Source organism: Poecile atricapillus, chromosome 3 (assembly GCF_030490865.1).
Source record: "Poecile atricapillus isolate bPoeAtr1 chromosome 3, bPoeAtr1.hap1, whole genome shotgun sequence".
NCBI classification, from domain to species: Eukaryota; Metazoa; Chordata; class Aves; order Passeriformes; family Paridae; genus Poecile; species Poecile atricapillus.
The window spans coordinates 23,736,229-23,796,213 of record NC_081251.1 but is presented as its reverse complement, the minus strand read 5'-3'; the positions used below and the strand labels follow the sequence as shown (position 1 = coordinate 23,796,213).

Sequence of the window (59,985 nt, the reverse complement as noted above, 5' to 3'; positions counted from 1 at the left end):
ACCTGGTGATGTGTTGCACTGGAACAAGGACAGATCAATTCCAACACATTTCTGGCTGCATGGGAAAAAAAGACAAAGTTGTTTTCTTTCAGCTGACTGCTTCTCACACAAGTCCTTCCATCGGGGACTTAAAACCACACTAGTAGCCTTTGTTTAAACAGTTCCAAATTACAAACATGAAAGTTCAGAAAAAATCAGACACGCACACATGACAAAAAAGTTGAATGAGCATTGGCTCTTCTTATTTTAATGAAGAAATATTTCAAGTTAATATCAGTGCATATTTAGAAATAGCATGTGATACTCCCAATGCCAAATACATCAGCAAATTACAGTTTCAAAACTTCATAAATTAATGGCAAGGAAAAAAAAAATAAAATATTAACATAGAGAATAAAGTTCAAAATAAACATCCTGTTTGTTTGCTGCACTGTGTCAATTATATTCCTGGTACTTAAACAGCGAGAGAGATCCAATATTTCATGTAATTAGGCTCTCCAAAATAGCAGTTACTTTCCTACAAATGAATTAAGCAGTTTGCATTTATTTTTGATGTATAATTAAATGTTATTCTTAGCTGTTACAAAGAAATTTAGTCATGTCAGAGTAAAATCTTTTTCCATGACTGAAAAACCTCACACTAACATAGGGACGTTGCCTTCTGGTTATACCCACTGGTAACAGTCAGCTGAGAATAGGAAGAACTACATGTAAGCACATTTGGCTGTTACATAAAATGGCTTGCTTTTTTTTTCACAGCCTCATAACAATACTGTTTTTCAACATTGTTCCCAGTCATTGTTTTTAAAATGGTTCATCAACATATCCTGAATCAATCACCGATATAAATAACTCTAGTGACAAAATCCATTATGGAAGGACAGAGAACTGCAAACTGAAAATTGTACTGAATGATTTTAAGGTGGAACTGTAATTCCTCTGTAACATTCTGTTAAAAAAAAAACAAACCAAAACCAACCTCACACGGTAAAACCTTTACTTAACTGGCAATGGTGGAATCTGAAAAAACTGAGATATAATTTTAAGAGATGTTTAACTGACAATGGACTCTAAAGCAAGACAAATCATACTGAAGCTAGAAAGAGATGCACATTTAAAGCTTGCAAGTGTGATATAAAAATATTCTCTAGGTTTTTAATTTTGATACAGGGAGTCCAATTCCCTAATGGAAGAAGATAAAATACATCTTCTTTCCTACCCCATTGCTGTACATACAGATTGTTCCCTTGAATCAGGAAATGGCTTTCCCCAACAAATATACCAGCCTTGGGAATCACAGACTTTCATAGGGTTTGTTGATTTTGCTTTTTAAAGTATATTTTCAAGCAGGTGAAATACTAATAGGATATGCATTCTGTTGACTATTATCTACTGTGCAAATCATATACATCAACCCCATAACTTCAACCTAAGTGCAGTCTGCATGGCCTAGAATGACTCAGAATCTAGTGTGACACTACAACACAGAGATGACTGCCAGCCTATGAAACACCAGACTAAATTAGGTTAGTGGGAAAGGCACACACTCCAGATTTAGCAGGAACACCTGAGGGTTCCTCATTGCCACTCCTGAAGTTAGTGATTCTGTGCACTTCCCAAATGACAAGGTTTGCTTCCAGAAAATCGTGAGGTAACAGGAAACTTCTGCTTATGGCACGTACACATGGAAGAGTGTGAGTTCAGCTGAACACTCATGGTGCAAGGGGTAATGCAGACACAAGGGAGGCCACAAGGATTCTGGCCAGAAACAAAAACTTCACATTTCCTTACACTCTACACATTCCTTTTATGCACAAATACGAGGTGCGCAAAATAAGCTGTTTGCTTGGTACAATTTAATGTTTTGCATATGTAAAATAATCACCTAATACTGCAGTATAATCAAAAATCATGCACTAGATAAACAGAGCTTCTTCCCCATGAACAATAGTTCTCAGGAACATTGTATTCTGCTTCTGGTACCATCTCATGATTTGCCAGCTTACACAGTCCCTTTTAAAGAACACAGTATTTAGTGAAAACTGAAGAGCAAAATTAAAATTAAAAAAAAAGTCTCAACTATAGTTGCAATACAGCTGGGACAGATGCAACTGAGCTGCTGTAATGCACCACAGAGTAACAAAAATTCAACATGAATATCAGAAGAATAAATAGGTACCCTAAATTAATCTCTGTAAATACATTCACAGGTCCACATAAGACACCCTTATGCATAACTCATACTTCTTCAAATTTGCAGAGAGATAGATGTTAGTTCATGGGGAAAGCAATTTATCATATGACTCGGTTTATCTGTCATTATTCCAGCAAAAATCAGTAGCAAATTTGAAAATCTACATTTATTTTCCCCAGACCAACCACACAGAGGCTTAAGTCACAAAATCTATTATTTCCAATATTCGATCAATAAGGCTTTATTTACACTTTTTTTCTATAAAGTCAGGAAAAAAATTGGTGCAATGTGCAAGAAAAGACTGCACATTTCACTGATTGGAGACTAACATCTGCTTATGGTTTAATGCTAACCCAGAGGCAGCCAATTAAAGTTCCATATATCCATGTTTTTACATAGAGTTTCCTTCCAGATTCTGTCAGAAGCATACTAGCAGTCAGGCCACCTAAAAACAGCAAAGATGGCAAAGTTTTCTTGAGGCTTAGTTTGGAATGAACGCTTTTCCCAGGGAACTTATTTCTTCTTTTAGAATCCTTTGCATCATAAAATTCTATTAGTAACCTACAAGCAGAGAAAAAGGAGATGGTCAAAATCAGACAGTAGCTTAAAACATTTAAAGTAGTCTTACTTTTATCCAGTAACTGCTTCTAACCAAACATTTTAAACAAATGATCTCATAACATGTTCCTCTGTAACAAGTTCGAACAATGACTATGCCTTACAAATATGACGCATGTCAAAATACTCAACCTGAACCCTTGTAAGCATTAAGGCCATATTTTCCTTGTGGACCAACTGCAACAGTGAATATAAAAGTTGACTAGAATTGCTTTCATTCAGCATTTAGCAGAAAAGCCCAGAGCACTGGACAATATTGTAGGACAAAACAATACACTGAGCACCAAAGGAGGAGGAAGAAGTATCTTCATAAAATAAACTAAGAAATAACAAGGGCTCACAAGACACTGAATATATTGGAAGCTGGACATGCAAGAGTAAGATGCTACATCACCGGCTTAGTAGTAACATTTTTTCTCCTAGTTTTAAAAAACAGTAATAAATGGGTCTGGAAATTCTGAGATTTTGTTTTAACTATCTCTAAATTTGCCTTACAGACTGCTTTGTTCCCAGGAAAGATGTTCCAGTGAACAGGAGCTTACAATGACACATAGATGATTCAGTTTTGTTCATCTTCACTAGATAACTAAAGGCACAGACACTGGACAGCCTTTTATTTTATGTATCACCTTATCTATTTAAATTAAATTCAGACTTTTTAATCTTTCAAAAGTAAAGAAAACTTTTCAGTGATCCTAACTGTCTAAGACACTTTAATAACAGTGCCATGTTTACAGATAGTCATGTTAACTTCTATATGAATTCGAAGTTCTCAGGAGAAATGAATACATTTTTTACTTCCATGGAGTGTGAGACTGGCAGAACAATATTAAAGCAGAACAGAACTGAAGAACCAGGGAAATTTCTGTCTCACTCAAAGTGTTCAATGATTTAGAAAGTAAACAGATTCAGCTCCCTTAAGCAGAACTTCAGACCTGGCAAATTAAACCATCATCTCTCAAACAATACTTAAATCCTACATTTAGGCACAAAATCCTTCTGGAGAACAAGGTCCCCCAGGATCTGCTGTGTATACACACTAGTGACCTTATCTGGCGATGCTGGAGGAAGCCAGGCACTTTACTTCTGCCACAATTCAAAAATGGACAAATGAAGCTTCTACTTCACCTATTTCCCCAGTGAAGGTAGGAATTTTGGGGTTAACTGTGTTTTTATCCAGTCGCTATCTGGATGAAAGATTCGTAAACAATTTTGGCAGAAGAGATTAGATCAAGACCTGCCTCTCTATCACTCCAACTTAACACTGATTACAAGGGCAGAATCACACTGCTTTTTCTTGCTTGCCTAACACAGGCATCTTACATTCCTTCACAGGACTTAACTGAGAAGATGAATGGAGACTATTCAAATGAATACGAGACTTGCCTGGAACATAGACTCACACTTCTTCAATCTAAAGAAGGTGAAAACCTGAGGAATCCCAGCCTCATGAGCAAAAGGTTTAACCACAAGGTTATTCTATTCTATTCTATTCTATTCTATTCTATTCTATTCTATTCTATTCTATTCTATTCTATTCTATTCTATTCTATTCTATTCTATTCTATTCTATTCTATTCTATTCTATTCTATTCTATTCTATTCTATTCTATTCTATTCTATTCTATTCTATTCTATTCTGTTCTGTTCTGTTCTGTTCTGTTCTGTTCTGTTCTGTTCTGTTCTGTTCTGTTCTATTCTGTTCTATTCTGTTCTATTCTGTTCTGTTCTGTTCTGTTCATAGAAGTACCCCTCTTCAGAGAGCCCTACAGCTGGCACAGCTGGTAACACAGAAATCATGGGTATATTTGTTAATATAAAAGAAATAAGGCGGACTCTTGAAACAGAAAGTTCTACATATTTCTACTCACTTATCCTTTATTTCAAAACGTTCATGAAGCCATCTTCTCATATACATCTGCTCTTCTGGAATGTCCTTCAGCTCAATTCGGTCAATGAAAATATGAACTCTTGGGCATTCCTTACAAAGAAACTCTAAAAAGAGAGCAAAACAACATGACTTAAGTTAAAAAACCCTGAGTTATGAATACACAAAAAAAATCTGACTGTAAGTGCCTTGGAAGCCTAACTCCAGTGCTCAAAAACCTTCCCTCCTTATGTTTGGATCCTGAGCACTTCACTGAATTTAGAAACCATCTGGCCTACACACTTGAAATGGTGGATCACTATCATGTACAACATGGAAGAACTGTCCTAAAACACACCTTGCTAACTGTAAAAGGCTGTGCTTGAAAACATTACCCTCTATCTCAGCAGCAGTCTACTCATTCAATAGCGTCAGATGCAGTAACTTTGATGTCATAAAGTTATCCATGCTGCAATTTTGTTTAAAGTTAGTAATCCTCTTTGCTTGTCCTTTGTAAAATCTAAATTTTGTTTGCTGCTAGATGACAAAATTGGAATTACAGTGATTTCCCAAAGCATCTCCAGGAGAGAAAGTATGCTTCAGTTTAAGTAATAAGCTATAATTAAAAAGTATAGTAGGGCAGAAGACTCAGAACAAAATGCTGCTTTCCAATTTGTATCCCTTCATTTTTCTTCTGTCTCACAGAGCTCAAGACAGCCCTACTGCAAACTGCCTCCCCCCTGCCCTCCAACCCTCCCCCATTTCCTCAATTTGTCCCTAGACAAACTTACCAAGCAAGCATTAAGGACAAACTAAACTCCATTACTCAAAAGGCCTTGTGGGATTTCTTACAACTAACAAGTGGTAAAAATGATTACTGTAATATGCTGCATGTAGTAAATGTGAAATCCTGCGCACTGTGTATTGGTAACCATTTACACTTATCAGTAGCAAGGGGTACTGCAGTAACCACAGTACACCTGGACTGAGATTTGCATGATGTGAGGATGGAAGTCCTCAGAAATTTAGATAGTCACCCTATTTTGAAAAGGGACCACAAGTGCCTTCCTAGAATACATACAGGGAACAAATGTAACACAGGCTGGGTGGTCCCTTTAGGTTGTTGACATTTTTCAGACAGCAGTGCAGATGCACAGAAGACTTTGACCCGTAACTGTAAGGGGTATCTGGAGGAATGAATGTGCAAATAAATTTTTACAGCATGTACATCTTTACTGTTGTCTGCCAAAGCAGATATCCCCCTATTGGTTTTTCATCTTTACAGGATTATTGATTTGTAAGGACTTTGCTGTAAAAACAGCCCTTATCACATACTAGAAATTGCCTTAAGGAATTTTAAAAGCCTGTTGATGCAAATATGTGTGCGTGCTTGCAGAGGGGGAGGTAAGGAGAAAAGATAAAGAGAACCCTACGGCCCTGAGGCGCTTGGATGCAGAAATCTGTAAGGTACTTTGTGTTTCTTCTGCCTGGACATCATGCACAGAGCCCTTCACCAAACCACAGCGTAAAGGGAGCAACATGGCCCCACACCATCATCTGGAGAGCTGGATGCGTGCTCCATCCAGGCACAAGTCCATCTCTTGGCTATGGAGCAGCAAACACAGCTGTTGCCAAGAGGTTTCTGGTAGAATCTTCTCCTAGCTACAGCTATTAGACAGGAGTTAAGCATATACGATGGCAAGTTAAGGACTCCGAGTCTGGAATGATGGTAAATGTAGACATTTTCTTCAGATTTATGTTCAATGCTTTTACTAACCACTATTTTTTTTTTTTTTTGTCTCTTGCTTTAATGTGAAGAAAGGATTATGCAGGGCTGTTTCTCTAAGGATACTATCCAGGCCACTACATGAAGGTCATTGACTATATGAGCACCTAAAAGCGTGCTATTAATATCTTAAAATGACAGATGTATTATCCATGTCTTAAATGCTTATAATGTTCATGATGTATAAATCCTCTTTTGAGTGGCATTACCTATTAAGTGGAACATTCTAACAATATGCAAAACTGTATCTAGAAAACAAATGCCTGGAAGCCAGATGATCTGGTCTTTTTCTGTACTGGACTCCTATAAAAAGCATCTATGGTATGCATATTCAGTTAGAGCTGAAGATCCAGCTTTAAGAGACATTTAAAACATTCTGTGAATTGTACAGTGTACGTTTCTTTTGCTTCATAGCACATGAGCTGTTCTGCATAGGAACAAACAAGTCTTTGCTGATAACTCAGTTATAAATTATTAAGGAAAACCATAAACCAATCAAACATGACATAAGTATTTCAAAAGAAACACCTTTCCCCACCGAAGCTGAAGTGTAGCAATTCTACAATTCTACTTAGAATTCTACAAAATGATTACAGAACAATGTAACAAAATCCCCTCTTCAAATATCTGAGTGTTGCTGCGGGCTTTCCACCTTAGGCCCAAGTTCCAATGCAAGCTGATTCTTACCACTTCCCACTATGATCTTCTTCAACCACTCTAAATCGAATCGCCATATGTCAAGATCCTTAACTTTGTCATTATTTCTCACCTTTGTGAATCCCCAACAACCTCACCCTCCCTTTTGAGTTTGACTTAGATCAGCCTTAGGGCTGTGTGATCTGCTACTTCAGGTGCTACCCCTGGGGAAGGTCATGATTCCCACACATTGATTCGAAGTCTGTATCCAAAGCCTGGGTATTTAGGACATCTGCAGATGACACTGTAATGCATGCAGTCAACTAAGTCAGGTAATGACTAGTGTTTAATTATCCAATTCATGTCAGTGTTTAATGCAACTAACCCAACTTTTTTCCCCCCAATCTACAGTGTCACAGCAATCACATAAGAACACCATTGGATAAGGATGACAATTGGATATTGGAGATTGATTGTGAGAAGAAACAGCTGGATTTTATCACCATGACCTCCATAGGTTTGTGGTGGTCCCATGACCCTTAATTTCACATTAGCTTAACTCCCAAAAGACTTATGTAATTAAGCCAAGAAACAAAATCTTATTGAAGCAATTTATTATGCGCAAATTACATCCAACTTCAGGGACACTAGCCATTAAGGCCAACATCTGTCAGGCTTTTCAGATTCCTAAACTTGCCAGAATTTGTTATAATTAACAGCAGGAACAAGCAAGCCTGAACTTTCCTTTAAGAGACAAAACAGAAATGCAAATCATGCATTACAAGCAAACATTATGTTGGGGACAGCATTAGTCAAGAACCCTGTACAATTTGGGTTAAATGAACACTAACAACTTGTGTGGGAGCCAAATGGACTGACTTTCGTGAGGGAGATAATTTCCTAATAAACGTTCTGTCTGGCTAAATAACAGATATAAGCACAGAATGTTTATAATGCTTCTAGTGACAAAGCACAGCAGAAGGAATTGAAAATAATAAAGTGGATGGAGCATTTTTTGTTCTTGAGCTCTGACACTGTACCCCTCCTTCAGTGGAACAGGATTCACACTAACACAGGGCTTCAGAGGGGGAATAATTGCAGCACTGGGATTAACAAATGAGGTGCAACAGACTCCAGGACAGGAACCGAATCCACAGAACTTTTTTACTGCAAACCAATATTTGGGGCTCCTGCAAAATTCTACCAGTTCTCAACTCCTCACCTTCAAAAGCCAATTAATTCTCTTTGGAATTACCAGCATTACCAGAGAAACTGAGGGAGGAGAGAAGCTCTGAAACACTGACTGATCTGTAACTGAGAAAGGACAAACAACAATGGTTGTGGCCTCAGACTACTTTCCCCTTCTGAACCACATAAATTTATTCTACCACTCCAAATTGTTTGCCTTGTCCCTTAAGAAAGTTGTGACAGCAGTGTTAAACAGATATTCCAGTTTTCAATTACTAATGAAGTCTATTTTTATATGCATTTTAAATATGGCATCAATAAAGTAGCTCAGATTTCAACCTCCTACACTGGCTCTTCTACTGCAATGTAGTTGTTGCTGAAGTTCTTCAAAATTAAGAATGGACAAAGTTAGGCCTGACTTAGTTATGTCCACTTAAAGAACCCCAAAACCTCTCCTGTTCGAACAGATTTCAGTAACATTTGTGATAAATTGATAGGGATATCACAGGAAAATTAAATCTGAATAATGTGTATTTATTCTAAGTAACTAGCATTTCAAATGTGTAAAAATACATCTCTTCAGTAAGAGAACATTATTGTCAGGTGTTGTCTGTAGTTTTACAGGCAAAACCATGACAGCAGGGACATTCCTCTGAACCGCAGATACTTTCTCCATTAATTTCTTTCTTAATTTCTCAATTAATTTCTCTTGCATTAGTCTAGACTTCAGCATTCAGCTACCAAAGCAGTTTGTAAACTATCTCCTCTTCAAACAAAGAAATCCCTTCTCTCCACTTCCATTTACTTTGTACACCAAATTAACAATCAAACAGCAAAACAAACATAAATTTAAGTGCTGTGTTGTTTCTCAGCTTCATGCTTTCCATCATCCCAAGCTGAGCTGACAGGAAACTATTTTGCGACCTGCTCTAACAGAATAAAGCAGCATTAGAGCAAAGCAGCACTAGACAGGAAAGCAAACATCCCAGGCCAGCGGAGGCTGATCACAGGAGTTGCCCCAGGCAGCAGTGGAGGAGCAGCACCAGTACCTGTGAGTACTGTGGATGTAGGGAAGTGTGGAAGGGATGCTGTGCAGCCCAGACTGAAGTTTGCAGCCAGGAAAGTAGCCTGCACTTGAGGAATAGAGCTCTCAGGAATACTGCCAATCCTTTGTGGAAGGACTTACATGCACACAGAGATCAGTGCCGCCATGCATGCACAAGGGGTACAGTGTAAGGAGGATATGGCTCAGGAGATGGGGGATGTTTTGAAGTGAAAAATGGGATGCACCTGGATCATTATTAGGCCAGGGTGCTGGCCACAAAAACTGAAAATTAGAGACTATTTCAACTGGCAGCTGGGCAAGACTGAAAGTCAGAAAAAGCAACTTGTTCAGATGGGTGTAACATGATGTAGATGTAGCTAAAATTCATTGTGAGGGAAAGATTCAGAAGTGCCTCTGTACCAACATGAGGAGCCTAAATATGAAGACATTACAAGAATTACTGTCACGAAGAGATCACTCCTTCCTGTAAAGCAGGCATCCAGGTGGACTTGCAGGAGTGGGCAATGTTACCAGACTACCAGGAATGACAGAAGAGAATGTACAAGTGAGAGTAGGGAACTGTGTATGAAAAATTACATAAGGTATAATAGCTTTATATAATAAAGAGACAAAAGCACAATAAAATCCTTGTGGATGGAAAATCCAGACTCTAGTAGAATATATATAAGATAAATAATTAAATTACTTCCAAGTAAGTAATAATAGTGAACAGAAACTGTGAAGAAAGATTGAGACTTGCAAGTTCAGGACTGACAGCAAGAGTGTGAGATTCCAGCTACCTTTATTGAACTGCATTGATACTTCAGCAGGATGAGCAGAGGAAAAAAATCCCAAATAAATCCAAACTAAGATGACCCAACCAATCAGACAAAAACACCAGGGGAAAAAAAAAATATTTCCTGGAAGAACTAGTAAGAAAACCCACAAGAAAAGATGCTGTTCCTGGTATGGTCTTGCTCTGCAACCACAATACAATTAATTTCAGTGTTGTAGAGAAAGAATCCAGCACAGAATGCAGAATTCTTTGGGGTTGGCCTCTTCTCCCAGGCAGCTAATGACAGGACAAGGGAAATGGCCTCAAGTTGCACCACAGGAAGTTCAGGCTGGATAGATATTAGGTAAACTTTCTTCACTGAAAGAGTGGTCATGCATTGGAACAGGCTTGCCCAGGGAAGTGGTGAAGTTGTAATCCCTGGAAGTGTTCAAAAAATAAGCAGATGTTGCATTTTGTGATAAGGTTTAGTGGGTGTGGATGGTGTTTGGTTGAAGGTTGGACTTCATGATCTTGGAAGTCTTTTCCAACTTTAATGATTCTATGAATTAAAGGAAGTACGCAATAGGGGGGAAGACAAAGTGTCAAAACACCCTAAAGTATACAGTCCAAAGGAAAGCAACCTAGAGGTTATTAAAAAACTCACCAAATACCAAACCCCAGAAAACCTTGTAATAGAAGCATGCATAAAACATGTGTAACACTGTAAAAGGAAAAGTCTGTGTGGGTCTGAAAATCATATGTATGACTTTAATGAAAAAATCAAGGAGTTTACCATGATACTCCTACCTTCTTCTCTTTGCAGAATGGAAAGTCCATCCAAGAAAGGAAAAGCCACAAAACTGCTCATGCCAAATGTGAGCACAAACTTAAGAGGACTAAAAATAAAGTTGAAAAAACGTAAAGGGTGATCTATTTTAACTTTTTTCAGTATATTAAAAGCAGTAAACTTGATAAGCCACTGGCAGGATTGCTGGATGACAAAAGTGTGAAGACCAGTGCTCATGGTCAAGTATAAGCCCTTGAAAGAGAAGAGAATTTATCTGCTTGCATCATTCTTTCTTGTTGAAAATGTTTGATTGCTACACCCACTGCATTCTTTGTACCAGATCATTCAAAGGAACTAGATCAATAAGTAAACAGACAGAAAATATTAGACTAAATATAAACAAACAAGTCAGATATCAGGAAGTCACCAAGACCAGACAGCATTCATCCAGAAGCTCTCAAATGTGGAATTTAAAAACAAAGATGTGTAACCTATCATCACAAACAGCCATTGTACCAGAAAAATGGGGACTTTTCCTTCTACAAACAAGGACTTTAAGAGATGATGCTGGGAAATACAGAAATATAAACCAGAGTCTTACATCACTGGGTAAGATAACAGGTCTGTAATAAAATCACTGAGCACACAGATAATCATAGTCTGTTGAAAAAGGTTTGGTGTGGATTCTGTGAAGGGAAATCCTGTTCCCACCAGCTTGCTGGATTTCTACAAGTGTCAAGGACCAGGCAGATAAAGGGGATTCACTGGACATGAAATTTTTGAATTTTCATAAAGCCTATGATAAGGTCCCACACTGAAGGCTATTAAAGAAATTAAGCTGCCACAGGATTAGAGGAAATCATGTTTTATAGACCAAAAGCTGCTTAAAGGAGAGGAAGCAAATGGAAGGACTTAGGGAGGGAAAAGACTTGTTGACTGGGGTCCTCTGAGGATTGGTGCCAGGACTGGTTTTACTCTGTCTCATGACTGATGAGTTGAAGAAGGGAGCAAACTGTGAATGCTCCAGTTTTTCACGTCTCTTTCAGAAGATCCTGAGCTCTTTTGGGTAGTCAAACATTGGCTGAACTTCAAAAAGCCCTCAAAGCTGAACAAACAGGGCGAAAATGTGGCAGCCAAGCTTCAGTGTAAACAAACATGGGGAAATAAAATAACTGAAACCCTGATTACATGACGCTTAACTTGGAATTGGTGGTTACAATCTAGGAGGTGCTGACCCTTCCCTAAAACCATTCTCTCAGCAGCAGCCCCATATCCCCCAAATACTGGGCAGCTTGAGGAAGGACATCAAGAACAAGGCAAAGAGAGTCACTCTACAGATAAAGATTATTAATTCACATTTTAAATAGTATATGCACTTCTGGTCTCTGCATCTGAAGGAGGATGTAGTGGACTCAGAGAAGGCCACAGAAAAGACCAACTATAACATTTAAGGAGGAAAAGTACCTCCATTACAAACAAGGAGATATTAAAAAGGCTGAATTTTCAGTTTGGAGACGGGAAGCAGAGGGAAGGATACAACAACTTAAAACAAAAATCCTGAAGATGGCAGATAAGGACTAAAACTCCACAAATCCTGCAAATTCAAGGGTAAATAATCACTTGTCTGTAACTTCCTGAAGATGCTGATCTAAAGAATCTCTTAAAATTACTATTATTAGAAGATGGTATCTATAGTTCACTATACTGATATTAGCAACGGAGAGCAGCATAGTGCCATGTAAGTTGTCTTGCTGTTCCAAGATGGTCTCTGATGAAGACCCACAGTACTTGTACATTATGGCTCACTGAAATCATCTTTGAGTGGCTTCAGTCTGTTATTCTAAGAGAAGCACTCTGGCCTTTGTACTACTCTGTAACAATATGTGAATACTTTATGTTGGCTGAGTTAGCAGGAGGTTTCCTACAAAGGCATAACAGTTTTGATCAATAGGCTGCCAGGAACAGAACGTGGACAGAACATGAATCAGGTCAGGTCTGTGGATTACATCTAGAGGGTATCCCACCACTGGTGACGGAAAATGAGCAAATTCAGGAGATACCTGTGTCTTCCCTGGAACATTTTTAAAGTTTTAGAAGTGAAAAAAAAGAAAAAAAAAAAAAAGCAGTTAAGAAAAAAAGGCAACAAAAGATACAAGATGTGGACCAGTTCAAAACTACGTGCTCTATAGCAAAAAACCAGGATCTGTTAGGAACTGTGCCAGTACTGCTAGTATTGATGTTTTTTTCTTTCTTTGAGACAGTCTGTTTTTATAAACAGAGAACAGCACCACAGAGTAGAAGAAAAGGACTGAGATGTATAAAAACCCCAAAAATAAACACAGACTCTCAAAACAGCAACATATTTTGGCCGAAGCTGACAGTGTGAAAAAGTTAAAGTTGTTTTTGTTATCCTCAGGGTTTAGATACACTTTTGCATAAAGATCAGGAGTTCCTTGAGCCTTTGTAAATAAATGGCTGCTTGAGGAGTGGAATGCTTCCTCTCACATGTGCAGGAGGTCCAGGGTGCAGTGTAATTTTATGAATCTCCAGTGTAAATACTTTCAAGAGCCTCTTGTGTAGCAGAGGTTTCCTGATGACCATGTGTTTTCAGAGCACAATTTCCCAAAGGGAAGCTACAGATGCACTACAGACGCTTACCTTCAGCAAGAGCTGCTTGGGAATAACTGAGATGCACAATAATCTGGTTTACAATCAGAGGAACACATGCATGGGGCTTGGAAGGAGCTGTGGAGCATCATTACGCCCACCAAGGGGGTGTGAGCAGATACAGTGCCCACAGGTGTCTGTGATTTGGGAAAAGTTAGGCACATTTAGGGTTGCCTGAATCTTGCATTCTTCCTTAGGCATCCAAGATTGGCTGATGGTGGAGGCAAGAAACTGAACTACAAGAATTCCAAACACAGCTGACATCTTTATTCCTTGTTTTCAGATGGATAAAGAAGCAGAGGTGCTACTCATGTGCAGACTGACCTTTATTTTCTCTGCTGAACTACATCAAGGCTTTCACACACTCCCATAAACTGATGCTGCTCTTCGGTGACATGTGGTTTTTGATCAGAGGTACAATGTTTAATGCTTTCAGTATGAAAATCCTTTGCATTTACCCAGAGTGTTCTTATCTGCAGAATATTGCTACATAGGCTCACATCTGTGTTGAAAGTGCCACTACACATAAGTCATCCCTAAATTAACAGACAGGTTTTCATGGTACTCAAACTACTTCTAGTAAGGAATTACAGCTGGTCTAAAACGACAGCTCTAGTCCTACAAAGGACAAGTGAAAATGCATTCAGTTAAAACAGAATGATAGTTTTCCTTGTGGTACCTGGTGAAATCATGTTATTTAAAAAGTTTTAATATTTTGCACAAAATAAAACTAGGGTTTTCCTTGAAAAGAAAAGTGTTTTACAGTATATCACAGAATTGAAGAATTCTTAGGGTTTGAAGGGACCTCTGGAGATCATCTAGTCCAAACCCCACAGAACTATGCTGCCAGCTAGTGTTGTTACCAAAATTCCTCCAAACATCTCAATGTAAATTTTACATATGGAAATATGAAAGGTAATTATTACTTAGACTCTGCTTGAACAGATGCAGAATGAAAAGTTTTTGATGTGAGGCTTACTGTACATGCTAAAAAGCCATCCTACACATGATACAAATTTCACCAGTGCTAATGTCCAGCCTGAGGTCTAATCTACATATTTTCTTTGGTTACTCAAAAACAAATGACATTTACTCTTCAATACTCTTTCATGCAATAGAAGATGACAGCTAGCATAACTATAAAAGTTACTTTGGACTGTTTCATAGTTCTGTTAATGTTTATCAGCTTAATAATTTAGCTTTTTAATTCTTTCAACACATCTATAACCATGTGCTTGTTACCATTCTTTGGACCTTGAGACACAATGGATGTGAACACATCTGGGTTACAGTCCAGACTAAGACTTTTCTATTGCTCCAGTTTCTTTTCTATAGTCTTGTACTTCCCTGTCTAACTGGTTCCTAGCAAAAGTGCAAACTTTTGGAAAAGTGTATTTTCCCTGAGGGAAGTTAGGCCAGTCTGACCTCCTCAAATTATACTGATCAAAGTGATGTACAGATTTTCAGAAATGCACAGATACACAGGCTTTTTAAAAAGTGTTTGTTCTGGAACTGATATACAGCAGAGTCAATAACTCTCAAGAATTCCTCTGACTTCTTTAAGACAGATTCTATACGTACTTGCTATTTTTATTCAGTGTTTATCATTGTCACATGCTGCTATTTCACACACTCTTTCATCTACCATGGCCAGATAAATACCATCTGGATACGCTAATGCCTTCAGGCAGAATAATAAAGATGTAGATGTGTACATAATGCTCTTTCAGGTGCAAGAATGATAACAGTTCCCATGTCCCATGAGACCTGCCCCTTAACACCAGACAAAGCTGGATCTGAATGCTTAACACATTTATTCAGAAGGGGGAGAACTACGTTCTCATCCTTTCTTCCCAAACTTATTTCTGCTTTTCACTTGATGTCAGTGTAGTAAAACAGTATCAACAAATTCAGCACAAGTTTCTCCTCTTCCTTTTCCCTTCTAAATAGCTCTTGCAGACTTCAGTACCTGAGATGTCCTTCAGCTGTGCTGCAGTGCCCATATGATTATTTGCATCTTATTCTAATGACCACAAATAAATACACCTAGCAACATGGTCCTCCCCAAGCAAGACCACAATGTTCTGTCACTAATGATCTGGACAAGCCATCTTCAGGACTAGAGGGGAGAAACCTGTGGGAAATTGCTATTCTTTAGAAAGGCTGCCATGTACCAGATAAACTTCCACTGCAAACGTACCAAGATCCAAACTTGTAATAAAGTGAATGAATAAATGGTAGGAAAAAAATTCCACCCATTGGTTACAACAGGATGTGAAGAAACAGCAGAAAGCAACATCCCTGTGTAAAGCTAATCTAATCTAGTTCACTGTTGAAGACTAATCAAATCTGGTATCTTCTAAAACAAGCTTGCACTGGAAAGTGCTAAAAAAATGTGAACATGCATAAGTAGTGACAAAAAGCTCAACACTTTCAAGTATATCCTTGAAAGGATGTACTACAATAATTTGCCTGCTCTAAAATGGCACCATGTTTTATCAGGTATGTCTGACATTCGCTGTTCTTATGTTGAAATGTTTATTTTCCAGCTGCTAGTATACTATGCTGTGCTTTAATCCTATTGAGCAAGTCAACGGTATATCTAAAATTGCTGGACTTAAAAAAAAATTTAAAAAATGAATTTTGCTAAGAAATTCTATTTAGACTAAAAGTTGCATACTACAAAATTTAAAAAGCAATTCACTTTTTCTTCAGAATTTTTTTCACATTCACATTTCGCTAACACAATTTTTCAGATTAAGTGTGCTAGTACTCTTCACAGTCACTAAAATGTTCTTTTAACCCACTTTGTTTACTACTGAAGACAACAGCCAAGACCTGAAAATATCCCAGGTAAGTATGGGTTTTTCCTGAAATGGCACTGTCTCTTCTGAGGAATTGAGATTTATAGAACTGAAAGCAAAATGCATTTCAAGAAACACTGTATTCGTGTGGAATTCAGATTTCATTCACATGGGAAATATCACAGTATGGGAAATAAAGTCCTCAAGTTGTGTTTATCAGAAGTTTATTTTCCATGCAATAAATTTCAATCAGTGTTGCTAGACTGAAAAAGACATGTCAACCTTATCTTTTAAAAATTACCAGGATTGCACTGCCATTCTATTCCGATGAGAATGAAAAACAAAATTCTCAACCAGCACTGACACAAATATGAAACATTCATATGAAATAAGACGTTCTTTTCATGTGTGCATAACTCATTTTAGCACTGTGAAAGAGAAATAATGCTAAAAAATGTCAAATGCAGAAGTATGCCTAATTCAATTCTTTTTATATGCCTGACAGACCAGTTGCTGGACTTCTGCATAACAAATGGTGAAATGATCTTGATCTCTTAGAACAGAAATTGTTTGTCTGTCATTTTGTGTCTGAAGAGCCTAAAAGAATGACAACTACGTTCCACACTGTAATTCATAAAGTGCTCTTAATCTACATAATTTATATTATATGGAATACATGTGACTGACACAATAGCATGGAAGGCGATGTTGATCTATCATGGATATATCATTTATCTGCTCTGTAAGGGGTAACAGCTGGTTGGCTGCACTTCATTCTGTATTACTGCCTTATTTTTACCCCAAAGCTGAGCCAGCAATTACCCCATCCCTAATAGTAAGCCTGACTGAAAGATACGCCTGGACTGCTGCCATGGAGGTTTCAAAAGGCTGGATGTGGAGTGGCCACCCCAAAGCATCTGATTCCTGCTTGACACCAACACAAAAAACAAATTCAGCTTGTTGGTTCCCCTTCCATATTAATATCATGTTTCATGCAAACAATAAGGTTCAATAGGTGAAGAGGTCTTGTAAGGAATTTGAACATTTGCCATCTTATCATTAGGTAATGACATTTTAATAGTTTAATTAACCATTAGGCAGTGAGAAGTTCAGCATGAGAATGGCTGAAACTGCCTAGCAATTAAGTCATGAAACAAGATATGCTGCAGGGAAGGAGAAACAATCCTATTTGTTTTGAAGGGGGTCTTAGAAAGGGGTTGGGTGATGGGACAAGAAGGAGGCTGCTCAGTCTCCAAAGGTACTGTAAAAAGGTCAGAAGGCTTTTAAAAAAAAATAAAATAACTTTAAATCATAAAAAGAACTTTTGACATATGAAATGCCCATTAGGAACAAAAGGTACATAAAATAAAACCATCCTAAGACATTACAGTACAATACAAGTGTTGAGTTAATATACCGTGTTGACAGTTTTGTTTCTCACCTATCCAAAGGAATTTTAAACAGGGTGAAAATGTAAAAATAGACAATTCCAGAACCTCTAAATCAACTAGCACTTGGGAAGCAGTGCATGTGACTCAAGGAGTTACACCTGCTAATGAAGTGACATGGAAACAGCTGCACTACAAACTATTTTTAGCAGCAGAAGGAACAAGTCCCAGTGACACTGGGTGAGCTGAGGAGCAGAGAGTTAGAGCAGCTCCCTGCAGGTCCGTCTGTCGACACTGATCCTTGCCCAAAACTCTGGAGAGCTCTGTGGAACTACTGTAGCTGCTTTTTCCCCACTTGAATCAGCAGTGAAAAAGACTCAAAAGTGCCACTTTGAGCCAACCAGCAACAGACAGGCACAGATACAGCTGAGTAACACAGCAACTACAAATGGAAAGAAAGATGATCTCTGGCACTCCAGTAACAGTCCAGGCAAATTATTTACTTAAGAATAAATTATCTGTTCACCACCAAGCATAATAAACAGCAAACCCTGAAGCTCTCTGTCCCTGAGTTTTCCCCAACAGAAACTCCAGAACATGTTTTCTAGTTAGATTACTCAGGGAATGTAAAACAAATTTATCTGATTTTCTTAAGGTCCTGTAGGTGGTTTAAAATACTAAAGCAAGTGAAGCCCACCTGCATAAAATGTTGTTGAGTGTTTGTAAGATTACTGGCTGTGTGCAGAAATTTGAAAAATTGTCAGTAAAATACTACTGCAATGCATTTTCCCCTTAAAATATATGCACTTCAGCAATTAGATGTACATATTTACAGCTACACATATGTAGCACAGCAGAGGAAGAGAGAGAATTTAAGATGATGCCAAATCCCAGTGCTAAGAGAAACATGAAGGTAAATGGAATCTGCTGCCTATGGCTCCAAGTTCCCTTTGATGGCAAAGGGCACTCGTATTTAGAATTAATTGGAGTAGGGAAGCAGAGGGCAAGAGTGTCACAGGTAACTCCTGTAAAGCCCAGTGACTAGAACAATGCCCTACCAGGGGGCTGTAGGATGGCTGAAGTGCTGTGGAGATTATCTTCAGAGCATTTCAAAGCACCTGAAGTTGGTTCTGTTGGTTTGTTGTAGCCGAACAAACATACGGCTACAGCATGCCACATAGGCCTGAACTCACCTGTCATAGATGGTGCCAGTTTTCTTTGCCCTTTGTGGTCCACAGTACCTTCATAAGCCACAGTCACATCGTACACTGCATCCAGATAGTCTTTCATTGTGTCAATGGCTACATGAGTTGCCTTCACCCGTGGAGTCAGCACATGCTTTAATATAGCAAGTCCTAGAGGGAAAACAAAAAAATTATTAGTGTTTGAAAGTAAACTGGACTACATTCACAAAAGGAACCCCACACCAAAGAATGTCAGCATCTCCATTCAAAATCACAAGAGGTTTATTTTCAATCTCAATTCTCAGTTGAGAGAGTGTAAGCATAAGCATGTGTACTCACTGCTTATGCTCTACTGAACATATGTAGAAATAGTAATCCTAAAGGACATTAACAATAGGAAGGCTGCTCAGTAAGAGGGCCCTTTTTACAACTTCTCACTAGAAGCAGTGATGGTTTTAATGTGGCTCATGAGTGATGGAACTGCTTGTGTGTGTCCAGCTGAGGTTAAAAAAAAGAGCAAATTATATGAGAAATACTAAACACACATAGCATCACCTCTTGAAATTCTGTATCAGAAACATTTGACAGTTAATCACAGAGAATTTTAAGCACACCTAATGCTCATCCAACATTTTACTTCCCAAGAACAAACTAATTTAGTGAACATACTGCATCTTAACCTATTTACTATCTCAGCAGAAAACTTAGCAGCAGTGGCAGAAAATTCAGCACCAAGAACCAAAACCAAGGGGGAAATCTGCTTCCCTGCAAACAACCTGTTAAAATTGACTTGGCTACTGACAAACTCAGAGTGACAGGAATCAACTTTTGTCTTTAACTTTTCCAGGGCAAGCTACAGAGATTGGTATGTCAAGGACACAAGAACATCAGATTTAACATCACTCCACATGTCTTAACAACAGTACTTCATATCCATATTTACTTCAGTTGACCACTTCCACTTAAAGCATATTTAAAACACTGGGCTCTGAAGTATAAATCTGGTTCTGTTTACAGAATTTTAATACACAATAACTTTCAAAATTAAAACAAGCAAACAAATAAGCCCAAACCCAAAACCTTTTCTTGACCTGAACACAATTCTTCCATATTTACCTGAAAGGGCTTCTAGGAAAAAAAGCATGCTATGCAAAATTTTTTACTATTTTTCTGTGCATATCTTTCTCACAGAGAAGTATCATAATAAAATTGTGGGTTTTCATTTCTAGCCTATTTTTCATTGTCTTAATCTTCAGTCCATTATAAAAGAACCATCCATTGGTGAATCCACTGGTTCCTGGTGGGTGAACAGAAAAGTTTTCTAAACCAAAGTATTGTAGTATTGCTTTTGATACCCTTCTGCTTGAAAAATCAATTAAAAAGATTATATATTATGTCCTGATTTTGCAGTGAACTCCCTTGCTGTGTAAAACATACTTTGATCTAAAATGATGAAAATACCTAGTGAACACTGCAAGATAATGCTAGTTTCTACACCACACCAACATTCTTATGAGTTGAAAATTTCAATATAAATCACTGTCTTGATTTCTTAATATTTGTTAAGAATCTCCTTGTCTGAATGCAAAGATAAAAGGCTATTTATCAGCACTCCTTCTGAAGCCATTGTTCCATGCCTTACCGGCAACAGTGATAACTGTCTATGCAAAATGTTATATGGATGTAAATATTTTGAAGCATAACATACTGGTAGTGTTTTCTTAGCTTGTGAACTGTTACATCAAACAGCTAATTATGTTATGTTTCAAAATGTTTACTCTGTAAATGAAACACTGAATATTCTTGTGCTGTGTCAGCAATGATATTAATGTGGACATGACATTCAACACAACTCTTGCTGAGCCAAATTCCCAAACATATTCTAAAAAGTCATTCCTTTCCTGCCCAACTCATCCTCCCCTTCACCAAACTATTACTGTGAGGAAGAAAAAAAGGAAAATTCAGTGAGAATTGAATCATCTAGACAAATTATTAAGGTAGGTATCTATGACTATTAACTGCTGATGTTTTTAATCCATGGCCAGTTCTGGTGATGAAGATGGTCAATCTCTGAAGTGTAAATATAGAATAAGCCACTCCCATTTCACATGCTGTCAGTGAACTCTTGAGAGTTTAAGTACAATATGAGTATGTATCTAAATCAATAAAGTCCATAATCCATTATTCAGAAACTCTACAGGGCATGATAAACATGCAGCTACACCAGTTCAGCACATCCTTTTAAAGAATCTGTTTTATAAAAACAATACCACATATTCTTGCAATTATTTATGATCTTTGCTAAAATCAACATAACAGAATTTAAATCCAAGCAGTTACAGTATAGTTACCTTGGCAAGCTGCCTGCATCCAATTCACAAAACACACTGTGCTTAAACTGTTTTTAATGTTGTGCAATGCAGTTAGGACCCTCTGTCAAAGTATTTAAGGTCATGAGATTTTATATTAAATGCCAAAGAAAATGAACTAGATACTACTAATATTGTAATGTTCTACCTTAAAAAGCCAAAGCTTTGCTCTTCTAACTTTTGAATGGTAGACATAAAAAAAAAAAAAAAGAAAATCTGAAGAAATACGAGCAATCATACTTCAAATATCATCCATTTAATGCATTATTGTAAGATGCAGAATTACATTTGATGCATTATTGTAAGATGCAGAATTACTTCAGAGAGTCTGCAAGAAAACCAAATGAAATAAAATAATTACTTTGGCAACTACAAAGGCCCAAATCAGTAACATCCATAGAACTGATTTTTTCATCTAAACACAAAATAACAAAAAGACACTAAACAAAACATCATTTATCTAACTTCATCAGGGTGAAGTAACATATAGTAGTAGCTGACTCTGTGTAGAAGACTGCCATCATTTTCCCTTCATCCAGGCCAAAAACTCCAAGAGTTGTTCAGCACAGGCAGGCCATCCACATTTTCAGAGTTGGACTTTGTTATTTGTATTTCTACCCCTGATGTGTACGCACTACATTTTAAAAAGAAAACAGTAAAAATTCTCAGCTCTAATTTAAGAACACTCTATGTGTATTACATTAGCATTACCACATTTCATCAACAAAAGTTAATTGCTCACTGAAAGTGGATGTCAGAATTAGTTTGAGGTTTCCACACCTCTCTCCCCTCCCCATGAAACCATGTACTTGAATCTCAACTTTCAAGTACACAAAAACTGAAACCAGGGTGAAAAGCAATTAATTGATTTCCAGACAAATTAGATCTTTCCTTTTTCATGTGAAAGTATGAGCAGTGAAGATATCAGACAGAAAGCTCTGCAGTTACGTGCAGTGTCCCAAGTACTCACCCAACTCAAGCTCCCACCAGCTTTCTGGAATGCCTCCAGTGACTCAAAGCTTTACATATTGAAACCAGAGTCCATATTTATACTTACAAAATAATAAATGGTGGGAGAGCTCATTCATTTGTATGCTAGTATTCCACTGACTTACAGAAACAGGACTCAGCTGACAGCAGTATTAAAAAACTGTATGCACTAGTAAAGTATTTTTCTGTTATCATAAACTAAAGTATACAAGAAATGCAACTGATCTCCTCAGGAAGAGTATGATCAGCCCACAGCAAGACATGGGAGACACCACACACTGGCACACTTTCTTCCATCTACAGAAATACAACGTAGCTTCTTGTTTCACAGAACTAATTTCCTAAGGATAGCTTTTAATCACACAGACCCTTACTTCATTCTAATAATTGGTCTCAAATGCTACTCAAGGTCCAAACTCAATCTTTCTTATAACTGTATTCTTTGTCCACATTTCACTGAGCGCTTCTAGACCAAGCCTGCTTTCATGAAAGCGTAAAATAAATACCACCAAAAGCTATTTTCTCTAGAGACAATTCCAAATAACTTTCATGGATATTGAATACTTTGAATTGCTCCAGAATACAATTGAAAACTAATGCCAAGATCTAGAAGGGAAACATTTTCAATTAGTTCCATTGAAACACCTCTTTTTTACATGACCTGTAAAACAATTTTGAGATAAGCATATCCTGCATACACAAACATCTTAGAAGAAAGCATATTTGTCAAGATAAACTTAGCATTAAAAATATTTACATTAGCGACTTTTCTGCATAAAACCAAAGATGATAATAAATACATACTTTAAATGTTTGCTTGATGAAATGACCTTTCTTAGAAATCAAACATTAATACAAAATTCCAAAAACGCCTTTCACCAGGGAAGATTGTTTTGTCTTCATTCAGCAAAAACAAAGCAAGTAAAATTTAAGAAGTTTCTCATCTCTTTGGCTTTCATTTTTCAGAGTTAGTAATATTAGGAGTAGGAGGGCTTTGGCCTATTTCTATTTATTTTCAAATTTTTAAAATGCCATTTGTTAACATTTTGATAAAATTCATATTCTACTAAACCAAAGAAATTTGTGGTGTTTGGGGTATTCTGTGCAGGGCCACGATTCAGACCCAATGATCCTGATGGGTCCCTTCCAACAAGGCATATTCTATGATTGACTGACTACTACAAAATGATAGGAAATCTACACATAGATATTTTGACTACATACAAATGAAATAAATTTTATACCAGAAACTGGCACAAAAAGTAACAATCATGTATTCTGCGGGGTTTATAGACATTTTTTCTCTAAAGTCCAGTATCATTAAAAAGATCCAGGCTTAAAAGATTTACAGTTTGAATTAAATAGATCCAATAAAAATTCCCACTTCTATTATTAGGACAAGCTTAGTTAAATCCCTACGAAAATATGAGTGCGACCTACATATTAAGACTGGACTCAGCAACTGAAGCTCACTGACTAGTGGGGAAGAAGTCCTGCACTTTGTAAGATGCCTAAACTCATGGAGCAGAGCCTGAAAAGTATCACCAATATGAAACCTGACTGAATGACTTTGAAGACAGGAATCACGTTGGCTGACTACTCCCACACAATGGAATACAAAAGTAAACTTGACTACTGATTATATACTTAAATACTGGAAACTGGAATGCAAAAGCTCAGAAGACAAGGGGCAAAGCCAATGCCATCATATTCCTAGTTCTTTGAGAGAACAGAGGAAGAAATATTTGATTATGGAAAGGTTGCAAGATGTACCATTAGAAACACGGGACTCACTAACCATACTGAAACATGGAGGGAGAGCCCATCCTGGTAGCAAGTGCTGGAGTCATCTCACCCAGGCACTTACTTTGTGCCAGGAGAGGAAAATGAGGTATATCAGGCTCAAATCCAGCTACATGGTACACAAGCCCCTTAGCTTGGAAGCCTCCACCAGAAATGAGAAAACCTAACACACACCTATGTCTGATATTCTGGTAACACATGACTCATGTGGCTTGTTGTAGCTGTAAAATCCCAGCAAATATTGTTATTTCGGCCAAAAATATAAATACTAGATTAATTTTCTTAACTTCACAAAATTTAACTTGTCTATGATAAACTATTGCATTAATCCTACTACAAATAACCAAACAGCTTAGTTTTAGAGATAACATTTTTGCTTTCATTTTTAAATGTCAACAAGTTTCTTTCCCAATAGAATCAAACAAACATTTTGAGTTTACCTTCTATCCCAGGCAAGAAGCTGATCTGAGGAGAATCTTCTACCACTTGTAAAAGGTGTGAGTAATCCTTCAGTTTTCAGAGGTAGTAGCATTGCCCTTAGATGATAACATTCTCAGTTCATCACCACAAAATCAGTATTCCTGGAAGTAACCAACTTTCTATTGCTAATTCTCACTGAATACAATTCAGTGGACAGAACTGAAGATGGACCCACCCCGTGTGTTTGATTTGCTTGTTTCATAAAGAAGAAAACCAACTGTTCTTGCCAGAAGTCAAGATTTTGTGTAGAACCCAAGCCCTATGGCAAAACAAACTATAACATGAATTATTATTGGTATTTTTAAATGTTGCCTCTTTTTCAAGGGCTACCTCAAGCTTAAATTTTTTTGCTTCTTGATATTCTTCCATTCTATTCATAAACAGTTAAGATTTATTTAAATATTCATTTCAATGAGTGGAGACATAAGAGTTGAAATCAGTAGTGTACAGTACACTACTGCAGACCAGTACAGTACTTCATTGTATATCAATATTAGCTTTTTAAAAATTCATTTTAAATTTATTTTTGTTGAACTGGTCCTAGGACCAACTGTAAAAAGCTGTATGCAAAATTTGAAAAGAACATCAAGATATGAGGTGTAGCTCATCAACTGGTCCCTCTAAGAGCAGGTAGTTAAGTTCAGTCCAAGAATTCTGCCTAAACCAATGAATCTTCTCTAGAAGGGGATGCAGCTCATGGAAGGTAAAAGTAAAATCCCACAAAAACGTTTTTGCACTTCCTATCTTCAAAACTACTAAAACATATACACACACTAATGTCAAAACCAGTATTTCAGACATCATAGACATTGAGTTATGCTTGTGCTCTAGAAATAGCTTTTTTAACCTTGGGGGTAATGGCTCTGGTTTTAACATGGGTTTCTAGATTAATTCTTCTTAATTAAACCACTTTTCCCAATATTACACTTGAAGTGTATTCTTAACATAAAATTGAGCAAAAATGTAGGGAAAAAAAATAATTTCAAGGTACAAAACAAACAAATTCCTCTACAAGTCAGTAAGGCCCACACTGAAGCACCGTGCTCTGTAACAAATACACTATGATGACAAGACTAAATTACTAGACTTCATTATATTCCCATAAAGAATGAAGTGCAATTTTATTTAAACCATAGGCTACAGTATGTCCTCCTCACTCCTATGGCTGTCAGACCTACTGCGTGTTACTACCCTTCCTAAAATGGTAGGATGTAAGAAGTCTCCTGGGTCTTTTGGACAAGCATGCCAAGGTGTGTTTTTGATGGAGCTCATCATCATCATCATCATCATCATCATTATCACCACTCAGCCTGCCTGTGGCCACAGCAGCCCTGTGGCCATGGCTCCCACGCTGCAGCCCCAGCACCCTGCCAGCACCACGGGGACACCGGGGCTGCTGAGGGCAAGCAAGAAGCCAGGGCCAGCAGCACAGCGCAGCAGCAGGTGGGGCCCTGGGGAGCTGCACTGACATCCTGCCAGCAGCCATGTGGAGCTCCCCATGCCCACGGCTCCTGGTGTACTGCGATGTACCCGGGACTGGTAGGTGCTCGAGGTTCAGCCTTCAGAACAGGCTGGTTCTGCTCTCAGTGTCGGCCCCTGCTTCTCAACACACTTGCACGAGGGATGCTCCAGCTCCTGGGAGTATCTATCTCTGCGTGGACATGCAGGGGAGCAGGGCCACAAGGGAGCACAGACTGCTTCCCATTCTCCCCACATGAAAAGTGGGGCAGAGACCAACAGCAAAAGAATTTAGCAGTGGGGAGAAGGAGATCAAGAAGATTCTGCAACAGAATTGGAGATGCTTCTCATTCAATAGTTATTTGTTGTGAGAGATTTTAAAAGGAGTAATTGTTGAAAAATAAAAACAGACCAGTACTGGAGAGAAAAACAGTAGAAGAAACAAACAGGTTCTCTGAAAGCACAAAAGCAGTGTTTCACTGTTTTTCAGACTGCAGAGATATAATTAAAAGATGAAATAAAATAATAGTAAAACAATGAGAGCCTTTTCCCTGAAAAAAAGGGTGATGAAAAAAAATCCTATCAAACAGCCCCCTCCCTCTGAACTCTCAAAGAACCACCAACCTAAATGAAACATTTGACTTTCATTTCCGACAGGAAACTGAAGCGATGAACAAATACATTATGATTCAGTTCTCCTGCTCATACACGCAAACAAATTCCATTCTTCCCAGGGAGAAGAAAAGCATATATCCTTTTGGACAAGAGTTAACAATACTTAATAGCTTGATTATATCAACAGGCTGATCCACAGACTTGTGAATTCATTTCAGTGTGTCACAGAGATGAATTTACCAGACCTATTTGTTATTCTTTGTTTACATTTAGAGTGAATTATTTCACTTTTGGTCAACAGGAAAAAACAAAATCAGGAAACATGTTCACTGAACTGTTGGATTTAAAGTTTACGTGCATATGATGTGAGAAAATACAAAAAATCTTGGGACTCTTGGATTTTTTGCAGGCCTTTCCAAAGATGAAGTAATTCCATCTGTGGTTATAGAAACAATCCCACAGCACCAACAATCAAAGCAACTCCAGAATTAAGGTCAACCAAGGAACAGTGAGACTGGAAGGTGAGAGAGGAACAAAACCAAAATGCCATAGGAGTACTAACACTAATTAAAAGTGAAATGATGGAAGATTTTAAGGCACAACAGGCTCTATGCAAAATACTCTTTATATTGACTAACAACTGTAATTGGAGCTGCAGTATCAATTCAGATGGACTAGTGCCCTGATTCAGTGTAGGCAATTCTCACAACCTTAAGGAGCAAGAAAATAAGTAAATACACAGCTATAGGCAGAAACTACAGTGAGCTTTCTGGAGCACTGTTACTATTGTACATTGTGAAACGCATAAAATGTCTGTATATGAACTACTATAATCTTACTCTGTAAGAGAAGCAGTAGTTTATACTATTCTAAACCTTTAAATACCAATCATGAAGGTTTAAAAGTCCAGTTAAGGTGAAATGATCTTCATAATATATAACAATTTCATAGAACACGTTAGCACTGTAACAAAAGAATTCTCTCAATTTTTTTTTTTTGCCTACCTTCCTTTTCAGCAAATGATTGACTATCCGCAATGACTTTTGGTATTTCTGGATTGTAACGAGTCCCCTCTGGAAAAATCACTAAATACATCTGTGGAATTAAAAAAGAAACAAAACAGACAAGTTCTTATAATTAATGTAAACTGACTGCTTTTACAGAAATTATCAACACTGGATAAGACCATATTATATTTAGCTCACACCATTGACTATTGTAAGGATCAAAAAAAAAATCAGAATACTTAAAATTTCTTAGCTCTAAGAAACTTACTGTTAAAGGTTCAAAATAATTTCCTTTGAAAACACACCACAGAAAATACTACATGTGATTTAGGAAGGGAGATAGCATGTGTCAACAAAAGTCAGCAGGTCAGGAGCAGCTGGTATCAACAGAAGTATCAGTTTTAAGAGATTTTGAGAAGCAAGACAAATACATCACAAAGTGACCATTTTTATTTTTTTTTTAATAGTGATCTTGCCTCTAGTCTTTCCTTATAATGGAATATACAGTAATTCATTCATTATTAGAAGTACTATTAATTGAAATTATGACAGATCTTATGTGTCTCTGTCTCTTACTTAACTGGGTATTAAATATATTAGGAACTCAAACTCATAGTTTAGCGTAATTTGAACTTTAAAGTCACATTCCTTTAAGCATGCATATCTGCAAGGTTAGACTTCTGAAGTAAATTCATTTGCTTGCCTGTTCAGCACCAAACCATCTATGGGTTCTCAAATCACTGCACAGGTAAAGGTTGCATAAGTATCTGCATATCTGACTGTAAAATTATGTACCCAAATAGGAGCCATCAATTTTGACAATTTTCCATTTTCTTTTGAAACAGAACAGAGGGGTTTTGTGTTTTGGTGTTTTTTGGGGTGTGTGTGGGTGTGTGTGTGTTTTGCATAATCTCCTACAAAAAAAGCTGATGCAAAACATCACTTAAACAGTGAAAATTTCATATTAGGGGCTCATTTGCAGTAGCAACTATGGCCACAAATGATAACTGCTATGGAGTTGAACATGACACATTTATAGTAAAATGCCTACTGTAAATACTTAATTTGCTAACTTTGCAGAAAGCAGTCTTAAGAAACATTTGAAAGAAAACAAGGTAATGGATTTACAAAACAGTCCAAGGAATATTATCAGTGATTAGACAGAGACTTTGGTAATAGGGAGTGCTCATCACATAAAGATGCAAAGTTAAATAAAAACTCGAAAAGAGACACACAGAAATGCAACTTTGTGCTTCTGACTCACAAAACATCAGAGTGTGCTGGTATTTGCACTTAATGCTTGTGGAACAGCTACAGAAAGGGCTGAATGCCAAAATACAGGCCCCAGCAAATGACCTCTCTAGAATCTCCCCACAGTGAGGAAGGTTGAAAGATGCACTAAAATGCAGAGGTGGGAAGGAATCTAGGAAATGTGCCAACCAGAGAAGCCAGCTGGAGATCAAGAAAAAGAAGAACTGAGTATATAGCTCAGAACCTGACAGGGGAAAGAAAAAAAAAAAAAAAAAGAAACATTAAAAATAGCAAAACCAGTGTCGGTAGAGTAAAGAGAGCTAGGAGAAAGACTGTACTTGTCACAGTATGTCTGGGGGAAACTGGCAGACTGCAGAGGCAGGTGATGTCCAAGAATGTTCAAGGACCAGCAGAAATCCAAGATGCACATAGATTTGGTGGTGAGAGAACAAAAGAAAATGGGTTTAAGAGTCAAGGTGCTTACTTTTTCATATATAACAGTAGCATAAGTACAGGGACAAGTACTGGAATCCTTAAGATGTAGCCCACACTTCCCCCAGTCATCTGTACATTTCATCTATGCAGTATATAATGTTGAGATATTTAAGTGACTATGTAAAACTTTTCAGAGGTAGCTGGAAAGAACATAATATTCAAATCCAGATGTATTTTTTTTTCTTTTCATAAATGTGCTTACATTCAAATCTTGTAATTTGGGTGCTTAAAACGGTACTTCAAGATGAGGTGTTCCAGTTCCACCCCTCCACCCCCATTAAAGACTGCATTGCTCAGCTCTAAAGGGTAATACAGTGACTGTAACAGGTCACAGAGCAAAGGAAGAGAAGCACACAGGACAGGAGCACCATTCTTGGTAGAGCTCAGCACTTACAAGCAGGCAATGTCATTACTGGTCTTCAAAGCAGATTATCACTCCCAAAAGCTGATTACACAACAGGAAACAGTATCTACTTACTCCAGCCCTATGTATGTAATACAAACCAGGGACTGAAATTATACTTATTCTAGTAAACCTCTAAAACACAAGTAGCCAAACAAGTTTGTTGACCAGAATCTGAGTATCTCTGAGTTGAAACCATACCAACAAGACAGAGAGTGGCCTTTGCTTTAAATTCAGCATATAATAACCTACCATATAGCTCATTAGGACTGTTTTTACAGTAGAATGCATGAATGCAAAGAGATGACCTACTTATACTCTCATATAAGTTCTGCACAAGACAAAGATATCCGGCCAGTACAGTTCAGCCTACCAGAACCACTTGTATGACTGGCTTTTCTTCCATCACAGGCAGCAGAAGTTAAATCCTTACACACTACTTCCGAAGCCTGTAAGAACTACAAATCCCTAAGATTTAAATAACTAAATAAGCTCCCCTGAACTTGGAATAAAAATTTGTAGAAACATTTGAATTGCCTAGAAACATTAGCTGCAGTTTAGGGCATTTTTAATACAGACTTTTCAATAAGGACAATTAGCTGCATAAAAGTTATACACTTTATTGCTGCAAAATAGAGTGCTCATGTTCAAAATGGCAGAGACAGTTTTGGATTGCCACAGTCCCTGATTTATTAAGACACCAATTTTAACCCAAGCAACAGGTCCCTGTGCTCAGGTATGTGGTATTTTCATTCCTTCTGTGAAATGTCTGGGTGTCAATAAACTTTGTATCTCTCATCAGTTTGAAAGCTTCAAGAAGTGGATCGGGATTCATTTAGTAGAATCCTACTGATTCTTGTTGGAGACAGAAAACCAAAGACGCAAATCTTTCGTATTTTGCCAATCAGGGGCTATCTGAAGAGTGCCCGTTGCAATGTCAGTGCACTTGCCACAACCCACAAATGAAATGAATGGAAGATGGTAGCTGCATTCTCCAAAAGAGCAATGCTTCATTTCCCCAGCACTGTCAGGATCTCACAGGCAAAAAGAAACAGCAATGGCACTAAGGGAGGGCTGTGATCCCAGAGAGGGGACAGGGCAGCTGAGGAAGTCCCTGAGATAGATCAGAGTGCCACAAATTGAAGTGGAATGGGTGGAGCACTAGGAGCAATGGGAAAGCAACAAAGCAACACCAGTCCCTGGAATACAGAACAACCATAAACATAGAGCAAGAAAAGGTGGCCAAGGGCTTTAGAGAACATCCTGGAGTGAGTAGATGCTACTCTGTAGAAGAACACAGGGCATCAAGAAGTGGTAACTACTGACTAAAGGTATCTTGCATTTACTGTGCTGTTCTCATGTGACAAAGGGAAAACAAACATTTTAATTTATGAAATTCAAAATTATCTTAAACAATGCACTTGCTTTATTTTAATATTATTATTACTACTATTGCACCCTGACAGCTAGACAGATTCACATCTGCATCCATTTAGACCACTGCCTAGAAAGTATGCTTCTAGTGAACTGGATAAGAAACATTTTCACTCAGATCAGTAAGTGAAAAGGATATGATACGAGAAAGCCTATCTGGTATAATCAGAGCAAAATACAAAAGGTACAAAAGGTGATGTGGGAAAAGCAGGCAAGGACATCTACGATTTAAAATTGTCAGGGATTTGCAAATTAGTAACTATATCACAAAATTATTATATTAAGCCTCATATCAGTTGAATTAATGTATCTGTACCCTCTCTGTTTTCATTGTTTGATTGGCTTTTCTTCACATGACAATGATTTATTCTATGACTGAATGAATGACAAAACCAAAACACATAGTAATCTGCTAAATATTGGTTGTACAGGGTTAAATTCCACATCTCAGAATGCAGATTTCCTACTGTCAATGCATGATAAAAAAAATAGAAGTGACATTTTCAGTTATCAAACGGAATAGCTTGCTGTTCAGAAGAGTTCATTTTCTTTTTAAATCAAGCAGATTAGGCATGTCAAGTGACAGCTGGATACCCATTTATTTGGCTTACATTCATATATGGCTTACATTAAAACAACATTAACACAAAAGTGTTCTTTAAACACTGTAACAGTCTCTGCTCTCACAACAAGACGTAAGATTGCAATTTGTTAGCAATCAGTCAAATTTTATGGAATTTTAAAACAAATCACATCATCTTGAGTGAATTTTATCAACAGAAGTCCCAATAATGCACCATTTAAATGTATGAGAGTTAAAAAAGCAAAGTTAAAATGAGAGTTTGAAAAGCTAAGTGACTTCCAGAAATATGAAAATATATTAGTTCAAGATCCCCACTATGGAAACACAGTGCAACAGGGTTTCAGTCTGCTATCAGTTTTGTGCCTGTCTGCACTGCTGTGCTGCGTCTGGGAAGCGCTGTGGTCCAGCTGCAGACCTGAGGGCAGGAAAAGGGGCTGTTTATAGCAGACAGGTGGGTGGAAGGACAAGGTGAGCAAGGAGAACCATGCAGCCCACTGTTATCTACACAAAAGGAGACATTCCAGAGCACTAATCAAATTATACTGTGCATGTAAGAGGCCAAGAGGAAGCCTTACTTTGCCTGTCAGTTTTGACTCCAATTTACGTGTCATAATTAAAAAAAAAAAAAAGTCCACAGTGAAGTGTTAAAGAGCTTTATATGCTGAGGAGAAGAGAATACTGGTTCTGACTTCCTACACATCTTCAATTTCTTAATGGGAAAAGAGATGGCTTCAGACAGACTGAACATTAATCATCTGGATTCTTTTGTTTAAATTGTATGTGGAGAGAAAGTGTAAATAAGAACATGACCCTTAACACAGATTCCCGTCCATCTCTTCTTTATTGCTATATAAATCTTTCCTGAGCAGCAGAAAGGCCAGCTCATCTCTAGCACTACATTAAAGAAAGAAGTCTACCACGTACACACAGAATGACTAAGCTACCCCAGCTGCCCACTAAACTGAGGAAAGTCCACCCTGAGCTGCAGCATACAGCACATGAAAATTCCAGAGTCACAGATTAGTTATTTTTGCATGAAGCTGATGAGTTCAGGGCATACTTGATCAAAATGTCTTCATTTTAAAAGCAATATGGTTGCTTGTAAATGTCATGCTAAGTTGCAGAACTGCATGAATAATGCAATAAAGACACAGGTTATCTGTATTCTTCTCACAGTAGTAACTGTAGGTTAAAGGCCATTTAATAGCATCTACATTTAAATTCTAAGATAAAGTGGGCTACAAGAAGTTTAGTCTTTCCTCAAATGACAGCTCAATGGGCTGTGTATTTTATCCCAGCAGATGCAAACATTTGCCTCAGTAAATACGCCTTTGATGACTCTGGTTTTGTAAACTTAAGTGTCACTCCCTAAATGGTTTGACTGACACATTTTAAAAATTACTTTCTGCAGCAGTTACACTTATTTCTCTTCTATCTTGCAACACCTGATAATATGAGACAAACGGCAACAACTTCCTGGTATGCATGTCCAGGTTCTGTGTTCATTTCCAACATCACCAAACCCCAGAGAGCTAAACTGCAGCAAAAACCAAGTGCACCCAAGTGGTCCCATATTTATCAGGCATTAGCTTTGATAGGTTAGGCATACGCTTTCAAACTCCAGAGGGAAAAGAAGATTCCACAAACAAAGACTTCTGGATTTATTTCACTTACTAACCACAAAGAAACCAGAACCAACATCAGTTGTATATTTAAAGAATAGCTTTATGCTTAAACTTCTCCTTACATTCAAACTTGGCTAAAATGACACACTGCAGCAAGGCTGAACACCATTTGCAGGTTTCCAAGGACATAATCAGATGAGTTTCTAAGCACATCTTCCCAAGATTGTATTAAAAGAAAAATACACATTTTTATAAAGGAGATTAATTTAACACAGACTTTGAATTAGGACTCTTATCACAATGAAAACCTTACAATAACAACAAACCCCTGCTTTTCAAGGGGTGCAGAAGGAAGCCAGAAAGCCAGACTCAAGCAGAATCTGTCTCTTTAACTAGCAAGAAATCCATGGGCCTATGCAGGAAAACACCTTGCTGGCTTATTTCATCCAGACTAACTAAAATGAATTTAACCAGCTCTCTGCAGGGGAAAGAATTGCATAGGGGGATGACTATGTTTCATACATCCTGCAAACAGCCTTTGCTTATTCCATTACACCACATTACATTCCATTACAGCAAGCAGAATCTTTACCACTGACATATGGCAAATAATGAGGTAACACAACCTCTTTACATCCCAGGACCCTCCCTGGTAAGGAGGGTGCACGTTGCCACCACTGAACATGACCATCTTCTCCATAGACATCATTGATTAGATACTGTTGTTATAGTTGCTGTAACGTATTTCTGGCCTAATTTACATGCTAACAATTGGAACTTTCTTTACTTAATTAAAACAGAAAAAATAATGTTAAAACTTAAGTTGAAGACAAAATGAGTTTGAGCACTGTCTGAAATAGGGACACTTTACTCATTTAAGCCTCTCAGTAACCACAAGGTCAATTTACTTTTTCAATACAGACACATGCACAAACACAAACTCACAATCTCTAAATAAGAAAAAAGAATGCTATTATGAATATCAAAACAATCTGTGAACTCTTTTTACCCAAGTCTCAGCTTATAAAAGTTTTGACAATATGGGGAGTCTAAGTCCTAATAACACAATTTTAAATAAAATGAAGTTTAACTGTTCTATATCAAGGCTTGCTTAGTTGTTTCTTTTTTTTTAGCTTGGCCAAAAAGGAAGGAAAAAAATTAATGCATAGCAAGTAATGGAAGCAAAGCACAGTGATTCTAACCACTGAGCCACAAACCATACAGGGAGTCATGAGAAAAGTCACTTGGCAGTAACAGTCATCCTTCAAATAGAAAATTATCAAGAGTTTGTTTTGGGTTTTTTTCCCCTCCTCCAGGCATAGCAGACAAAGTTATTAAATTCTAAGATGTCATTGCCATTAAAAATGATTGATCATTGTGATGACTAATTAACATTTGGTAGGAAAGGTTCTTGACTTTTAGAAGTCAAGCATATCTGTCTCTGACAAGCACACAGTAGTCCAAATGTTGTCTTTTGAAACAGAGGGTTTCTCTTTCGAAATAGTGGTTTCTCAAGGAAGGTACTATAGTTCATGTTCTAAGTCCAGATCCCCCTTGTCCTCTACAAGAGAGGATCACAAAGTTCCTGTCAATCATAAAGAAACAGTCAAATTTTCCTCAGTTTAATTAGAGGTATCTCTCTAATCACAGAAAGTAACTGTAAAAAACACAGAAATAAAACAAATCCATGATTACCATCTTAGTAGTTTGTGGATATCGGGCATGGCTCTTTTCTCCAACAAGCCTTTGCCATTAAAAAAGTCAAAGAAATGAGAAGGAAGGTATAAGCTTACTGGAGTCTCAGCTTTCATCTGGGCCCGCAACTTCTCTCTCATTTCTTTCTCATTGAATTTGGCACTTCTTTTTACATAGACTCCTCCATGCTATCGGAGAGAAAAAAGAAGGGAAAACATTAAATATTTAAGTAGTTTAATGTAGAATAGCTGACAGAAGAACAAACAAGAGACAATTGCAAGTCACCTTTATGACTCATGCTGCAAATTGCCTACAAGACATTTCCTCCTTCACAGAAACATGCAAAATTAATTTTACATTTGCATATACTTTAGTTCACAAAATCTGTTTAAATAAAAATCAGATATAAAAAAACCCCAGTGCATAAGAACCCTTGAAGTGTCTTGTTTAAAGGTGTTAAATAATTAACTAGAAGATGGTACTAGAAGTGACCCCAGGGTATTTATTCCAGACAATGCTGACATGAAGCCTCATTTGTGTATCGAGGGAAAATCACAGAACTGAAGTTACTCACATACAAGTACTTACAGGTCAATGCTTTCATTTCTATGTGCCCACTCTTAACTAATGCAAATACTGGGAATGCAAGTATCATACTTCTACATACAAAATTTATGAATAGCACAAAAGTAACTAGTGTAGGTCCTGAGAACCTCCAGGCACTTCACTAGAGAACCAAACTTTTAATAAAGAAGTTATATTCCAAGATAATAATTGAGTAAGTAAACCAAAATCTTCATAAGGCAAAGAATTTATAGAAGTATTTTTACTGAAAATTATTATTAAAAGTTAAACTTTGTCCTGTAAAAGATTCATTTTATAACTTGTTGCACACAATTTGTCACAAAACTGCAGTAAAAATACACACAAAGACAAATTTGCCCTATCATTTCCCTCTTCCACCACATTGTTTTATCTACAGAGAAAGAGGATGTAAACAAACATGCATCAACTATAAACTGTTGATACAATGAAGTCTGAAAAAACCCAAAATTAGCTTCCAAATAAAAGAATTTCAGGTTTAAGGTACATTGTTTTAATGGGTTTTCTAACTGACTCGGTAACTTGGAAATACTCTTTTCTGTTCAGCATGACAATTGGTATTAGGATTTGTCAGACAACTTCTGCCCATTCATGGTTTTAAAAGCTCTTAACAGAAAGGTGACAGTAAGATTAAAACTACTGAGCTGAGCCTCATTCAAATACCTGATATCATGAAAAGATACAGTACTTTGTAGAAACAGGGGTGGTGACTTTGTGCAGAGCTGTGTCCATGGACAGGAATAAAATTGGAGGGGTTAGAAGGAGGAGGGCAGAAGAGGTGGTCATGCAAAGTGCTTTCAGCCTTTGCTTTTCATGGTGTGGAGAGATGGCAGCTTAGCTAATGGTGTTTGATGTGACTTTTGAGTTGTTCTTCAGAAGCTGCAGTGAAAGGGAACAGAAAGCCAATGATGCAATAACTGCATACTAAATATTCTGTCTTAACTTTATCTTCTGTGGTTCCCTCCCAAGGTGAAGTAGCCAGATCTAACACTCTGCAGCTCTGCTGCTGTGACTGGCAGGGGACCAAAACCATGAACAGAATTCCCCAGCTCACTGAGCTTGGCTGTGGCATGGTATTGGGACCATCCCACAAGCAGTTTAACAGCTCCAGACAGAAAGCAGCATGAACAGAAAAACGTTTCTTCAGCTGTGTAGTAAACAGAGAGCCACATGTTATCTCCACACGCCAAATAAGACTGTTTTCAAGATCTGACAGTATTAAGGGAAACAGAAGTATAGTTATATTCAGACACTCAACACAACCACCCCTTCCAGGAAGGGCAAACTCAGTTCAATATAAGAAAAAGTTCATCTACTATATAAGACTTCCATGTAATGGGTAAGTCATCATTCTCTGTGAGCTCAGCTAGGTCAAGCTTTGATAAATGAGAGAAACCTGGAACTAAGGCATTCCCTTCTCATCAAATTACTATTCAGCTGTAGTAAACTAGAAAAATACTGAACTAACTTTTCCTTATTTGATTTGTGAACTTGGATAAATGAAATTACTACTGGGCTGTTTGGTCAGGGACACACACCATGAAGCCAAAGATAGATCTGGTGTTGCACGTCAGACATTTTAATGCTCAGAAATAGATTCACACTTCTCAAGTAAATAAGCACAGAGTCACGTAACATAAGAACAAAGTATCACAAGATCAGCGTTTGCTGCATTCACTCCAACCCCACCACTATGGCAGGTCCCTGTGGCTCAGGGGTACAAAGCCAAAGAGAGGCAGGACATATGGATAAAACTAAGGAACATCCAAAAGAGTCCACAAGCTGATGGTGAATAACAGAAACGATAAAGGCATACTTCCTATGATAAAAAATCAAGCAAACTGTGAGGTATCAAAAATACTGTTCAAAATTACATCCCAGCCTCATCAGGGGTATAAGATAAATAGGAACGAATTAGATGGTGTAGGTGGATAGGAGTGATGGGATGAATTGATAGCAAATGGCAGAGGCAAAAAAAATATTTCAGATCCACCCAAAAGTAGTAAAGATAGTTTTATGCAAAGAAATTGGTTCTACTTAATAAATCAGACTTGGAACATAATAGGTTAATTTAAGTGTTTTTTTCCTTTCCTTGCTATTAGATAGCAGCCTCAAAGAAGAATGCTAGTTATGTGATTGTATATAGCTCAAATTCCCCAATTTGTATTGCATTTCCTTTTCAGTAAGAGATCAAATATATGAACGCTCTTCAAAACAGATTTCTGGAAGTACTGTTTTTAAGGTTATAATTTTTTTCCGCTGTACTTTAAAAGCCCCTCTCTCAGTCAACAATGGATTGTGTTTACAAATATACTTCCTTTGTGCCTGAATTTTGCTCTCCTGGACATCCAGACCACGTTTATTTCCAAACAGGATGTTTACCTGAGGAAGGGAATATGAATTCCGTAAGCATGGCGTAATTATGTGGCTCTGGAAACTTTTAGTGGAGTGTAAGTGACATCACTGACAGAACATCAACAGGAAGGGCAGGAAGTGTTTTATGTTTTTGCACTGTTTGGTGTGATAAAAACAATAAAAATACCTATTAGCTTGCACTGCATCCCGTCTCAGTCATTTAAGCATATATGCATCACTGCTGCCTGTCAATTGTGTCACTGATTTAAATATATATATAAAAATATATATAATCACCCCCCACTAAATCATCCAAATTTTTTATTTTTTTAGGAGTTCAAAGCTGAATGGATTTTATTTCATATATACATGTTTTGATTAAAAATGTAGGTGACATTCAGATTAATTTCCACAGGAACCTCCTTTTAACAGTCAATATACCACTCAGGAAACCAAGCACCGGATATTCCACATAGCAAAAGTAATTTTCCAAAATCTTTAAAAAAATAATTTCTGGACACTTAGTGATAGTGATGGAATATATATCCTGTTAGTATTTTAACTAAAGCACACTTAAATCACCAGCTTTGTAATGACTAAAGGTAAGGACAAAGAGCAAAATATTTCCATGCAGCAGATCAGTCACTTTGGTGGGCAAAAAATATAGAGAAGCATTAAGGGCAAGCTTTAGACAACCGAGAATTCCATTTTCTCCTAATGCATACCCTTAGTGAGGTATGACAGGGTCTGACAGTTTGTAGTTATTTAGGGGACTGGGACAGCAGACCTATAATAAAAGAAATTGTGAATATTTTCCTAATTTTCTCTGCAGCATATGCTTCTCTAAACATACCAATTTTAGCAGAAATGATGGCAACCACTCATGCTGCAGCCTAGATCTATTGTCTACTCACAAAGGTGCTCATCCAAAAGACACCAAAGATTTTCAGCCATCAAGCTTAAGACACTGAATGTACTACAAAGATGAGGGAAAGAGTAAATCCTCCTATTTGGACATACCCCATATGCCTACTCTTCATACACTCCTTTACAAATTTATATATAGTTCCAATCATGCCCAGCATAATATTTTTCTCAGTGTTCTCCATGTTCTTGTCCTCTTGGTCGGGGCTGACAGTCAATTCAATCAAACTGTCTAATTCTATTACAAGTATTTTCCTAAGTGCATGTGCTGGGTTTTTTTGGTTTTGTTTTTCTTTTTTTTTTCTTTTCTTTGCCTGGGCAATGAGGTGAGGGAGAGAAAGCAGATAGATACTCAGAGAACACATTAAGATCAAACAGAGAAGACAAAGGAGAGAAGTCTTACTGAATAAGCATTTTTGAACCACTACCTAAAACTATCCATTTCTAGTCTAATAACTAAGCACCCATCTATACCCTGAAATAAGTCCCATGAAGCCATTTCTGCTCACCAAGAAAAAGGCCAGTACTTCCAAAACCATCCACCTCTACATTCTATTTTTTTTTTACATATAAATAGTTCAGCTTTCAGAAAAAGCAAAGAACAGACATGACAAATTCACAGAGGATTTTAGAGATGTAGGCTATCTACACTGCTCTCCACCATTTTAGACTGAAGATCATATCTACTCAGTATGTTGGCTGTTCAGTGACCATGGCCCACTGCTTCTCAGTAATCGTATACATTTGAGTCACATCAGGCTGAGCTCTCAGAGCAGAGGGAACAAAAGGAGTATTATGCAGAAAGAAGAGAAAGAAAAAGGTGGGAATACTGTTAGACTCAGTTTTTTGCTTAACTGAAGTCCAAAATAACCATTAACATTTTTGTGGAGGTGGTATCTGCCTCTCCTCCACACTATACTAAGATCCAATTTTTTCTCTTTTATATTCTGCTAAATCCAAAACAAGCAAAAAACAAAGAAATACATAAAGCAGTAATGTCAATTTACTCCAAATTTGTAGCATGATACACAGCAAAAAAAGCCTGTTTACACCTTCTGCTTAACCTTCTGAAAGCATGACTAGAAACCGGAGTTTTGGACTGTAAAATGAACAAAGTTTTAGAATATTCTGAAATACTCCTAACAGACTCTACAGTTTTAATTCTATCCATAATAAGTATTCATTTAGAAAAGTAAACTGAATCTTCAGCAACTGACTCTCAACTCAGATACACATCTAACTAAACTGAGTGAAACCAGTTGCTTTCATGTTCAAGTAATTGAATGCCAGCTCAGAACTACATCTTCAGAGCATGCATGGGAAACAGGGGGATCTTACATGTTTGACTCACAAACAGTGAGGGAAGAGTGAAGTGGCTCACCTGTGAAAAGTACCACCCGTACAGCGGAAGCCATTTTAAGCCATCTTTCAAGACATACCGGACATGCCCGAGCGCGTTCTGCCTGATTGCCAGCATGTCCGCGATAATCCAATCAACTGCAACGACAAAAGCCCAAAGTAATCAGTTAAATTACCTCTTAATTGCCACTGATGAAACCAAAAGTACATGTTGCATGTATAAATGTCATTAAAGGTTTTTGAACTATTAGTTCTTGCTTGTTAGGGCAAGCCTGGAAAGAGACACAGTAAACAGACAAGCAGATTTTTAAAATCTATAGAAGTGTTAAGCAAAAAAAAATACAAACCTGTACACTGATGATTTGATAAATATATTACATTTTCTTTATTTTTTGGCAAATCCCCGTAGACAATTACCTAAAAAAAAATTAAAAAATATGCAGTATTACTTTATAATTTATTTTCATTGCATATTAGGCAGTGATGAGATCCAATGCAGTAACTGGCTTTTTACTAGGAAAACAGTCAGCAAGTTAGCATCATCAACAGACAAACACCCAATCACTACAACAGTACCCACCACACAGACAACCGACTTATCAACAAAGCTGTAAATATTAATTAATGAGGGCTCAAGAAACTTATTCTGTTCTTTTGCCATAGTCCTAGAACTGGATCCATGGAAGATGACCTTCAGCCACAAGCTCCCTGCATTAATATAACGGAAGTTAATGTACAAAATCACCATTTAAATTATACATCTAATGAATAAGACATGCTTTAGCCAAACTCTTGCTATCATTCAATCTAAAATGGTAGATTTTCCCAGATTAGATCAAGAACAAGATCTCAGCCATTTGCCAAGATTTTAACCATTGAGAGTGAACAAAAAATCATGAGCTTGAGGGGTGCCTTTAAATTAGTCCGTGGCAGGTTTTTTAATATTTTTTGCTCTGTTACATTAATGACACACTTCAACCTTGTAGTTTCTCACCCCTGAAAGGTACTGGTCTACTAGCAAAATAATCTTCTGAGAGCATGACTAGAAAACAAGATGCTGATGCTGGAATCTCGGTCACACTTTACAATGGATTCATTCAATTATTTTCAAATATAAAATGAGAAATTTATGAATTTTAATTCTGAACCAAAGAACCAATGCAGCTGTTCAATCACTTTCAATAAACATTTTTATTACTTAATGAAGCCTAGTTTTTCTAACCACATTCTAGGTAGGCTTCCACCATTGTTCTGCCAATGGACATACCCCTTGTTTCTAGAAGATGGCTGTATCAGACAAACACACTACTTTGAAATTGTTCCATTTACCAAAAAAGCAAAGTGATATATGGAAGGTTTACCCACTTATTATCATCACTTCCCTAGTCTGGGCAATACTGGAATTTCATCAGGAATAACTAACATTCATAACTTATTTGGTACCATTTAGTATGCCAAGTCTCATATTGATCTTTATAGGTCTCTACCAGCATCAATGGAAATTCTGTCGATCTCTCAGGTAACCTGTGATACTGGATGGCTAATGCCTCATATTGCTAAGTCTAGGCAAAACCTCCACAAAAACACTATGTTTTGCATTCCTGCTGTTTCTTCTTTGAAAATACAACCACTCTGTTGATCAAGTTTTGTTTTCAAGGCCAAAACCAGATATTGGTGAACTGAGGTACTCAGTCAATATATGAACAAGAGATCATTCAGCATACAGTAAAAGAGGATATAACTTGAGTTATTTTTTTCCAAAAATGAAAAAGGCATGCACAATGAATTCTAACTGAACAAGTAACAAGTCAGTTGACAAGTATATTCTGAACAGTATCTGAGAAATCTGAACAAGATTCTGCTATAGGAGCAGTCTTCTCATTGAAGTACCAGAACTTATAACCTTACTGCTGACACTAGGTACCACACACAGATTACAGCAAGGTAGCAGTCTTGACCTTACAGTTGACATTACAGTTCAGGTGCACAAATTCCTCTGAAATAAATCCTCCTATTCTCACTTACAGAGTTAAAACTTAATTTTACAACTGCACACTTTCCCAGCACTGTTACCCACAACGTCCATAAACACTGTTTTCTTTAATTTCAAGCTAAGACTCCACTATGCAGTTTCTGGCAAAGAGAATTTTAGAGTAAGAGAGAAGGCCCAATACAACAAATCATTAAACCAGAAGGTCCTGAATGTTATTTGAGCTCTTCTAGAATGTAGGAAAAAAAACCCAAAAAAACAAGAAGAAAACAAAACCTGCCCTTGACCCCAAGAGCTTCTCCACACAAGAAACAGGGTTTGAAATATACAATTTATAACTTCACCTTGTAAATATTTCCACTTTAATGTACCAAGTCAAAATCTCAGTGCAATCAGACCCACAATTTAAAGCACTTGCTTTGGACTATTGCATGGGTAAAAACAAATATAACATTATTCCCATAAAAAAATGTATGCCGGTGTCTGCCAAATATAACAGTTAATCTGTGTAAATTTTTATTTCAGTTAAGACTGGATGGATCTAGTTCACTTTTTAACCCCAGAGGAACACCCACCCACTGTTCCTGTAAACAACTTCTATGCACAGCATTATGGCTTACCCTAAGGGTTAGATGTGTTTACATGTAATGGACCAAAATCTTTTACTCATGATAAAACACACAGCCAAACCGTTGGAGAGAACAAAAAATAAAAAAATAAAATAAAATTAAAAAAAATCTTATTTGTATTAGTTCTCATTAAACACATAAAACCTGGGTGTTTTATTTCAAAGCAAAGGTAAGAACGAGAACATCTGAAAGCTCTATTTTGTTTGCTCACATGGCTCAGCCTAAGAGGATGCACCAGCTTTATCTGCAGCATCATCCACTTCAGCACGGTCCATTTCACTATCTGGAGGAAAGGCTTATATAGTTCATCAAAGGCCAGCAAACAGCTTTTCACCTTAGACACCCCCAGTTAAAGAACTGGCTACAAACTTACAACTGTTACTAGAAGTAGCTAAGAATGGCAACTTCCAGCCTGCAGTCCCAGGAGACACCTACTCTGTGGGTACCCACGCAGCTCTCCTTCTGAGACTGAAGCAGTTTTGCTTTATCGGGCTTCTGAAAAGTACTCACCAAACACAACAGAGGGGTAACAGTTAAGAGCTTTGAATCCTCCAGAAATGCCCTTTTCCCTTTGAGAAGAATTATCTGATTGTGGATAAGCAGAAGAGTCTGCTCAGGACAAGACTGATTTCTGGCCACCTGATGTGTTCAGGTAAACCAGAGCACGTAATGTGTATTATAGCTGCAGAAGGAAATAATACAGTACTCTTCTTCATGGCCTCCAGAAAACCTTTGACACCCTGATGTTTTTTGTAGCTAACTTTGCAGAATTCCTTGCTGCAGAGGCTATGCAGCGTCAGACTCCTCATTTTGCTGGTGCAGAAGATGTTTGGGGGCCACAGTGAATTACAGAATCACAGGATATTCTAAGTCAGACTGAACCCACAAGGATCCTCGAGTCCACCTCTTAAGTGAATGCCCATAATGGGGACAAACCCATGACTTTGGTGGTCCTAGCACTGTGCTCTAAGGCACCATTTGAGTGACTCACCAGGGACAGCAGTGCAGAAACTGGAGTCCACTGCACCCATCTGTATTCAAGCCCCTTTGGAAGCAACCTGAAGACATCAGAGTGGCTTAAAGACTCCCAGCCCTCCTCAGAGGAGCAGTGGGTAGGGGGCAGGGGTGGTCTTGCCCCTTCTGCAGCTGCTGCTGGGGAAGGAGCACAGGACATGCAGGACATGCTTGGAGGCAATTTAAATTTCACCAGTGTTTCACATATTCCATGCATGGCTCTCCAGACACTACAGTATACATATATTCTACCTATCAGCTTAATGAGCTGATAAGTGCCGTGTCAGCCACAATGAAGCAAGTGAGGAACCTGCTCATTTAGAATAGAATCTGCTGTTCAAAAAAAGGCACAATGAAGTCAAGCAAAGAAAACAAGTCAAAAGGAAGAGCAACACGGCAAGCTTAAGTAAGCAGAGATTTGAGAGAAAATGTTTAAAATGAAGATTTAAAGTCTAACACTGCAAACATTACTTGTGTACATAACACTGAAATGTGTGCTTTTAGCCATGTTGTGGTTGTTTCACAGCCCAGTTCACAGTAATGGATAATACAGTTAGTGTTAATGTGGGCCTTTCACATCTGTTTACACAGCAGCACTGTCAAACTCAATACAGTGAGGTCTCAAATAAAGGAAACTGGATACTATTAGCTTCCTTCTGTGGGAAGGCTGGTACCCAGCTCCCATGGATGCCATACACCAAGCTGTTCACAGGCTCAGCAGCCACAAGACACACCTCAGGGTTTCCTGTCCAGGCGAAGCTTTGATGAACTAGCAGGAAGTTACAAGTAGCTCTGCTGGGAGAATGTACTAATTCTGTGATAGGCTGATCTCAGCATGCAAATGGGAGCTCCTGGGTGATCTGGTGACACCTGTTCCAGCTTCCCTACCAAACTGCTTTTTCCAGTACAATATATTCAACTATGGCTGTGCTAATGTGGTAGGACTAGCACGTAGCACTGTGGAACAGTCCCACATGGCAGCCACACCCAAATAACCCATAATTTGCACATGTTTTCACTGAAACAAGGTGGACACTCTTAGAGTTAAGAATTCTCTTTCTTGCTTATGAAATCTTTACATACCAAAGAAAATTAAATTGATAATTTAATCACATCCTAGCAATATCAGTTCAGTAAACACTGCCATGGCAAAAATAATTATAGGTAGAAGTAATCATGCTATCAGAAGACCTGCTTGCAGGTCAGCTGGTGATCACATCAAACTCCTAGAAAAGAGATTATCTTAATATTGTAATTGGATGTGGCTGATAATGGCAGCAGTTAGAAGCTGATCTGAAAGCAGGTCTTCTGATAGTATGACTTCTGCTTCAGCAGCATTAAGGCCACCTGGTTTGCTGGTAAAAACTTGGGTCATCTCATCTGATGTTTATCAGCCTACCAGCACACTCAGTCTTGGCTCTCACACTTCTTAAGCCTCCTCCCTTCTCTATTTAAAGAAACCAGGTGTGAATTGAAGAATGATGTTTCATCTTTGCCATTACTTCAACAAAACTTATCTTCACTGGAGTACTTTGTGAAAGCAGAGCACTGTGATCAGGAAAAATATGAGCTTCAAGCACAGGCAATAGCAACTGGAAAGAGGGATAAAAGTAGGATAACAGAGGGAGAACATTCCTTCCCTCTTCTGGAGAATGAGCCGAGGCATCAACACCTAAAAAGGACCATACAGACTTCCTATTCAGGTGCACTCTCCTCACAAAAAGCACTGCTCTCCACTTCGCCATTTCTTCACTATTAATAATTGGGACTGTGTGCTCTCTGGGACAAGAGCACCTCTTTGTTAGCTGGGCACTACTACAATAGGTCTACTAAAATAAATAGTATCCTAGGACATAATTCTCACCTGTTTGTTACAAACTCTAGATACAATTTTCTGGTGAAAGGATGGAGCTTGCATAACAAACCACCAAAACAATTACCTCGTAGCTAGCAGTTTCTGGAGTCAACATGTACACCGTGCAAGCTGACCTGTGCAGCACTGCTGCAGGCATCTTCAGCAAAGTTCTTTAAATTCTCTTAGATTAAAAACCTGCCTCATGTCACTAGTCCTTTGAACTTCCAGAGAAAGCACTTCACACCATAGAATCTTTTTACCCTGTTTGACTAGAAGCAGGCTCAAGGCAGGATACAGACAGGGAATCTGTACTTGGGGCTGACAAAAACAGGTTTTTAGATGTCTTACTATAAGAATTTTAAATGTTTATTTTTCTTCACAGAAGACAAAGAAGCACTTTTATTCACATTTAGTAGATACAGGTTTCACTTCCCTACAGCATAAGGAATATGAATAGAACAGAAGGGGAAAGACTTTGATGTTATTAATTGTATTTTCTCTAGATCTGAAAAAAAAAAAAAGTTTATAAGTTTTCTAAAAATACCTTTAGCACATGTAGCTTTAAGGTAACGATGATACTATCACCACATGTCATAACCTCTTTAGGGACTATCTGCTCAACACAGATTTACACAAGTCTGAAGTCTGCTGCTCAGAGAGCTCTTGCAACCTCAGCAGCAAACCATAAAATCACAAAGCTATCTGTTTTATTGAAGCAGAGTTCATTCAAACATTCTTCAATCATGTCTTTACTGGGGTTCAGTAAAAAAAAAACAACTATTGCTAAGAGATTAAGCTCTAGAGAATATTGAAAAGATTCCTATATGTAATGTAATTAATTTTTTTTAATTTTGACTTGATTCAACCAGAGAGCACAGAACTTCAGAAAATACACTTACTGGCATCTGATTTCTTTTGTAAAAAAACTATAGTAGGAACCTATTTAGATTAAGTAGGACTAAATTATATCATTAAATGTTAAATATGAAGTCTGTACATTCTTACTTTCATACTATCTTTTAACCTTACGGTCTAAATTGACAAACTTTCATGAGTGGCTATTCTTCATTCCATGTACCAGATACATGTATAGAAGTAATTTTGTTCTGATGTTGACTGTAAAGGCTTTACAGTTTCTGAGCTGAATTAAAGATAACTGTCCCCTGTACTCCTTAGCTCTCTGATAAATCCTTAACAAAATTTTAAAAATGGCATCTGTATATCTTAAATGTTCCAGTCTTGATAACATGAAAAAACCCCAAGATTTATCATAATTTTAATTTTAAGACACTGATGTCTAAAGTCTGGAAAAATCCTATTTTCAGGGCCCAAATAATTTACAGGTCTTTCTCCACATTACTTGCTTTTGATTACAGTGCAGTTCAATGGCATGAACGCACCAGTACAATCAGTGACCACCTGGGAAAAATCAAAATTAGCGCATTTAAGTTTCATCATAAATCACCAGCAATTAATTTTTTTTAATACTAACTGCACATACTTCAGTCCTATGTGAAAGGTTATTATTTATATGATGAGATTTCAATGGGAGTATTTTTCTGAACATTTGGCATATGAGTATTACTTAAAACCTAAACATGTCTTCTACTACAAGAGTGGAAGTAATAGGAAGTAATGTTGCAATAGAAGAAAGTGTCCTTTATAAGCCTTTTGCATCTCTGGAGACTTCTTCATGCACATTTTTTGTAATTTCCTTAAAAGAAGGGCAAAAGCATGCACCCACACTTAATGTAACCATTGTTTACTTTATTACCCTTCTGTAGTGCAGAATATGTAATGTTCATATCAGCTCCCTCTGGAAATACCCTTTGCCCACTACACATGATCAGGAAACCTTGTGGCAGCTTGCAGTGTTTCCTCCAGCCAGAGCTCTTTGTAATAGCAACTTTGCTTTTAAATGCCCTGGACTCCAAGGAGGAGTTGTTTGCATCTTTATTTGTAATATTGTTACAGTAAGTGTTTGTATCAAGTACAGACTGAAAGCTGCTGTGAAGCTATCAGTGAGTTGTCATGAATGAGGATGATTATGAAACACCTCTAGTCTCTGCTTGTGATTGTGGAATAGGATTTTTGAAAGCTTCTCCAAACATCGTCAGTAAGTATTTACAATTTAAGCACTCTGGACTTTCACAGTGAGACAAAGGAATCACAACCCAGCATAAGAACATGTAGGGAGGTATCTGCAACAATTCTGGCCCCAGAATTGAACACAGTAAACTGATCAGCCTCAAAAATGACCACATTAAAATCCCTCTCATCTGCTCGCCACCACAGCATGTGAATGAGCCAGCTCACCTGCAGCTTGCTCGTAACTATGTACTATGTTTGCTTACTCAAAAAGAAACATGCATACCCTCAGATTTGCAAGTAGCCTCCCTTAGAAAATGGAAGAAAGTAAGTCTTTGAGTCAATCCCTAAGTTCACCAGATAAAATTATTTCAACTACCACAATACAGTTCAAAGCAATCCAAACTAATATTTTTTTTATATCTAGTCATACACCAAAATATAAAATTGACCAAATCATGTATAGTTCATCTTATGTTTAAAAATCAAACTAGCATAAATGCTATTTCCTACTCCTACAGAGGACCTAGTTGTAACAGAGAAGATGACAAGTAGTATGTGACAGAATGAAATGAACAAAAGAAAATAATTTCCCTGACTTTATATACCAAATCCCTTCATAGGATAAATTCAAACTGACAGAAGATAGATTAAAGAGTATTTTTCCCCTGAGAAGATGTGCTTCCTCATAATTGTAATGTCAAAATCCCTGACATCTGAGCCTACTTTGTCTAACATAACTAAAACTGAGAAAAAAAGGATATCCCGCCTGCAAGCCTCAGGCAAAAAGTTTGAAATAACTGCACTCAAATTTTTAACTATGAACAGAATCTTCTCTTCACAAGAACAGTGTCCCATGGTAGGTTACCAGGAGAAAAAAACATCTAAATTAACAATCATCCTTACATAAAGTATCTGGACATATTATGTAAGCAGAAGAAAAGTGCAGAGAAGAGCGTAAAACTCCATGGCCCAGCATCTACCAGAACACAGTAAAACACAAAAAAAGTAAAGGGTATAGAACTCATACAGGTTAAAAAAAAGGTATTTACACAACTTTCATTTTCAAATGTAACAAATTATGCCAAGTCAGGACAAACTGTATTGAAAAATACATATACGAAAAGTCTTAAGTTAGTTAAAAAAGTATATCTATATAGAAAATTTTAAAATTAACCCCTGAGATTGCAAAACTTACTGGTCAAACACTTGGAATCAGAATTTGTAAGGGCATTCAAACATGCCCTTTGACTCCTTAGCTTTTCCTACCTGACACATACTTTCTAATATTTTCATAAGTACACACAGCTAACATAAAAATGTAAACACACACTTAAAATTGTGGACTACGGCAGATAAGGCTGATATAAAATCCAGATTCAGTTGTGACTTGCCATATAGAAAACATGTGATAGGCAAATCTCCATACAAAGCTGCTGATTTATGAACCCAAACAGCAGTTTTGGCTCAGGAAGCTGATACTTGATTTCTAAAAATGCTAACAAGACCTCAGTTTTAAATTTATTTTATTTTTCATATATCAGACAGTAAGTGGAGGATGATCCGGACCAGCACTGAACATGGAACCTCTCCATACTAAATTCTTTCTAGATTGCTCCAAAGCCAGATCTGCAGTAGACTGGAACTCTAGATATTGTTATATTGGTATATTGTTGAACAAAAGTCCTGAAGCATCACTTTCACCTTCATATCTACAGTCAAAGGCACAGAATAAAAATTAAGATATATGCAAACATCTGGTTTGCAATATCTAAACCAGAAAGAGCACAAAGTTAACATACCTAATCTATTTTTGCTGCCTCATACCACAGTCGAATGTGTGAGTCTAAAATTAAGCATACATTTCAATTTGAAAGCTGCATCCCTCAGGCTTAGCAGGTATCACTTAATTTCTTAGCTGTATACTACAAAAAACATATATGCCTAGAGACAGCTGTACACTGAAATCTCTAATGAAATGAAGCAGAGTAAATCCTCTTAATGGAGCCAGAAAAATTTAATCGCAGCTGAAAAATTTCATTGGGCTTCTTTCAAAAGTTTACCACACAAATGTGATATACTTCACTACCTTCTCCTAGTTTCTTTTCACTCTTCACACTGCACCAGTCCCCAAATTTCTATCACTCCCCCAAGACCATTACTTCATTATTTCTACCATCACAAATTACAAGTATGATTATTTTAACCTCTCAACATGCCTCCCAACAGCTAACAAGGTTTCACAAATCAGCAATGTAAGCAGGCACTAACTGAGTTACTGGCACAAGTAAAAGAACAAGGAAAGCTCAAGCCCTCGGAGGCTGCTCAGCTCCAACCTGAGCTTAGAGGTTTGCCTTGATGGCAGCCCTGCACCTTCCTGCTTAGCTCCCACACCATTCCAGTATCTTCCCTCTCCTTAGCTGCCACACAGGCAGGAGGGCTCAGGAAACTCAAGGGTAGGTTCACAGACCCAAGGCTCATGCCAAAATGCAACTGCCAGGACTTTCCTTCCAAATACAACTGAAGAAGGGTGAAAAGTTACATTTCGTTTGGACCTTCTGGTTATGTCATTTACTTGGGAAATGGGTCCTCAGCTAAAGAGGAAAACCCTGTAACTCACATCTACCGACAAGGAGCAGTCAGAAGCCAAACCTTCACCCTGCCATGATGAAGCCTGGTTATGATGCCTCCCTCCCTCAGTGCGGAGAGGGAAGAGTCAGGTTCCTAAGAGATGATAACCACCTCACCAACAGCACCAGAAGCACCTTCTTGCATGCTGCAACTTGGCTGTTCAACTTGGGCTGCCTCTTGCCTTCTCACCTCCACCTTGGGCCCTAAAAAATTACCTGTTGGACAGCTGAGCAGCTTCAAAAGGAAAAGCAAGAAGTGAAGACAATCTTGTCTGGGAAGGTTGCTGTCCTGGGAACAGAGATGGGCACAGACACTTTTCCTGCAAATTGGCCAACAGCTCCAAGACTAAGCATACATCCCAATCTCAGACACCAAGTTCTCCTCACATTTCCGAGAAAGCCAAGATATGAAAAAAAATCCGGGCTCTACTCCACTGGAAAGTATTGTCAAGAGTTCAGCAGCACATCTGCTCCACAAAGTTTTAGTTTGCTTTAAATCTAAATACTTTTCAACCCTATTGAAACACAGCAAGTCCAAGCTTCAACATCAATCCAGGAAGCACACTGCGCTGTTTAACAAGCATCTCTTGTATTTTATGAAATAATTGTTTAGCTCTACTAAAGAACACCAAGGTATTATTTGATTCTTATAGCCTTTCCAGAGTCCAGTAAAGACAAGAAAAAACAGAATTTCATAATGTCTTTAATAAAAACACAGCTTCCAAAAATTCTATTCATCAAGAAGTGGGAGTAGGGAGCACAACTAACACAAGTACTGAACAAAATCCACGTGCATTAATTCAATTATGGATTTCATTCAATTGTCAAAACCTTTCAGATGAAAATGATCCTTTAGGAAGCAGTCTGAGTGATGATTTAGTTATTGTTTCTTCACCAGCATTCAGTACAAAACATCACACACAATTAAAACAAAAAAGCTGGAGAACGTTTAGTCCTCATTTGATCTGAAACATGTGCACAAACACAATAGGCATTAATTTCATCACCCTGACAGCAACTGGGATAAGATGCTCAGGGTCAGAGAGAGATGAGAGCATTCATCATATTGAATTACTAGACCTTTCAGCCCTTCAACCCTTCAACATGCATATTTGCAGCCATCCTGGTTCTCACATTCTATGGTAGGACTCAACTATATATAGTCTGTTTGAAATGGAAGAGACCAGACTTCCATGACACAGTAAAGAGAAAAGCAGTAACACAACCACAGTTCATCAGCTACTTGATAATTCAGAAACCTGGGGCCAAATCAACTATTAGCACTCACACGTGCAAGTTCTCTGAAGCGCATGAATTGCACCTGTTTTTACCAGGGACTGCTTTAGCTCATCACTGATAAAATTAACATCCTTTGCTCTGTGATACTCTCTGTACATAGAATTCTTCTCACTTTATACAATGTTCAAGCACCTTGTATATATTCCTCCTAGGAAACAGTACTGTAGGACACCTGCATCTTACGGCAGGACAGGTGCAAAGCAACACAGGGCCAGAGCAGGGACGTTTTCTCTGTGCCACTTTCCTATACCACATCTACACATTTTCATTACTCTGAGTATACAATCCTAGAGATTACTGAGGAGCACTGTCACAATGCCACAATTAATTAATTTCATATATTTATAGCTTCTTAATAGAATTCATGGATGCCAGCTACACTGTAATTGCACTGACAAATTTACACAACATTATAGGATTTCACTTTATAGTCACACTGGCTCTGTCAAGTTTACCTCACAGCACTGGGACGCTGTCACTGCTTTCTGTACTCTCAATACTGGTTCTTCAGTCTTCTACTGCCAACTCTTGCATGACAGTCAGCAAAAAGGACTATTTTTGTCAATTCATTAATGAATTCTAATATTATTGGAAAACCTAAACTGATGCCAAGTTAGCTTGAGTTCTCTTAGGCTTTGTAAAACCAAATTGTTTCAGTGGAAAAAAACAGTCTGACCCAAAATTTAAAAAGAGAAAGTATTTACAAGTAAATACTTTTTTACTTACCAAATAAAAAGCTTTTACTCTTACTTCATGAGCCACTCTCTATGACCTAAAATATCCAGAGCTCACAGCAATTATAGCTCTGCAATTATATCTCAAGTCAAATGCTTAAGAGAAAGGGAAAGACTAGTGTTTAAAGATTTTCTATCATGCAGATCAGGTTATCACCTTATTTAGTTACATTTCAAAACAGAGGAGCTTGCTACAAAGATAAAAAGCCTTTCTAGCACGAATTACAGTTGTTGTTTTTAAAGAACTGGCTAAGAACATCCAAGTCAACAAGACCAAAAAAAAGAAGAAAAATACACTTGTGCATGCAGTCGTGAGGGGGAGACAGATTTAGATACTTAATGGATTAAGAGCAAATGACAGAGAGAAACATCACCTCTTGACAGATAAAAAAACCCAGAAAATAAATACCACAATACATTACTATTTAGTCAAAAAGACAGTCATCCATGTTTATGGTCATAACTCTATTAATACCCACTCACATTACTGGGAATTTTGACAAATTATTTTAGAATCAGACACCTTAAATATCCACAATTGGTTCAGAGTGTTCTTGTATTGAAAAACCACAAATTCCTTAATGCAAAACCAAAGAAAGCTACACAGTACTTAACATTAAGACATTTTAAATACAGTAAGACAGCAACAGTGCTAACAAAAAGTCACTTAAGCATCTGTAGAATCCTAACAACTTGAGTGAGACTACAACAAAAAGTTCCAGTACTCTGATGGATGAGGTTGCTGTCTCCTATTTACCCAATTACAAAAATAAATATCCCAACACACGTCAATCGATTGAATAAATTAATAGTCCTGAAAGAGATGGAGAATTCCTCCCTCCCATGACTCTTATGGTGCCTTAATGCTGGTAGAGCCCTACAGCTGCCTTTATGAAGCTACTATTTTTGCTGGTTTATTAGAACTAAGTTAAATGATGCTACACTTCTGCACCTAGTTACAAGCCTTAAGACAGCCCATCCACAGTAGCTCTCAGGTTACCATCCCAATCTCACACGCTCAGGCACATGGTTAACTTTCCACTGTGAGTTTCAAGTTAAAACACGTGCAGCATTCACAAGAGCAGGTCTCAAAGGATACCCTGTTTCTCTCCTTTAAAGAACTGGGGGACTATCTTCCAGTTAAAGGAAACACAGATTTTAAGGGTTACAGCTCTTGTATCTCTACACATGTACTGTATTTTTCAAACTTTTATTTACCTTCCAGTCACGGTTACTATTTTATTTTATCTTATGACATATGCCTCCTCTTCCACCATTTCTTATCATTAGTTGTTGTTCACTGTGACAAAGCTATTTCAATATCATCCTAATCGATCTATAATATAATTGATCATCACCATTTTTGTGTATGAAGTTTATCAATGCAATGAAAGAGAGGTCAGCAGATGATGGCTGCCTTGTTGTTTCTTTTGGTCACCATTTTCCTTTCTTTAATGTCACAGGCATTTTTTGGATAAAAGTTCTTTTTAAAAATTCTAAGCGTTTGCTACTGTCTGCACAGCAGTTGTAGGCAGCTTGAACAGCTTGTCCATTACAATCTATATATTAATTTTTGACTCTCATTCTTGGAATAGATTAAGTTAAACTTCTACGCCACTGCTTTCAGCAGTTAATGACCAAGGTCTGTTACTACACATCAAGGTCTCTGCACTAGAAACTCAACATAAAACAGAAGGCACTAAAACTGTAAATACCTGTGAACTACTGCTCCTTCTTCCTTTTTTTTTTTTTAAATACATCAAACACAACATAAGTTAGCCTATTTGGACAAGAGGTAAAGTGAAGAAGTTACATAAATTACAAGCTGAATCAAAAACTACCACTAAAAGAAGATCTTGCTTCAGTTTTGTATCCGTTCTATTTACTCTGATATCTAACTATGCGACTCTTGTACATTTAGCTGGTTTTGTGGGTTTCCCAAGAGTCAGTATGAAAGAAAGGCCTACAACTGCACTTAGGAGTGAAAACTAGGGGAAAGCCTGATTCTGAAATAAGTGCTTCATTAGAGAGTGGAAAAAGGCCTTAGCTGTAAATATGAGAAGATCTTATGAGCTCTGTCATCTGTCAAAATGTATTGGTATTCTTTGCTCTCAGGCTGACCTAAAGCTAACACTCACTTCAAACAGCCTTCTGTATATTCAAAAAATTTTGAAGGTCATGTTTAGGCACAGAAAGCATCTGTCATTTATTATTTTTTTACATGCAGAATTAAGTCTCCTTGCCTACTTTCCAAATTACAGACAAATATATAACCTCTCAAGCACTGAACACTTTGTGAGGTATTATCACCTGAATGCAAATACCCTTCTGATCATACAAGAGAGGCCTCCAATTCCAACTTATTAACCTGAAACCGAGATACTGAATAATCATAATCCATGGCTGATCCAAAACTTAAGGGCCAAAGAGTGACATGAGGCGGACTGCACGAAAACTGAAAATCTGTAATAACTGAGAGATTAAATAATCTATTTATTAAAAATTTGTACGTGTATTATGTACAGTTATAACTGATGACAGCATTCTCATCTGCTGCCAATTTAATACTACAGATGTGCAGCACAGGCCACAGGGGTTCAAAGTGTGCAAAGGCGGCTGCCATTCAAGTGCTGACAGAGCACGACCGGTGTCGCATCTCTTCCGTTTCCCCGACCTGCAAAACGAACACAACACCAACACTCCGTGAAAAGCATCACCAGAGGAGCAGCGGCGGCTGCGGAACGAGGCGGATCCTCTGCGGTGCCGGGCACAGGCCACGGCCGCACCTGCCCGCGGGCCCCGCGGCGGGCGGCCCGAGGGGCCGGGGGGGCGAGCCCGGAGCCGGCACCACGGCCGGCCGCTCCCCGGACCGCCGGAGCCCCCCTGCCCTGCCCTGCCCGGCCCGGCCGGCTCACCTGCACGCCCGTGTAGTTCTCGAAGAAGAAGAGCACCATGCTCTGGTAGATGGTGTACAGCCGGTCATCCACCTCGCGGTAGAAGCGGGCGGGCAGCACGGCGGAGAGCAAGCGCCAGGCGCCCCAGGCCAGCATGTAGGTGGGCGCCGTGCCCATCATGACGGCGGCGGGCAGCACGTAGCGCATGGAGTAGGTGTGCAGCACCAGCGACAGCAGCATCTTCCCGCTGCCCCCGGCCTCACCGGGACACCCACATGGGCGGCGCGCTCACACACAGCCCCGCAGCCCCGCCGCCCGCATCGCCCGCCGCGCCGGGCACTCCCGCCAGGCGGCCGCCAAGCAGCAGCGGCGGCTCCGATCGCGGCCGGGAGGGACGGGGAGAGAGAGAGAGCGGCGGGAGAGGGCACCGGCTCACGGCTCCTCCAGCGCCGCCACCGCCACCATCTTGCCCGGCGGAGGCGGAGCCGCGCCGCAGGAAGGCGGCCCCGGGCCCGCGCCGCTTCCGGGCGGGCGGGAGGGGCCGGGCTGGCGCCGGGCCGGGCCCGGGACCGGCCCCGCGAGCGGCCCGGCTTGTGGTACCGACACTGTCCGCGTCCCCGGCACTGTCCCGGCCCCATCCTCTGTCCCGGCCCCATCCCCATCCCTCCCCAGCCAGAAGCGGGTGCAACGGGGGCCGGTCTGTTCGGCCCCGTGCGAAACGAGGCACACGCATTTATAACTGATGAGCTTAGTTTTTATTAATTATATCCTAGCATAGGTTATAAGAAAATTTACTCCTTTTTCCTGGCCGTCGCCCGCCCCGTCGCCACCCCCGCGCTTTCGGCCTGTGAGTCCAAAGCGGAGCACTAAAAAACACGGCGGCTCTCCCTTTGCCAGCTCCAGGCACAGCGATGCTCGGGGTTTAGGAGGCATTTCACATGCCCAGTTTGCGCTTGGACGCCTTCTTGCACAAGCAAGCAGAGCCTGCCCCGCCTCCCCTCTTCTCTGCCCCCCAGCCTCTGCCCCCCAATAACCTGGCGGCAGCAGAAGCCAGCGGCACCCTCTGCTTTTCAAGAAAATGCGAGAGGTCTTGCAGAAAACAGTCTAATGACCTTCCCAGAAGAAATTCCTTATTAAGCTCTAGGCTGTAGTGAAGTATCTATTCCTTGTCTTTAAAAAATAAGTTCTATCCTGAATCTTGTGGAAGTCTCATTCTTTTGAAAGAAGTGGATGTGCAATACCTTCTGCTAAGACCTGTTTCCTTTGCCAAGTTTTAACTGGGACAAGCTTTGTTCTTTGCTGTTGTTGACCTCGTGCTAGCTGGTGTTCAGTGTGTGTTGAAAATGGCATCCTTCAGTTCATTAGTCTTAGGTATAAAAAGACATGTCTTTACCAGTTTTAGAATGTTTCATTTTTTTTTGCTTTGAATGTTTCCCCCCCATATTACAAAGACTGACAGTATTTTCTTTGCTGTATTTTACCTTGCATGTTTTCCTTTTTTGTTACTGTCTGAATTTTATTTTTTTCCTTCCAGTTAATGCTTTTTTGGCATTCCTAATCTTTTACCATCCCATACCACACACACGCACATGCCCATGTTCACGTCCTTTGTTTCTCCTTTTCATAATTTGATATTTTCTACGGGTTCTTTTAATGTATTTCCTCTCTTTTAGAAGTATATGTTCTCCAACATCTAGATACCATTTTATTTACATAAAAAGTACAGAGTCCATGTACTTGGGCTTAGGGCTAAATTTCCTAGTGTAATTATATCAGTACAATGTCGTAATATGGGGTTATAATGTCTGCAACTGAATGAAACTCAAAGTTTTCCATTCAAGAAATGAATATACCACAGTGATGAGGCCGGGGACTCTGCTACCAAGTCCTTGCTTTTCTTGATTCATAAATGCTTTTTATTGTAGATCCCTCTGAACTGTGCCCCAGGAATTTGAATACTGGTTTTCCGCATTATAGACGACAGAGGCAAAATAAGAATGTTCTTATATTTGCTACAATTTGTCATTTCTAGTCTTATGAAAGCACAGGCCCCAATTACACCTCCTTTAAACAAATTGCTTCCTGGGCATTTTACTTTCATCTGGAATAAGAAAAATCACTCAATTTAGGATGATTAGTACTCCAGTCAGATATTAAGATATAATTCAGATATTAAGACTTCAAACCTGTTTTTATTTTCTTCTGTAGAACAGCCTTGGCTTTTAAAAGAATAAAAAAGTATGAAATTTTTGGGGAAAATCACTAGTGAGCCATTTTTAAGGTGCTCCATCTGTTTTGTTTGAACATAATTATTTGCTATGAACCTTACTATTCTAGTGTTAGGTTATTCTGCTGGTGGTTGCCACACCTAAAGTAGACAAAGTCACCAAGCTCTGGAAAAAAAATTGTATGTTAATCTGATAGTGAAAAATACCTCTGTAACTGCCTCTAGAAGGAACACAAACTGTGTCACTAAGTGCCAGCTCTGAATGTTAAGGTAGTTTCCCATTCTGCTACTCACAAAACGGTGTTTCACAATTCCATCACCTACTCACTGCAATTGTCTAAGCAAAGCCAGATAACATTAGATACAAATCAATCTCCCTTGAGCTTTAAAATTTAAACCTTTATAGATGGTCTTGTCTTCAACAGTATCGTGGGAGATGATTTATTGGTATCAGTTTTGCTGATAAATGTTGAGAAACAAGGCACAGATATTAAGGCCAAAGATCTAGATCCAAATAAGAATTTAAGCACCTAGAATTCCTAGGGTCAAGGACTTTGATTGGGAGCTTAGGCTTGCTATAAAGTGCATGTGATGTGGAGACCTAAGCAGCACGTAACAGGATCCATGGCCATCATCACTGTGCAGGAAGTTGATTACAGTTAGCAGACTCAATATGTGTTTGTGTAAGGTCAGGTAAGCTGAAACACTGAGGACAGCATTGTGGCCTAAGTATGGTCTTACAAGTTTTCATTCTGTATTTCAGAAGCATGTGTCCACTTGAGACTGACAATCCACAGAGCTCTCTCAAAGTTTGGTAACACGCTTTTTGAAATGTGGCTAGAGAAGATACCAAAAGACTTCAGAAGAGTGGATTAGACATGGATTCAATTTGTGGAGGGTATCAAACTCATACCTCCCATCACTGAGGTAGGTGACCTGCAGGGTAAGAGTAATGGACATCTCTCATGTTGAAGGTGCATTTTTGTAGTAATTATTTAATGTAACATTCAAAAATAATTAGCCTGGATTACAGTTAGACTAGTTTAGACAAGTAGATTTGTTTAGATTACAGGTCCTCTAGATGCGTGCCTTTTTTCTAACAATGGCCGTGACCTGCACCTGTGAATTTGCTCAAGAAAATGAAGGCATCTTTGAATCCTGCAATCCTCTCCAACCTCAGGTGAGAAATTTAGTAGTTCCTCTCCATCCCTGACTCTGTCCTTGCAGGGCTCCTTCTTGTTCCTCTGCCCCATTGGACTCCTTGGCTCCCCTCACATAGAACATAAGGCTGCACAACATCTGACTGGTCCACCTCAGCAACGTGTCTGCATTCCTGTGCTCTGCTCTTTCCATTCCTTACCTTCAGGTCCTGCCCAGAAGGGATGTCTCTTACCACCAGAAAAGGAGGAATCACATTGGGCCAGCTTGTATTCTGAGCTAGTTCTTAAGGATTTTTTCTTGGTGGCAATGGCATGGTTGTGCTTGTAGTGTGATTTACAGAGTCTTCTGCATCAAGCCCTAGCAGTGATAAGGAAACAAGTTCAGCTGTACAATAATTGAGGCAAGTTTCAGTTCTTCTCAGCCCCCCAGGAGATTCCTTCTTATGGATTTGGTTATAATTTTTGCTTCTACAAATCAGTAAGAATGGCAGATACAGAAGAAGTAAGGATTGGGCAAACTTCTTCCAAGCTCTCCCAGCCTTCTCCAAATCCCCCTTTGTGGTTCAGGGTCTGCAGTCAGGTCTAATGTACCAACAGATTTATTCTACATATGTCTACCCATTTTCCCCTTTACCTGTATTGATTTTTAGCCCCACAGTAGTCTGTGACAAGTAGTAGAATCTCCTTTTGTTTTGAACCTACCTCATTGTAATTTCATTTTATGTGCCTTAGAGCTTGTATTGAAAGACACAGAAACCCCCTTCCCACTCTCTTTTTAACGAGATGATTCCACTCATGATTTTTAAAGATCTTCATAGCATTCCTTTTAGGTGATCTGTTTTCATACTGAATTTTACTCAGTTTTGCCCCATATGAAAGCTGTTGTTGCAAACTTCTCTCTTGCAAGCACAGGCAGGATTACTCATGGCATTTGCTAACTTCTAAAGTAATTTTGCAAGTCATTCTTCTTTTACAAAAATGTGAGATATTATGTTCACTCGTAATATTTATCCATGAAAATAACTTGCAGAATCTCTGATACATGTCTAGTATAATATGCCATAATTTAATAAACCA

At 38.4% G+C, this 59,985-nt stretch overlaps 1 protein-coding gene across 1 annotated transcript; it reads right to left on the bottom strand.

Moving 5' to 3' along the window:
• Positions 1–216: 216 nt before the first annotated feature.
• AGPAT5 (1-acylglycerol-3-phosphate O-acyltransferase 5) lies at positions 217–56,015 on the bottom strand. Its single transcript, XM_058835513.1, has 8 exons — positions 55,543–56,015; positions 40,736–40,805; positions 40,411–40,526; positions 35,246–35,335; positions 27,659–27,749; positions 18,949–19,110; positions 4,684–4,807; positions 217–2,755 (listed from the first exon to the last, which is right to left on the bottom strand). Exons 1-8 carry the CDS (start codon positions 55,759–55,761, stop codon positions 2,530–2,532), a joined length of 1,098 nt encoding a protein of 365 aa, XP_058691496.1. The 5' UTR covers positions 55,762–56,015; the 3' UTR covers positions 217–2,529.
• Positions 56,016–59,985: the final 3,970 nt, after the last annotated feature.

What these genes read in the sequence shown, in the direction of transcription:
- AGPAT5 (XM_058835513.1), bottom strand. Translation starts at nt 55,761, where the DNA reads ATGCTGCTGTCGCTGGTGCTGCACACCTACTCCATGCGCTACGTGCTG. An exon ending in AGATGAAAGCTGAGACTCCA is followed by an intron (nt 27,750 to 35,245) that starts GTAAGCTTATAC and finishes TTAATTCCACAG; the next exon opens with ATGTATTTAGTGATTTTTCC. An exon ending in ATCATTTGCTGAAAAGGAAG is followed by an intron (nt 19,111 to 27,658) that starts GTAGGCAAAAAA and finishes TTTTCCCTCTAG; the next exon opens with GACTTGCTATATTAAAGCAT.